A 71,443-nucleotide genomic window follows, 5' to 3' on the forward strand; every position below is an offset into this window, starting at 1 on the left:
TTGTTCGCCCTTTGTCAGAAAGATTTATGGTATGTGTTCCTTGATGATGTGGTTGACGATCACTGTGGGGCTGTCGTACGGAATTGAAGCTTGTTCCTAGAAGAATGCAGAAGCATTGGCATGATGCACGTAACAAAGTGGATGACTTATATGCGTCAGATTTTTTTGGTTGATCGAGTTTAACATACACCTTTCAAAGAACATCCATATTGCAGTTGAATACCGTGATGTTGTTGAACAATGCTAGCTATGTGTGCTTATTTGAGCAGGTTGATCAGTACTTTTGCTTAGTTCACATTTAGGCCCATTTATGTATTCTATTTATGATGTGATAGAGTAATAGGACAAGCACCCGACCTGGGCCACCAACAAGCACCTAACTCGAAACTACCTAGAAGTCCAACGGGCAGAATCATTTACTAGGGGTCATTTACTACTACTTATTTAAGACAGGGTTTAAGAGAAATAAAGTGTTCGGAATCTCATTATGATATAACCATTACTTATCGTTAGCAGGGTTGTATAAGTAGGGGATTCTTTGTTAAGCAGGGGACACATTCCGATTCTTGTACTAAAACACTTAGCAATACAATTTTTTACATATCAATTATATTCTCTGGTAACATATTTACCGTCATGATGTTTGGAATTTATTCATTGTTATGTGTTTTTTGTTTTTTGTTTTATTGGTTGACGCTTTGCTCTAATTTATTCCTCAAGTGTTATGTTGTTTTTTGGTTTTTTAATGAACATTTCTGTGTTTTGTTTATGATGTTTGAAATTTAAACACGTTGAGTGCAACAGTCTGTGCTTTATGTGCTATTGTATGGATTATTTTTGTGCGAACTCTATATGCACATAGTGAAATATAGTGTGGCACATCATAATCCCATGCTATTTTCTGTATCAGTTTTTTTTTAGCATCGTGGCACACACTCGTAAACCCAAGTACACACTCTAATCTAACACATCAACCAGGCTTTTGTGTATTCATATTATTAATATTACTGTACAATATGGCACACACAGTTCAACCCAAGTGCACACATATATACTTATTCTATGTCTTTTCATACACACACTCGTTTTTCACATTATGTCACTCACAATTTAACCCAAGTTCACACTGTAGTCTATAACATCAAAATGATTTTCGTGGATCCGTTCTGTCAGTACTATTACACATTACGACACATACAGTTCAGCCCAAGTGCACCCAACATCTTTTCCGTGAATTGATTTTGTCATGATTATTGAACATTTTGACACACTCAATTCAACCCAAGTGCACACTGGCCAGGTTTATGTGCACACCCTTCTTATCGCAAGGGCACACCGTTAAAAATAAATGTGCACATGCGTACGAACAAGTCCTTACGCTAGGCCCACACATGCACACTCTGCAATGCATACATGCAAAAACTGACAGTGTTATGCTTTTTTTAGTATCAAATCCACGTTGTGCATGCAATTCTTATTTTAAGTGCAAACACTTAACAACTAATAGGCACACGTTTATTCTCGTATTGATGTAAAGTCCAAATCTGAATTGTTTTTTTTTCTCCTTTCTCCCCCTTCTTTATTCATTTTATTTATTTTATTTCATTACTATACATATTTATATACAGATTATTTGTGCACATTATGGCACATACAGTTTAATCGAAATGCACACCGCAGTCTATCACATCATATTGTTTTACATGTTGTCATATATTGAGTAACATTGCACATTATGGCACACACAGCATAACCCAAGTGCACATCGTAGTCTGCTAAATCAATTTGTTTCACGTTTATTCATTCACAAACATATTAATTGAGAATGAGCTAAATATATGTATGTATGTATGTATGTATTGAATTTGAGAAGCGCTGCCCAACCAAAGACTTCATTGACTGTTCACACTCTGAAGTCTAGTACCTCGTTGGTCCCGGTGAAATATTCATCAAACACCCGCATGAACTCCCTAATGAGCCGACATGACCTGTGAATCATTGAATTCATTATTTACTCAGTATATGGTTAAGCAATGTGGCACAAACATCCGGACCAAGGTGCGCGCGCTCAGGGTTTTGTGGTTAGTGTGGCACATTCATTAGCCTGTAAGTGCATACACGAAAATCATGACTTCAGAGAATGGGATGTATGCATGTACACATGGTTCCTATGGCCTGTGTGGCACATTCATTACCCCGTATGTGCCTACATTATAGCCTAAATGCACGCCCCAACCTATCACAGGGGTATACGTGCGTACACATTCGTATACGTGCACATGCACACATCCCACTCTCTGTGCACTTACCTTAAGCCGTAGGTGCACACAAACCTGGTGGATATGACAGACAGGGGTGTATAACAAGACGGAAAATATTTGAATGTGCACTTAGATTGTGTTGTTTGTGCCGTACTGTCCACCAAATATACTGATCCAATGAATTCACGTAAACTAGATTGTTACAAGACAATGTTGTGCACTTGCGTGATTTGGTGTGTGCCATAACGTACATGACAATTAGCAAAAATGACAGAATCATAACATGATGGCAACCAAATGTACAGACCACCCTTGTTGAGCATTCCCTACCAAGAGTGTCAACACAACACATGGATGGATGTATTCAAATAAATTGTAGGCGCTTCCATACAGCAACACGAATGGATGTATTCAAATAAATTCCAATTATACGTACGCACAGTTATATAGGGACAAATATTAATGTTACCTGGGTTTTCGCCACTTGCCATTGTTCTGCAGCAGTCGGTGATGACCGGTGGGCTGCGTTTCTCTCCTAAATCCGACGATGCGCACGTCTGGCAGAGATTCACAAGCGTTGGTCGGAGAGGTCCCTGTCGCAGCGGTGTCGTTTGCGGAATAGCAGAAAGAATAGAGTCCTGAATCATCTACTTTTCCTATATTCTTGGGATAATTTCAAATACAATATTAATTATTAATTGTTGGGTGCTGAAAATTACCCTAGTATCCCTTGAAATTACTTATACTAATGGTCTCCTTATTAATGATTAATTAATATAAACCATTGATGGGATGTGATTCAAAGGCTTAGATTAGTTCTTATGTTCCTACCTAAACATCAATTCTCACTTGAAGCCCTCCCTCTATATATATATATATATATATATATATATATATATATATATATAATATGTATTAAAGTTATCTACAATTATGTAAATACTTAAGGTATTTCTAATATAATTTTATACTAACTTTTGATTGTTATATTTTGATATAACAATATAATATAGTCAAATAAATTACACATTTATAGGTAGGACACCGTAGTTCATTTATTTTATATAATGAGTTTTATAAAGTTTGTTGTACTTATTACTAATAAATAATACTATATTAAGTTGATATATACACACATATATATAAGTTTTAATATGAAATTATAATAAAAATCTCATTGGTTATAACTAATAGATAATACTATATTTAATAATAGTGTAACATATATTTTTACAATATATCTCATGTGCATCGCACGGGGTAAATACTAGTTTTAATAAAATAGAAAGAATAAGTAGAAAAAGAATGAGAGTCCACGGATAAGTAGAAAGAATGAGACGGCGCGCCAATGTTGGTTTTAGGACTTTTGAGAGCCCACGGAAGTCCAACACAACCAAAAGATAGATGGATTCACCGGAAAATAAAATAGAAAGAATAAGTAGAAAAAGAATTGACACAAGAATTTTTACGTGGAAACCAAAAGGTAAAAATCACGGGCCTTTTTAGACGGGGTCAAACCTAAATTTACTATTTTGTTGTGTGATTGCTTGTACATGTTTGCATTGTGTGGGAATAAGGTATATTTGTACATAGAAAGAGAACCTTCTTGTTGAGAGAATGGAAGAGTGAAGATGAAGCTTCCTTGCGTGAGGAAGAATGATGGAGCCTTCGTGAGAGAATGGAGTCCCCCCTTCTGGTCTTGTGGAGAATGAATCATTTGCCTTCATAAGAGGAAGAGTGAATGTGAAGACGAGTCCTCTTAGTGTCAAAAAGGAAGAATAATTTGTGCCCCCCTCTTTCTTGCCTCCTTCCTGGTTTTATAGCATCAACATGGAGATTATAGTCGTTGGGTAATTAATGGGGGATTTATGGATGATAATGGGTGGTTTAATAGGGTAGTAAAATAGGAGGTTAGGATAATGTAAATAAATAGGTTTTAATAGGCTAACTAATGGAGTATTTATTTCGAGGGTTATGCAGGGGTTTAGCTTGGCCGGGTTTAGGTGGTTCAATCGGGTTTAGGTGATCTAATCGGGTTTTCATACTCGGTATCCAACAACAACAACAACAATAATAATAATAATATTATCACTAGTAAATTATCCATGTGATGCACGGATAAATTTTTTAATTATATATTTAGTTAATAAATTAAAATTAAAAATAAAATTATAAACAATTCTAATATTTGAAAGTGTACATTTATTTTATTATAAGATTACTATAAAGTATCATCAATTAATTGAAAAAATATATGACTCGGTTGTCTGCAATTATCTTTAAAAAATTGATATTATAATATGATTTAGTCAATTATATTATTACTAAAATAAATATGAAAAAATAGAAAATAATTTAAAAACACATTAAGCTGTAAGAAAAAATTAGAATTAAATCACATGATTTAGAACTGTTTTGTCCCCATATATGATTTAGGTAATTTTTTATTGTAAAATAAATATGTTTCAAAAGGAGAAAAAAAAATTAGGCAATAGTCTAGAATTAAAAATACTTGGAATCAAAACATGAGAAATTTTTCAATGACCTTGTGATCTAGTGGCATGAAGTGACTCTCCCAAATAGGAGGTCATGGTTCGAGCCGTAGTGAGGGCGTTATTGACTCTTTGTGCTTCAATAGATTGAGAGAGTAGATATGAACAGTTGTACTAAAAAAAATTTTTAAAAAAAAGATAATAAATTTAATAACAATTATAATATTAAAATATGATATAATAATAATAATAATAATAATAATGATAATAATAATAATAATAATAATAATAATAATAATAATAATAATTTTTACAAATTTTGAAAATGTTTGCTGTTGAAATTGTTTTTGAAAATAAAGAAACTAATTCATTAATCATAGGCTAAAACATTTAAAATAAAGATCGATGGAATGGTCAAACATTCTTTACAGTCAGATATAGAAAAAAAACTTTCATGCTATGTATAGAGTTATAAATTTGTTTGATCTTTCAAAAGAAAAATGTAAGTAAGACAATTATTATAATAATATTGGCCAGTTATTACATAGAATTAATTTCATAATTATAATAATATTATACCTTAGTTAATATATATATATATATATATATATATATATATATATATATACACACACACACACACACACACACACACCCACACAAGGGATCATGTACGAAAGCTCTCCCAGGTGAAACATGTAGATTAATCATAACCATTGATCTTGTCAAAATTAACAGCCTAGAATGAAGATAAATTAAAAAAAAATGCGGTGGTATTATGGTAATATGAACAAGCTAAGGGATCAGGTGCGGAAGCTCACACGGGTGAAATATGCGGATTAATCATAACCATTGATCAATCAACAACCCATAATGAAGATAATTTTTTAAAAAAAAAAAAAAAACGTGATGACATTATGGTAATTTTGTGCAATGTTGAAAGCTTAAGGTGCGTAATTGTAAAGCTTAAAGTGCGTATTTTCAAAGTTTAAGGTGCGTCGTTTTAACACTTAAGGTGCGTCATTTTAACACTTAAGGTGCGTCAGTTCTACACTTAAGGTGCATAAGTTCTACACTTAAGGTGCGCCATTATATTTTAACACTTAAGGTGCTTAGGTGCATCATTTTAACACTTAAGGTGCGTCATTTTAACACTTAAGATGCACCATTTTAACATCTGAAACATCAATATCAATTACTATATAAATTTTCAACAAATCAGATTTGAAAATTAAATAAATATATACCATGTGTATGTGTCTTGTGTTGTGATTTTTTGTATTTTATGTTATGAAATTTTGTATCTACTAACAAGTATGAATTTTGTACCTTGTCGTTTTGATTCATGGTGCATAATACTATGTGGAGTTGTGGACCTGGTCCATGATATAAATTGCTTATGAGAGCCTACATGTTTACATGCAATGATACTCTCTCTTAGATTAAACAATTGCACGTCCAAAATGTTATTATGGAGACTAATTGCCTGGTTATAGAATACGCCTTCTACTACTTATTTATACGGAGTATTATATAACCCTTTGTTGTTAAATATTGTATTTTATTGATGCAAGAAATAAGCAATATTAGCCCTTTCCACCACATTAGACAATCAACAAACTGCATAGCTCATTTGATAGCTAAAGTTGTTGGGTTTTCAGCGTCATGAGATGTGACTTGTGAGAGTATTTTTTCACCTTTTCATTTGTGATAAGTTGTTTTTTATGATTAATGAACTATTGGTTTTTTTTTTTTTTAAATGATTATATATACACACACATACCCACACAAGGGATTATGTGTGAAAGCTCTCTCAAGTGAAACATGTAGATTAATCATAGCCATTGATCTTGTCAAAATTAACAGGCTAGAATGAAGATAAATTTAAAAAAAATGCGGTGGTATTATGGTAATATAAACAAGGGATCAAGTGCGAAAGCTCTCCCAGGTGAAACATGCGGATTAATCATAACCATTGATGAATCAACAACCCATAATGAAGATAATTTTTAAAAAAAAAAAAATAACGCGATGACATTATGTTAATTTTGTGTATTGTTGAAAGCTTAAGGTGCGTAATTGTAAAGCTTAAGTCTTAAGGTGCGTATTTTCAAAACTTAAGGTGCATCATTTTAACACTGGTGCGTCAGTTCTACACTTAAGGTGCATAATTTTCTACACTTAAGGTGCGTCATTTTAATACTTAAGGTGCGTCATTTTAATACTTAAAGTGCGTCATGCGCCATTTTAACACTTAGGTGCGTCATTTTAATACTTAAGGTGCGCCATGCGCCATTTTAACACTTAAGGTGCGCCATGCGCCATTTTAACACTTAAAGTGCGCAATTTTAACACTTTAGGTGTGTCAGTTCTACACTTAAGGTGCATAAGTTCTACACTTAAGGTGCTTAGGTGCGTCATTTTAACACTTAAGGTGTGTCATTTTAACACTTAAGATGCACCATTTTAACATCTGAAACATCAATATCCATTACTATATAAATTTTCAACAAATCAGATTTGAAAATTAAGTAAATATATAACATGTGTATGTGTTTTGTGTTGTGATTTTTTGTATCCTGTGTTATGAAATTTTGTATATTACGAGTATGAATTTTGTACATTGTCCTTTTGATTCATAGTACATAATACTATGTGGAGTTGTGGACCCTAGTCCATGATATAAATTGCTTATAAGAGCCTACATGTTTACATGCAATGATACTCTCTCTTAGATTAAACAATTGCACGTCCAAAATGTTATTATGGAGACTAATTGCCTGGTTATAGAATACGCCTTCTGCAACATTATCAGTTTAACTCTGGTGCTGTTCTTAAGGGATTTTTGTAAGAGTGATTAGGAAAGAGAATATGGGAGGGAGGATAAAAAAAAAAAAAAAAATTGACAAAAAAAAAATAAATAAATAAAAAAAAAAACAAACAAACAAAGTTTTTTTAAAAAAAAAAAACAAAAGGTGGTATTAAAGTCAGAGTGGCCGCCACACGCCCAATGTGGGCGCGATCCTTTTTTTTTTTCCCTGCCATTCACCCAATCTTTGCAGGAGTATTATTTTCACCCAAATATGTGCCTCCCATCAGTTGTTATGCATATTACTGTTCTAATAATTGGGTATTCACCTCTGATGGTGATGCTCTTAGTTATACGGAGTATTATATAACTCTTTGTTGTTAAATATTGTATTTTATTGATGCAAGAAATAAGCAATATTAGGGGTCGTTTACTAACTTGGAAAAATGGAGAATTTTCCAGAAAAATAGAGAAATTGAGAAGTGGAAAAATGAAAATTTGAGAGGTTGTTTACTAAATTTCTTCCTCCAAATGCTTATTCCTTCTCCATTTCTCCACTTCATGTATAATTTTGGAGAATAAAAATTGGGATATCTCCAAATGCAGAGATGGAGAGAAACACGGGTGAACAGTGCTCTTTGGCTATGAGGTCGCTGGTTCGATTCCTGCTGCGTGCCTTTCCGTTGCTTTTGTTTTAGTTTTAGTTTGCGCTTCAGCGCCTTTGCCATTATTAGTATTGTCTTTTTATTATTATTATTATTATTATTATTATTATTATTATTAGTTTTGTCTTTGCCTTTCCTTCAGTTGCGCCTTTGCCATCATCATCATCATCATCATCATTATTATTATTATTATTATTATTATTATTATTATTATTATTATCTTTTTATTTTTATTATTATTATTATTATTATTATTATTATTATTATTATTATTATTATTATTATTATTATTATCTTTTTTTTATTATTATTATTATTATTATTATTATCATCATCATCATCATCATCATCATCATCATCATCATCATCATCATCATCATCATCATCATCATCATCATCATCATCATCATCATCATCATCATCATCATCATCATCATCATCATCATCATCATCATCATCATCATCATCATAATATTATTATTATTATTATTATTATTATTATTATTATTATTATTATTGTTATTGTTATTATTATTATTATTATTATTATTATCATCATCTTTATTATTATTATTATCTTTTTTCCATTTTCCATTTTCCTCATCCTTATGCACACATTATTATTATTATTATTATTATTATTATTATTATTATTATTATTATTACCTTTATTATTTTTATTATTATTATTATTATTACCTTTATTTTTATTATTATTATTATTATTATTATTATTATTATTATTATTATATTTGTTGTATAAATGTAAAAATGCTATATGAGGTGGTTGTATTTAATAAAATCAAAAAATTAGAGAAATGAAGAACTAGAGGAATGTGGAATGAAAATTAGAAAATTGGAGAAATGGAAAACTGGAAGAATGGAGAAGGAAAACTGGAGAAATGGAGAAATGGAAAAACAGAAAAACGAAGTAAACGAACCCTTAGCCTTTTCCCAATCAACAAACTGCATAGCTCATTTGATAGCTAAAGTTATTGGGTTTTCAGCGTCATGAGATATGACTTGTGGGAGTCTATTTTTTCATTTGTGATAAGTTGTTTTTGATGATTAATGAACTATTGGTTTTTTAAAAAATGATTATTAAAAAATGAAAATTGTGGATCAATAACAAAAGAAAATATATTAAAGACTCATTGTGAAACTAAATTAGAATTATTTTTCAAAATTTTTTTAAACCAACATACACCAAAACAAATGCATTAATTCATAAAGTCACGAACAAAATTAGGGGATCACCTTCTCAAAAATAAAGATTAACTCGAGAAACAACTGTTTTAGTAAGAGCGTGGCACAAGTTGGTTCATTGACCGACTAATGAAAACAACACGACATAACCCTAACGAGTTCATTATAAAGCAACAATCGCTAACTTCTTACCTAACGTAAGATAAAACAGGCCACCTATATATCTGATAAGTCATAAACAAGATTTAAAAACTCAATACAAATATTCACTAACAACTTGTCCTTCAAATTAATATCTAATGCATCTTACATATATTTTTACCCATACCTTTTCTTTATTTAAAAAAAAAAAAACACGTTTTTAATATCATAATTAATATAACAAAAATATTTCATTTTTTATTATTATTAATCAAAATTTTTAAAAATATTATATGTTTAAATAAATTAAAAGGCAAATTTACAGTTATAAACTTTGAAATAAGAATCAAATAGGTCAAAACTACAATTCTAACAATAAATTAATCTGTGATTTAAAAAAAAAAAAACAATAAATTATTCCGTGAATTCAATTCCATTTTGCAAGGTAGACACAGATACAAAATACACAATTTACATATTAAATGTTCAGAATTTAAATTGTGCACACTTAGTATGTAAATTGTGCACATTTTATGGAAGTGTGAACTGGGAGTATATTATTGAGTGATTACAGAAGCAATAAATAGAGTGTAATCCCACAGAAGAAGGAACTTACACAAACAAACCCAATAGACTAGGTAACAGACTCTAACCAACCCATACTAAGTCTTAGTCCCAACACGCCCCCGCAAGATGGGAGCACCATCGGTGAGACCAATCTTGGACCTGAAAACAGTGAACAAATGCCGGCCAAGCGGCTTAGTCAAAAGATCAGCCACTTGTTCTGATGACCGTACATAACGAACTCGAAGCAAGCCAGACACAACCTGCTCACGGACAAAAAAATAATCAAGCGCCAAGTGCTTCATCCGAGAGTGGAAGACGGGATTCTTGCAGACATAAGACGCACTCATATTATCAGTAACCAAAACCGGGGAAGTACGCAACCGCACCCCAAGTTCATGAAGCAGATTCCGAATCCACATAACTTCAGCAGCGGAATTAGCGAGAGCACGGAATTCAGCCTCCGTGGAAGATCGAGACACGCAGCGTTGTTTCGCAGACCTCCAGGACACAACATTCGGCCCGAAATAAATGACATAGGCCGTGGTTGACCGTCCCCCATCTCGAGTGTCTCCCCAATCCGAGTCCGAGTAGGCCGTAAGAGACAAAGATTGACCCCTGCGAAAATGTAAGCCAAGATATAGGGTCCCCTTCAAGTAACGAAGTACACGCTTCACAGACTGCCATTGGAGTTCAGTAGGTGCCGCCATAAACTGCGCCAAGCGGTTCACAGCAAATGAGATTTCCGGTCGCGTGATAGCCAGGTACTGTAACCGACCAATCGCCTGCCGATAAATGGTCGCATCAAACGCAGGAGAGGTGACAGCATGTAAGTCAACAGATGTATTCATGGGCGTCGCTACCTCTTTCGCCCCCGACATACCAAACTGGTCCAGAGTATCAACCACATACTGAGACTGTGATAGAAACAAACCATCAGCAGTTGGAACAACCTCAACACCTAAAAAGTGATGAAGCGGCCCCAACTCTTTAAGCGAGAATCGATGCGCCAGACGACGCACAAACGCATCGACAAACCCATCATTATTCCCTGTCAGAATTATATCGTCTACGTAAACTAGAAAATACACAATTACATCCCGAGAACAGTAAACAAACAAAGACGAATCAGCTACAGATTTTTTGAAACCACAAGCCACAAGAAATTTTGATAACTCCAAATACCAAGCCCGCGGGGCTTGCTTCAGACCATAAATTGCCTTTCGCAATTTGCAGACATAACCTGGGAGCTGTTGATCAACAAAGCCAGCCGGCTGTTCCATATACACCTCTTCAAACAAAGTGCCATTTAAGAAGGCGTTGTTTATATCCAACTGCCGTAGCGGCCACCCCTGTGACAACGAAATTGTGAGAATAACCCAGATAGTTACCGGTTTTACAACCGGGCTAAAAGTCTCGAAATAATCACGGCCGGCTTCCTGCAAAAAACCTTTTGCCACCAGTCGGGCCTTGAACCGATCTACCGAGCCATCAGCTTTACGTTTCACCCGAAAAACCCATTTGCAACCAACCACCGCATGATCAGGCCGTGGTACCAAATCCCAGGTGTTATTTCTTACCAACGCATCAAACTCAGCGGTCATGGCAGCCACCCACTCACCATCCTTCATAGCTTGTGCTACTGTACGGGGTTCAACTGACAAGGCAACAGGATGAACACTAGCTGTATTCACCATCTTGTCGTTGAAGTATCTGGGATTCGGTCGGCGGTGACGTTGCGACCGACGCTGTTGGGGCGCCTGGGAGTCCACCGCTTGTGTCTCGGAGACTGCCGACACTGACCCCAAGGCTTGAGAACTGCTCACACCCGGTATGGAAGTTGCCGGCTGTGATTCCGAACCTGAAGCAAACGGTACCGCCTCCGAACCCTCAAGCATCGCCTCCGAATCCTCAGGCACTGACTCCAAAACCGCAGGCACCGAGTGTGACGCAGTAGACCCCGACTGTGACGGTGCTACGGTGGGCAGTGCTGACGCCACAGAGTCTACAACCGGTTGACATGCAAGCTGCCCGGAGTCGATTGACCTGGATGAAGACAGATTTTGACCTGCATTGGAATATGACACAACAGGCAATGGTCCTGAGACAGGCACTATTTGTGGAGGGGAACTTAGTTGAACATTTTCGGAAGTAGTGTGTGACACATTTAGTAGTCTATGAAATGGGAACTCGTCGGTTATAAATGAGACATGGCGGGAGAAGTATACCCGGCCATTAGACGGGTCCAGACACTTGTATGCTGACTGACTAAGTGAATACCCCAAAAAGACACACGCCCGAGACTTTGGGTTCAACTTACCGGGAAAGTAAGGCTTTAACCAGGGAAAACAAAGACACCCAAAAGGCTGGATTTTATCATAGTTGGGTTTCTTATTGAATAATTTTTCAAACGGTGAGGAGTGTTGAAGTATAGGGGTAGGCATGCGGTTGATTAAGTAGACAGCTGATTGAAATGCGTACGACCAATACGAGGGCGGCATGGATGCAAAGTGTAGCAAAGCCATGCCACTCTCTACAATGTGTCTGTGACGCCTCTCGACAGAACCATTATGTTCCGGGGTGTGAGGAGGGGAAGTGAAATGTGAGATGCCAAGCTTATTGAAGATTGGGATCAATTTTGTATATTCCCCCCCATTATCTGAAAAAATAGATACTATTCTATGCCTAAAATAGTTCTCGACCATGCCCTTAAACTGAAGAAAAACTCTATAGACATCCGATTTTAGAGTTAACGGGAATAACCAAATATATTTCGTATAGTGATCTACGAAACTAACATAGTACTTAAAGTTATCTACTGAGACAGTTGACGAACACCACACGTCTGTGTAAATGAGCTCTAAAGGCTTAGTACTTGTCATGGTATTAAATGAAAAAGGCAGTTTATGACTCTTATTTATACTGCATGAAGTACAAGAAAATGACTCAAGTGCCAAACGATTAAAAGGAACATTATTACTGCGCAAGATATAGGATAGAGTTTTGTGATTTGGATGGCCATATTGATGGTGCCACCTGGCAATGGAAGACTTGACACCGACATTGACTTGACTGACACGAGCGGGAATGGTATAAACGTCATTCACGACCGGACCGCGCACCAGAGTTGTTCCCGACGATCGATCCTTAACAAGAAAATGAGTGTCAAAAAATTCAACTGAAACTGAGTTAGATTTACATAACTTGGAAACAGAAATTAAATTTTTCTGCAGATTTGGAACGCACAACACTTCAGTTAGGGAAAGGGAGCGACTATTAAATGGAAGTGAAACAGACCCTGTGTGTGAAATGCGTAGACTCTTACCATCACCCAGAACAATCTCATCCGGACCTGCGTAGTCTGAAAACGACTGTAGGGACTGAGGGTCAGAGACAGTATGATGTGACGCACCCGAATCTATTAGCCACGATTTGGACTGCGCTAGACTAGTAGCCATGGAGTTCACCGTAGGGGATTGCTGGCCTTGGCTATGGGGTTCAATAACTGCAACATTGTTCTCCTTCAGGAATTTGGCAAGTTTGCGACAGTACCTTGCATCATGCCCGGGGTAATCACAAAAGTTGCAATGCCGAGCTGACCTGTTACCAAAGGACCTCCCTAGGCCATGCCTTCCATTCATACCGCCTCGGCCACGACGATTGTTGGACTGAAAGGTAGAGTCACCTGTATTGTTCGACCGCCGGTGTGTGACGTTAGCCGTAGGTACATGCACCTATGAAGCGGCATCATTGTCATGCAGCAGCCGCTCGTAATCTGTGAGAACGTCTTGTAGTTCCCCAAACGAGATGCTACCTGTTCGCACACGAAGAGCTGCCACGATGGGGTTATACTCATCACCGAGCTGAGTGAAAACGTGCACCACCAGGTCCTCCTCGTGAACTGGGCTTTGTGCAAGCGCTAAGTCATCCGCAATTGTCCTCATTTCACGCATGTAAGCTTCAACTGACCGGTTTCCTTTGGGGTTCTTCGCGAGTTTTGCTTTCAACGAGACAATGCGGCTGCGGGATGAGGCTGCGCAGGTCGTGGATAGCCGAGTCCATGCATCAAACGCCGATGAAGCCGATGAGATGATAGGCTGTAGAACATCGGTCAAACTGCCTAGAAGAGCACTCAGGATAATTTGATCCTGGCGATACCACGCCATGTAGGCCGGGTTAGACACTGTTTGCGCCGCGTCCGTGTACTTTGCCGGAGCTGGCTTTGTACCATGAACGAAGCCTACAAGGTTTAAACCAGTGAGTGTAGACTCCACCTGCTTTTTCCAAATGGGGAAATTGGATGTGGTAAGTTTAATTGGAAGATGAGAAGGGGCATAGATTTGAATGACAGTAGCTTGAGGTGTGGCAGCCATGTCTGGGAAAAAAAACAAGGAAAGGAGAGGAAAAAAAAAAAAAAAAATCTCGTTAGAGTTAAGGCTCTAATACCATATGGAAGTGTGAACTGGGAGTATATTATTGAGTGATTACAGAAGCAATAAATAGAGTGTAATCCCACAGAAGAAGGAACTTACACAAACAAACCCAATAGACTAGGTAACAGACTCTAACCAACCCATACTAAGTCTTAGTCCCAACACATTTAATATGTAAATTATGAACATTTAATAATGTTGTGGAGGGGAATCGAAACTGAAATTTTTTTTTTTAAATGGTACGCGCGTTTTTAGTCAAAACTACATTTGTTTTGCATGGTGCACACGTGCACACGGCATAACTATTGTGCCTGGTGGGTTGATTTTGAAATTTCCAAATCGGATCCTTGATGAAAATTTTGGCTTCAAAGCTCAAACACTACTCATAAGCCATTAATTTCTTCAACCTTCAAATCTTCAATCATCCCCACTGGGTTATTCATCACATACTGAAGGTGGAGTGTCTTTCTTCCCCAGTTCATCTCTACGTATTTTGCTTTTTATTATTTTTTTATTCTTTCAGTTCTCTTCTCCATTTTACTTAACTATTTGTATATTTATTTATTGTTTATGGGTTTGATTAAGATCAATTTTGCTCATACTACTTGAAATTTACTGGACTGGACGGGTTTAGCGTATGTACTGGTTGATTAATGGTGGAGTTAGGGACGGTACGCACTTTGTTGTTGTTGTTGTTGTTGTTGTTGTTGTTGTTGTTGTTGATCGTTATGTGTTCGATAAAATGTTAGAAAGAGTTTTAGAATTGTAGGCTAGTAGCTGTCATTTTATAGGTAAGAAATTGTATTTACTGGCTAAAGCCCATTAGTGACCCGGTCTTTTCTCTTTCTATGACAGTCTTTGCAATTGGGAAGGAAGACGATCAATGGAGAAGAGGGACAGCTCGAAAATGAATATCGCGATTATCCACCCTGATCTTGGAATAGGTAATTATTTATGTTTGTAGAAATCCTTAATTTTACTGAGTTCCTTGATTTGTTTTTTAGTGCCTTTATTCGTGATCAATTTGTTAACTCTCTCTGTACTAATTTAAGATCAAATTATGGTTTACATTGCAAAGATACAGTGTTATCTGATAATTCTTCAACATCAGACCGAAAGCCCACTAGCTATTAGTTAGGTTTATATTAATCTGTATTTAGTATTTAGTACACAGATCTTAACAGCTGTTTGTGTTATTATGTTTCTTCTTAATATCATTCCATGTTGCAAGTTGGATAAAATGCATTATGATTTGTTATATGAGAAAAACTTGAAGGGAATTCTATGTTATTTAATGATGAATCTTGGCCACATGCTGTTTTGAAAATTTGAGGTGTCCAGATAAAAAAGTTAGGATCTTGGTTGATACAGAGTAGATTGGTTAAGTGGCATCATGCATTGATTATCTTATTGCTTGTTTAGATGCGAAATGAAATGACCTTCTAAATGAGTTCAATTGATATGCAAAAAGTGCACTTTTTTTATCACTTAGTTGGTAGAGTTATTCGGTCCTTCATTTTCCCTTATGAAAGGGTATGGCTGTTATTATTATGATATTTGGTGATTTATTCTTTTACTTGTTTCTTATTTGCTGCAATATGTAGGTGGAGCTGAAAGGCTAATTGTTGATGCTGCTGTTGAACTTGCATCCTATGGACATAATGTTCATGTTTTTACAGCGCACCATGACAAAAATCGCTGTTTTGAGGAGACTCTTTCTGGTTGGTTTCTTACCTCTTTTAATATGTTCTACATAGACTTTTCTCTGTTCTTTTCTGGACTAGCTTTTTGTTTCTCATCTTAATCTAATTGATTTTAATTACACAGGTACATTTTCTGTAAATGTATATGGATCGTTCCTACCCCGGCATATATTTTATAGACTCCATGCAGTATTTGCATATTTGCGATGCATTTTTGTTGCTCTCTCTGTGCTGTTTCTGTGGCCGTCATTTGACATTATACTGGCTGATCAAGTTTCTGTTGTCATTCCACTTGTGAAGCTAAAAAAGTCAATGAAGGTACTGGGTTTCAAAATTGAATTGCATTCTGAGTTATAACCATAGTAATTTAGTATCTTACACCTTACGCAGGTTGTTTTCTACTGCCATTTTCCAGATCTCTTACTGGCTCAGCATACAACCATTCTTAGGAGAATGTATCGGAAGCCTATAGATTTTATAGAAGAAATGACGACAGGTCTTTTCTAGTTGCCATAATTGTAGCTCTTAATGTTTATTCTTTCCTCACTCCCATTTCTTATCTACATTCTAGTTTATTTCTTCTTCTTCTGATTTATTATTCTCCTTCTTCAACTGGCATCTATTTCTAATTGTGTGATGAAATGTAGGTATTGCTGATTTGATCCTAGTTAATAGCAAGTTTACTGCATCCACATTTGCAAAGACATTTAAGCATCTAAATGCACGTGGAGTTAGACCGGCCGTGTGATACGATCACGAGATATACTTCGCGTTACGGGCCTATGGAATACTGAAGAGGAGGAATAGGAAGACTTAGCTCTACCTATGGTGGCAGTAGAGAAGTCTGAGATTAAGGACAGAGAGTTGGAAGAAGAGAAACCTTCTTGAGAGATCTTTATTCAAATTCCAACTTGTCCTTCAATTACATACTCTTGTCATATTTAAGGACTACCAACATACTTAACTAAGGAAGGAAAGATAATTACCAACTATAAAGAGATTCTGAATAATATTGAAAAAGGAAAGAGAATAAATAAGATTGCTTAAATCAAGGGCATGGCTGATCTGTGAGATTTGAGCCTTTTGCGGTAGTACTGTTGTCCCACGAATGCATCATCACCCCCGTCCTGGAGATCAAGCTTGTCCTCAAGCTTGAAGGATGGAAAACGTTGGCAAAAATCATCTAAACTTTCCCAAGTGGCATCTTCTTCCTGCAAGCCTTCCCATTGCACTAATAGATCTGTATTCCCTCTGTTCATACGAGTGGCAAGAATGTTGGCAGGACGCAGTTCAAAACGCCCATTCACAGCGGGAGGCAACAACGGTGTAGTAACCGGTGGAGGCCCATTATACTGCTTTAGGAGTGAAACATGGAAAACATTGTGCACTCTGCAATCACTTGGCAATTCTAATTGATAGGCAACTGACCCAATTCGTTTCTGCACCTGAAATGGCCCAAAATACCGATGTGAAAGTTTGTGAGTGCGCCGCATGGTCAAGGAGTTTTGGCGGTACGGCTGAAGACGAACCCACACCCACGCCCCAGGCTCATAGGATATATCCCGGTGTTTTTGGTTGTAGGTTTGCTCCATACGAGATTGTGCCGTTTTCAAGTGATGTCGAGCATCATGAAGTATTTCATCCCTTGACTTCAAAGCCTCGTCGACTGCAGCTAGCTTTGAGAGGCCCGGCTCATATGAGAGGAGGCGAGGAGGATCCCTACCATAAACCAGCTTAAAGGGGGTGGTCCGTAAAGCCGAATGGAAAGAGGTATTATAGCAATATTCTGCCCACGCAAGTGCCTCCACCCATTTACGTGGATGGTCCCCAACAAAGCATCTTAAATAGAGCTCAATGGTGCGGTTGACAACTTCTGTCTGCCCATCAGTTTGAGGGTGGTAGGCTGACGAACGAGCCAATTTAGAGCCGCTAAGTTTAAATAATTCATTCCAGAAACCAGAAGTAAAGATTGGATCCCGATCACTCACAATAGACTCCGGCAATCCGTGAAGCTTGAATATCTGAGAAAAGAATGCTTGTGCGACTGAAGAAGCAGTGTATGGGTGTTGAAGGGCAAGGAAGTGAGCATACTTGGATAACCGATCGACGACCACCAGGATAACCGATTTCCCATATACATTCGGTAGGCCTTCAATAAAATCCATGGATATGTCTGCCCAAATCTGTTCCGGAATGGAGAGGGGTTGGAGAACACCGGCAGGGTGAAGGTTCTCCCATTTGTGACGTTGGCAAACTGTGCACTGGCTGATGAAATCTCGAACATCTGAAACCATTTTTGGCCAATAAAATTCACGCCGTAGGCGGTGGACTGTTTTCTGAACTCCCTCGTGTGTTGCATTATGGGTGGCAGCCACTATGCATGAAGTGAGAGCAGTATCTGGAGGGATGAATATTTTTCCCTTGTAAAAGAAAAGCCCATTCTGGAAGTTCCAGCCAAGAGATGAATCAGCAATCTTTTGTTCGAACTCCGCTAACCTTGGAAAAAGGCGTGTATGGGTCCTGATGTCGTCCAACAAGTCTGAATGATGAATAGAGAGGGCCAAGCAGCTACTACTTTCTAGCTGGTTCTGTCGTGACAGAGCATCAGCCACCGTGTTAAATTTTCCAGGCTTGTATTGAACCTCAAAATCAAATCCTAGCAGCTTGCTCATCCAATGTTGTTGCGGGGATGTCGTCAACCGCTGTTGAAGGAGATATTTCAAGCTGTAATGATCTGTTCGGATGACAAAGTTCCTGCCCCAGAGATAATGCCGCCAATTCCGTACAGCTTGCGACAACCCAATCAATTCCCTTTCATAGGCTGGAAGCTTCAAGTGTCTGTCTGCTAGCTTCCGGCTGTAAAAAGCTATTGGATGATCATTTTGGTGAATCACTGCACCAATGCCACTACCTGAAGCGTCACATTCAACCACAAATTGAGTGGAAAAATCTGGAAGTTGGAGGACAGGCGCTGAACACAAAGCCCGTTTGAGAGAAATAAAAGCAGCCTCGGCCTCGGAGGACCACTTAAAGTTTTGATTTCGTAAGAGATTTGTAAGTGGTCCTGCAATGATACCATAATTCTTGATGAACCGGCGGTAAAAACCAGCAAGGCCCAAGAAGCTTCTAAGAGCTGTGGTAGACCCTGGCGTAGGCCAATCGGAGACGGCTTGCACTTTCGTTTCGTCTACTGCCACACCTTGGCTAGATATCACATGACCCAAGTAGCTTACATGATCTACTCCAAATGTGCATTTACTCTTCTTTAAAAAGAGTGTGTGTTGGCGCAGCAAGAGGAAAACCAGACGCATGTGTTGGAGATGCTCCACCCAAGAAGCACTGTATATTAAAATGTCGTCAAAGAATACCAATACAAACTTCCGCAGGTAGGGACCGAAGACCTCATTCATCAAAGATTGAAATGTGGATGGTGCGTTAGAAAGGCCGAAGGGCATCACCAAAAATTCGAAGTGGCCATGATGAGTCCGGAAAGCCGTCTTTTCAACATCTTCGGGGTGCATTCTAACTTGGTGATAACCGGATCGCAAATCCAACTTTGTGAAAAATTTGGAGCCATGTAGTTCATCAAGCAATTCATCAATGATAGGTATAGGGAACTTATCTTTAACTGTTCGGGCATTTAGTTCCCTATAGTCAACGCAAAACCGCCACGACAAATCATGTTTTCGGACTAACAAACATGGTGATGAGAATGGAGACTTGCTAGGTCGAATGATGCCGTGATGAAGCATATCCGCACACTGTTTTTCTATCTCATCTTTGAGGAGCTGTGGGTAACGGTATGGTCTTACAACCACAGGGTCTGGTCCGGATTGCAAAATTATGCGATGATCGCACTCCCGTGCTGGTGGCAGCGCCGTAACTTCAGAAAAAATGTCACCAAAGAGGGCAAGCAATCCCTCTAAGACGTCTGCATTTGAACTTGGCGGTGGAATAGCATGCAGAGCAGGGAAAAGGCATCCTTCTTCTGCTGTCCAGGTTACTGCAGTGTTGCAGTGGTAGAAAGTCATCTGCAATGAGTTGAAATCCCAGGTTATAGGGCCCAATTCTCTCAGCCATTTCACCCCTAAAACCATCTGAAACCCAGCCAAAGGAAGCACAAATAATGTTGCTGAAAAACTGTCGTGTCCCTTGGTGAAAGTGACTGCCTCACATACACCTAAAGCAGACAAACAATCCCCATTTGCCACTCGCACGCGGAGGTCCTTAAGCGGTGTCATTCGGAGTCCCAAATCACGCGCTGTCTCAGCGTTGATGAAGTTGTCTGAACTGCCCGAGTCCAAGAGTGCGACGATAACAGTGGCTGCGATTTTGACCCTTACTTTCATCATATTCCCCTTTGTCACCCCGGAGATTGCGTTCAAGCTGAATGCCGGGGAGTCCTCCGTGTAATCCTCCAAAGCAGGTGGTTCTTCACCCTCCTCTAATGTCCATAGCATAAAGAGGTGTCGGCATTTATGACCTGGAAAATATTTTTCATCACAATTGTAGCATAAGTTTTTGGCTACGCGTTCGGCCTTTTGTTCGGGTGTGAGGAATTTAAATTTGGGCTTTTGTCGGTTGGGTGATGGACGTATGGGTAATGGAACACGGGCGGATGACGGGGCAATTTGTGTACTGGTGTGCAGAGGTTTAGGTTTGGAGGACAAAAGGCCCAACAGGTGGCATTTGCGAGAAAGATCCCTGGCTGTGTTGATAGCTTCATTCAGAGTCGTTGGTTTGGTGCGCTCCACATCTATACGGATTATTTCATCCAATCCACCGGTAAACAAATCTACTCGCTGGTTGGGTTGTACTGTGCCTGCCCGTACCAACAGTGTTCGAAAGTCTTTGACATACTCATCGATATGCCGGCCTGCTTGAAACAATTGTTTAAGATCACCTAATGCATTAATGCTGCGTGGTGGCCCGAAGCTGAGACAACACTCTTTTTTGAAGGCAGCCCATGAGGAGAACTGCATTAACTCCGTTTCAGAATGGTACCATAATTGGGCTTCCCCAATCATATGGTGTGAGGCAAAAGTTATGCGATCTGAATCCTGAATATTGGCATTTCGGAAATAGGATTCGCAACGTAGCAGCCATACAAGAGGATCTTCATCTCCAGAAAACAATGGAAAGTCCATCTTAGCATATCGAATGAGGGAGTGATTATCATCCGGTGTTTCTTGGATAGCCGAATCCCCTTCCAGTTGGTGCACTGTTTCTGATTCAACTTCGGAGACTGGTGTTTTGCCCTGAGCAATCAGAAGTTGTTTCACCATTTGTTCTAGATTAACAAGGGAAGCTGCTTGTTGGTGTTGTGTTGCAGAGAGGGAAGACACAGTGGCCGAGAGGTTCTCAATTTTGTCAGCATAAGCTTCATGGGAGCGAACAGATTTCTGCAGTGCCTTGAAAGCAGGATCTTCAGTGATGTTACTGCCCATAACGCCGGCAACGGGAACCAAGTTGATACGATCACGAGATATACTTCGCGTTACGGGCCTATGGAATACTGAAGAGGAGGAATAGGAAGACTTAGCTCTACCTATGGTGGCAGTAGAGAAGTCTGAGATTAAGGACAGAGAGTTGGAAGAAGAGAAACCTTCTTGAGAGATCTTTATTCAAATTCCAACTTGTCCTTCAATTACATACTCTTGTCATATTTAAGGACTACCAACATACTTAACTAAGGAAGGAAAGATAATTACCAACTATAAAGAGATTCTGAATAATATTGAAAAAGGAAAGAGAATAAATAAGATTGCTTAAATCAAGGGCATGGCTGATCTGTGAGATTTGAGCCTTTTGCGGTAGTACTGTTGTCCCACGAATGCATCACCGTGCTATACCCAACAGTAAATGTTGATCAGTTCAGCAAACCTAATGCTACTACTAAGTAAGAGGCTTTTCCATTTCTTTGGAACTTCTAGTTGTAGGTTTGATTTCAACACATAAATTGAAATGCATGTTGTTTCCTTTTTTTTTTTTTTTCCTTCCAATTTCACAATTTTAAATGAGGTGCTCTCCCTCCCTACACACCACCACTGCACCACCAAAAAGGAAAAAAGGAATTTTTTTTTTTTTAAATAGATCCAAATTAATATTAGTAGAACTGTCTTAGAGATTTAGTATAACTTTGTTTATCCACTATATTTAGGTTAAATTTTCTATCCATCAACCGCTTCGAAAGGAAAAAGAATATAGAATTGGCAATCTCTGCATTTGCCAGGCTCCATAATCATGAATTGAACAATTATCAACATGCTAACATGGGTGATGCTTCATTGACTATTGCAGGTATGGGTTTTGTTCATTCCTGTGTAAAGTTCTTCAGTTAAATAACTAATCATACATTTGCGTTTTCTGTAGCTTTGTTTCTGCAAATGAATTGTTGGTTTTCAAATTTCACTTTTTACTACTAGATAAGTCATATTATAGGAGAGTTTAGGGCATTAGGGCAACCTCTGATCTTTATTTCCATGCATATGGCAAGTACAAACAATTTCGAAGTTTGAGCTTCGAACTTCAGAATAGGTGTGTACAATCTCAAGTGACTTAAAAGATTTTCAATTTCTTCAGCCAATATTGTCAAATTTGTATTTTGGGATGCGGGGTACGGCAGAATTTATAGCTGCTTTTGTGTTTAGGTTTTACAAGTACATCTCTAGATGTCTGACTTTCTGCATAGTAGATCTTTACAGTTATATAACAAATGGAAAGATATGTTAAAGAAATCATTTGAAGTAAATTTCTGGTAATTGCGTCATTCTATTCTACCCTATGACAGTGCAGTTCTTTGGTGGGTACGTGTGTGGCAAATTATTGTGTGGACCATAACAAAAAGTACATTTTTAATATACTAGATGTACATTATTTGTGTACTGAATGTACATTATACAATATAATGTACACTCAGTACACAAATAATGTACATCCCCTGAATACAATGTACATTTTTAATATACTTAAAGTACATTATTTTTGTACTGAATGTACATTATTTTACAGTATGCAAAATATGGTCCACACAATAATGATTGTACTTGTGTGCTGTTTATTTGAAGCATGCTACTCTAGAGTTGTATATTTGCATATGAAAGTATGAATTTATTACAGAATGACCTCATTCTATTTTCATGAAGCTTTTTGTATTTTGTTTCAGGTGGCTTTGATAAACGCCTCAGAGAGAATGTTGAATACCTGGAAGAGTTGAAACGCTTGGCTGAAAGAGAAGGTGTTTCTGACCGGGTTAGGTTCATTACATCTTGCTCTACTGCTGAAAGAAATGTGCTTCTCGCTGAATGCCTGTGCGTTCTTTATACACCTAAGGTGTGGCCAAATGCAATGATCTCTTCAATCCGACTGGTTTTACACAACCTTTCCTTCGATCACTAATCTATATATCTCTGTAGGATGAGCATTTCGGGATTGTCCCTTTGGAAGCAATGGCAGCATATAAACCCGTAATAGCATGCAACAGCGGGGGTCCAGTAGAGACAGTAAAGAACGGTAAGACAGGCTTCCTCTGTGATCCTAGCCCGGAAGAGTTCTGTTCAGCCATGGCTAATTTCATCCGAGATCCTAATCTGGCAGAGACGATGGGCCAGAATGCTCGTCAGCATGTCACCGAGTCATTCTCAACCAAAATATTCGGCCACCATCTGAACACCTATCTCATCGATGTTGCACGAGGGAAGGAGGACTGATCTATCAAACTTCTTGTGGCCTTCAGATTGCGCGAAATACAGGAGTATGGATGTAATTGGGATTCTGAGATAAATCACACTTTTATAGTTAAGTGAGCTTACTAAAAACCAAGAATGAATTAGATTCTGAATTGCAAGATTTGCAACTGTGTTTCAAGTTTTGTCTTACATAGCCGATAGAGCTTTAGTTTAGTATATTGAAATTGTGTTTCAGCTAGCCTCTTAACCACTCTAAACGCTCTGATGCATATTCACTGAGGTAATATCTCATTTCCAGCTTTTTTTCCGTGAATTAAACGGCCTGTTATTTTTTTTTAATTATTATTATTATTATTATTATTATTATTATTATTATTATTATTATTATTATTATTATCGGTGATGTTTCATTAATATTTTATATTTTTATTTTTATTAAATTTTAGTGCTTCACTATGTCATTGTATGTGTGTGATTTGGTTAAAAATAATATTGCACTAACACTAAATTAAATATTGCAAAACAGAGTTTGAATCTCGCCGAAAAAAAAAATTGTTTTTCAAATTTATATTTGAGTATTATCACTTTATTTACCTAATAATTTTTATTAGGCAATTAATAGCAAATAAGAATTCTCTTAAAATAATATTACTTTAGTATTACAAAACTATAAATAATCAGTTATTTACTCATTTTTGCTCTCTTTTGCCACCGAAAATAGAAAACCAAAAAAAGTGAAACAAGATTCCAACAATATACCATTTTCCATGGAATGGAACCCCTTCATTCATCGTATCAGAAACAATCTTAATTGTCAATGGAGTTCCTGCATTTCATTCTCTATGAAGAACGTTTGATGGGTTGAAGATACCATTTTTTAGGTGCATTTACCCCACATATCTCATCCCTTTTTTTTTCCTTTTTTTTTTTTTTTTTTTTTTTTTTTCTTTTTTTTTCTTTTTTTTTTTGGTTCTTAACAGAGTTTTCTGGGATTTCCTTGGAGGGAAACAAAGAATTTTGCATGAAAAGTATACACACACAAAACTTGTATCTGTAAAATTCTGTGTATTTTCCCTCTGTTTTTCTTGGAATTCTTCGAGCTGGATTGAAGGCAAAGGTGGAAAGGCTCTGTGGGTGTTCCTTGAAACTGGGTTTGGTGCTTTTTTGTTCTAGAATTTATCTCCCTATAATTATAGGTTTGTTGTGTGTATCTAATGAAATGAAAAGGATAATAGGATGGGATTGGAAAGGTAAATTAGAGATCAATGGGCGAGGTAATGGTCCGTTCTCTCATCAATTTTGTTGCCATTGTTTGTGTTCTGGTAGTCATTGATTCAGATATGAAGCTTTTAGGGATTGGGGGATTTTGTAATGCTCAAGAGATGGATCTCAATGGGGTATGAATATTTTGCTTTTTCCTTTCTCTTTTGCCATTTTTTTTTTATTCAGTAAGCATATGTAATGAGTTGATTATTGGATGGTTTTTGTGATACAGATAGAGAAGATGTGGATTGGGTATTTGGAAGAATTAGAGGAGATTTCAGATGATTATCAAATTGTTTCTGGTTGGTCTAGTTTTCCCAGAAAATCCTTGAGAGATAAAAAGTTATGGCACAAAGTTTTACCTAGCTCTGCTTCTTCATCTCCAAGGGCTGAAGCAATGCTGCCCATTTTCACTCCACCATCCACTCCTTCTGCTTCTGCTAGCTCACCATTGTTGAGTTTTGAATCTTCTTCGCTGTCTCCAAACGAAAAGCGTGTCTTGAAGTCTGTTTTGCCTTTACCTACTGGTCACCCGCCTCCGATAAGACCACATTTCATTCCTCAAATGCCAAGAAGTCATCATCCTCCAATGCCAAAAAGCCCTCCTCAAATGCCAAAACTCCATCCTCCAATGGCTAGAACTCATCCTTCATTTCCAAGAAGTAATAGAATTCATCATCCTCCTCCAATGCCAAAAAGTCATCATCTTCCAATGCCGAGAAGTCCTCCTTCATTTCCAAGAAGTAATAGAATTCGTCCTCCAATGCCAAAAAGTCGGCATCCTCCCATACCGAGAAGTCATCCTCCTCCAATGCCAAGGAGTCCTCTAAGGCCAAGAAGTCCTCTAAGGCCAAAAAGTCATCATCCTCCAATGCCAAAAAGTCATCATCCTCCAATGCCGAGAAGCCATCCTCCTCCAATGCCAAGAAATCCTCTAAGGCCAAGAAGTCCTCTAAGGCCAAGAAGTCATCCGCTAAGGCCAAGAAGTCCTCTAAGGCCAAGAAGTCATCCGCTAAGGCCAAGAAGTCATCCTCCTCCAATGCCAAGAAGTCCTCTAAGGCCAAGAAGCCATCCTCCTCAAATGCCAAGAAGTCATCCTCCTCCAATGCCAAGAAGTCCTCTAAGGCCAAGAAGTCATCCTTCTCAAATGCCAAGAAGTCCTCCTCTAAGGCCAAGAAGTCATCCTCCTCAAATGCTAAGAAGTCCTCCTCTAAGGCCAAGAAGTCATCTTCCAAGGCCAAGAAGTCCTCCTTCTCTAAGGCCAAGAAGTCCTCCTCCTCCAAGGCCAAGAAGTCATCATCCTCCAATGCCAAGAAGTCATCATTCTCCAATGCCAAGAAGTCCTCCTCCAGTGCCAAGAAGTTATCATCCTCCAATGCCAAAAATCCCTCTTCAAGTGCCAAAACTTCCTCCTCCTCCTCCAATGCCAAAAAGTCATCCTCCTAGTGCTCCTGCTAGCTCACCCTTGTTGAGTCTTGAATCTCCTTCACTGTCTCCCAATGAAAATCCTCTCTTTAAATCTGCTTTGCCTTTACCCGTTGTTCACCCGCCTCCAATAAGACCACCAATCATTCCTCCCATGCCAAATAGCCCTCATGAAATGCCAAAATTTCCTCTTCCTAAACCACAAGATTATGATCATGTTCCTTCCAAGGATGACCATAAGAATAAAAAGATTATAGTTCCTGCTGTTGCTGGTGGGACTGTGGGAGGGATTACCCTTGTAGCTCTCATATTGGTATGTTTCGTCAAAAAAAGAAACAAAGAAGAGGAAGAACTTGAGCAAACAGATGGCACAGATGGCACAATTGGCACAAATGGCACAGATGGCACAATTGGCACAAATGACACAGATGGCACAAATGGCACAGATGGCACAAATGGCACAAATGGCACAATTGGCACAAATGGCACAATTGGCATAGACAAACATGTTAACTTAAGTTCAACTGATCACATTTCTGCAGGTACTTGATTACAATGATTGAGTTTATGTTGTTGCAGACATGATTTTATTGACAACATCGGTATAATTTGCTCAGGAGCTAAACAGATGCCTCAGAGCAACGAAAATCCTCCGGGGGATGTGAAGGAATTGAAGACTTCATCCACTCTTGACAGTCCCTTGGTGACACCTGATATGATTGATAGCCATACTTCTACTTCTTCTGCAACTGAAACTAAAACTCCAGAATTAGCTGCAGCAAAATGTGCACCTCCACTTCCTCCGCCTCCGTCCAGACGTTCTGCTCAGGGACCTCCTCCACCGCCAAAAGGTGGTCCGCCTCCAGCGCCACCAAAAGGCGGTAAGGCTCCAGTTCCACCAAAGCCTCAGGCACAAAAAATTAAAGGACTTCCTTCCGGGACAGAAAGTGAATCAGGCGAGTCTGGTAAAGCTAAACTGAAGCCATTTTTCTGGGACAAGGTTAATGCCACTCCTAATCCGACGATGGTTTGGCATGAGCTCAAGTGTGGCTCGTTCGAGTAAGGCTTCAGTGTTGGAGAGATTTGATTTTGATTGTCTGTGTTGGCAATGGAAGTGTCTGAATTTACACTGCAATTCAATGCAGGGTTAATGAGGAAAAGATGGAATCACTGTTTGGGTATAAGACAGTAGATAAAAAACAAAATGAGTGCAAGAAGAAAGATGTAACTCCATTTGATTCAACCCCACATTTTGTTCAGATTATTGACGCTAGGAAGGCACAGAACTTGGCAATTCTTCTTAAAGCCTTGAATTTGACCACAGAAGAAGTGTGTGATGCTCTCAAAGAGGGTAACTTCTTGTTTACCTTTCTGTTGTGTTCTCTCTGTGCGTGTGAAATTAACTCGACTTTCTTGTTTGTGTTACCCAGGCAATGAGTTGCCATCGGAATTCGTTCAGACTCTTTTGAAAATGGCACCAACAGAAGAGGAAGAGCTCAAGCTTCGGCTCTTCACCGGAGACATTTCTGAGCTTGCTCCAGCTGATCGCTTCTTGAAAGTTTTGGTCGGCATCCCCTTTGCCTTCAAAAGGATGGAATCACTGCTGTTCATGACTGTTTTCCAGGAAGAAATTTCTTCCGTTAAACAGTCCTTTGCAACCTTAGAGGTGAGAGCTGTTCATGATTCTCCACTTTATGTTTTTGAGATAATAAACAAGTAAACATGACAAGATTTACGTTTGGTCAAGACATACACAAGAATTGTTGAGCATATAACCATTAATGTGCAATCCAACTATAAGCTTAGGCTTTTAGTTGAGATGGAGCACATGCTTCAATTTGGTATCAGAGCCAGACCAAAGGTCACGGGTTTGAGCTTTTAGTTGAGATGGAGCACATGTTTCAATTAGAATAATTAATAATGTTCCTTAAACGGTACTAGAATTTTGGTTGCAGGTGGCAAGTAAGGAGCTGAGCAACAGCAGACTCTTCCTTAAACTCTTGGAAGCAGTTCTGAAGACTGGGAACCGAATGAATGTTGGCACCTACCGGGGTGGAGCCCAGGCATTCAAATTGGATACACTCTTGAAACTATCAGATGTTAAAGGAACCGATGGCAAGACCACACTTCTGCACTTTGTTGTTCAAGAAATCAGTCGTTCCGAAGGCCTAAAATCTGCCCGGAGATTGAAGGAGAATCTGAGTGTGTGCAGTGTGAGAACCGAAGACTGTGTAGAGGAGAGCAGCCGAAAGGGATCTGCAGAGTACTATCAAAGCCTCGGTTTACAGGTACTTTCCAGGCTGAGCGACGAGCTTGAAAACGTGAAGAAGGCAGCCATAATTGACCACGATAACCTCACACAATCCGTTGCCAAACTCAAGCACTCACTCTCAAAAGCCCGGGATTTTCTAGACGCTGATATGAATAATGTAGAGGGAGAAACGGCGTTCAAGGAAACGCTCGAGAACTTCTTGAAGCACTCGGGGGAGGAGATCACAAGGCAGGTAGAAGAAGAGAAACGGATAATGGAACTGGTGAAGAACACCGGAGATTACTTCCATGGGAAGACAGCAAAGGACGAAGGCACTCGCCTCTTTGTCATTGTTCGCGATTTCTTGCTAACACTGGACAAGGTCTGCAAAGAAGTGGGAGAGTTGATAAAACGAGCAAACGCTACTTCTGGGAAGGGTGAACCCCAAAGTGCACGATTGCCTAATATTCCCCTGCAACTATTCCCCGCCTTCAAGCCACAACAGGCAGGCGATGGTTTCAGTTCAGACGACGAGGATTCATCCCCATAAAGCCGCCTCACTTCAGGTACAATAAAACTATCAATAGAAAAACATATCTTCTTCGTTACCCCCTCTCAGAGCTAGCAATGAAGAATGTATATAATAGAATAGCGAGTGGTGGTCACGAGCCACCCCGAGTAGAGTTAAGACTTAAGAGGGTACATGATTAGTCATTTGTATGTATTATAGTTCAAACCTAAGCATAGTACAACCTTGTAGTACTACAAAAACCAGTCATTTCAAAGAAAGTAGGAACTTCAGTTTAAGGTTCTATTCACTTGTTAGTGTAGATTGTTGAGTTGTTGTCCCCTTTACATGTATTTTCATTGGTTCTATTCACTTGTTAATGTAGCTTGTTGAGTTGTCCCCTTTACATTTATTTCATTGCTTCTATTCACTTGTTAATGTAGCTTGTTGAGTTGTTGTCCCCTTTACATATATTTCATTGGCATGGCATTGTTATATTGTGAATCATGGTCTACCATGCTCATAGTGAATCAGTCCGAATTATGTACCTGCCGTTAATAAATTATTATGCAAATGCAGTTAATTATTATGTTTCTTCAATTTATTTACAAATACATAATCAGTTAATCAGGGGTACATAATATATTAACTGCAGTTACAGAATATTGTTTTGAACCAGGGTTCATAATGCAATGTGGACCTTTGGACCCTGGTCCGTGGTATAATTTACGCGATACGACTTCTCCTTCCTTCCTTGGATTTAGTCAAGTCATCGAGTTTGAACAACTCATCAATGTAGTTTTGAGGAAAAATAATCAAACTTTAAGCAACAACATAATCACTTTTACCAATAAAATAGTAAATGAGACAAGGAAAGTGGGACGACAGAACCGTTAAACAGAAGAGGTTAAAAACATTAGCCTAGGACTAACTTAACATTAGATGGATTTAAGGAACAAAAGGTAGATTATGATGCATTATATATGAATTAAGGATTAGGTAGCCATGGTTGCAGTGACATAGTATCCAAGTGCAAAGGCCCCATGAACAAAGGAAGCAATTCCTCCAATCGACAGAAAGTTGTGGTGAGACATCCCACACGATGCTCGAGACTTTCTGTTTGCCATTGTCCCAATCACAAGTGTCCCCAATCCCACTGCAAATATGATCCTGCCCACACATACACATACATAATATTTATTCATGGCGTTAGGTTATTTATCTATGTTACTCTTTATTTTGGTTTTTAACCTATGATGTTATAGAATTTTGGGAACCATATATCAAAATGTAATTAAACCTTCGAACTAAACAAACATGTGGTAAAACAAGTTAAAATTATGCAATTAACATATTTAACAAGTTATCAAATAACCGATTAATTTTGTGTTGTCAAAAAAAAATATGTTTGTATGGTATCTGACGTGTCATCTCATTCAAAAAATAAAAACTAACAGGGCGTTTGGTTGGAGGGATTTTAAATTCCCTTCCCACTTAATTCCCACCTAATTCCAAAGGCCATTAAATTCCATAGTTTGGTTGGAGGGAATTGCAATTCCCCCATTTTCATGGAATTAAAATCCCATGTCCCCCCCCCACCCCCCCCCCCCCCGGTATTTTAATTCCTGGGAAAAAAAGATAGTGATGAGTCAAAATTACCCATTCCTTTTTTAACCTAAAATTAATGTCTAACAACAATAATGGACATTTTTGACTTTATACTACTTATTCCCTTTCAATTCCCATGTATACCAAACATTGGAATTGAAATTCCCAGTAATTTTATTCCTGTCAACCAAACACTGGAATTTAAACTCCCACTTTATTCCCAGTAATTCAACTCCCATAGAATTACAATTCCTTTCCCACATAATTCCCCCCCTCCAACCAAACGCCCTGTAAAAAAAAATTAGAGTTAATTCCACTTTTGGACCTAGATAGATTTATAGGTGATAGTAGTCCTTTTTTATTATAACATCTTTATTTGGTCTTAGTATTATTTTGGCATGACCATTTTTAGTCCTTCATCAACAAAATCGTTGAAATGTCGTTAAATATAAATACATTTCAATATATTTTTATACAAAGAAGCTAGGTTGAACCATTATATTTTTTTATGTTTTTTTTTTTGAAAAAAAAAATTCATAATTGAAGACCGAAATGCCCTTGTATTTAATGATATTTAAATTATTTTGTTGATAAAGGACAAAAAATGGTCATGTCACAATAACACTAGGACAAAAAGTGAATGTTCCAATAAAAAAGAACTAAAAGTGGACTATCACCTATAAATCTAAGACAAAAAAATAGAATTAGCTCAAAAAGTACTCCTCTGTTCCATTTTATCTGTCATACTTACTATTCATTAGTCAAGCCAACCATTTCTTCTTTGTTTAATTTTTCTTTATTATTTTTTTACTTATTTTTAAATTTAATTTTTTGTGTTTAATAGTATTTTGTGTAATTTCTAAATATATAAATTTTGTATATTAATACTAAACTTAATATTATGAAAAATTGAATTAAAAATAACTTTAGTCAAACCTTGTTAACCGAACCAAACACATAAAATGGGACAAAGGAATTAAGTGTATATATATATATATATATATATATATATCCAGAACTGAGGAGCTGGCTTCTTCGTCCGATCTAGACAAAGAAATTGGCGGCTTCTCCATCAGATGCTCGCAAAGATTCTTCATCCATGTCGATCTAGACGGGAAAGATGTCTTCTCTGTCCAGATTGACATTGACGAAGTAGCCACTTCGGAGGTTGTTGTTATTTTTTTAAAATATAATTATTTTAATTTGTATTTTTAAAATAATTTTAAAAAATATTAATCTACATGGAATCTTTGTCTGGCAGGTAACTTGGGGTATCATGCTATTATAGGTTGGATTAATTATACAATTTTGACAAGTTTAATTAAACATACAATTAGAATTTAAAAAAAAAAAATTGATAATCTAATTGTATTTTGGTATACGCGTCTATTTAAGGCTTAGCTTATCCCTATAATAGAGCCAGTAACTTTCAAAAAAAAAAAAAAAAAAAAAAGGCTTAGCTTATCCCTATAATTTCTTAATTAAGAATATATGGATGAAGTAATGATGATAGTAAGGGCAAAAATACATACCAAGTGAAGGCAAGAAATGCAATAGCGATTTGCTTGCGAGTGGAGGCATTCTTAATTTCATCCGTGGCGCAAACACTGCAGCCTCCAAGAAGGTTGGCAACCAAATGAGCTATCACCAGTATCCCAATTGCCGCTGCACCGAGCATAAATGCTTCGTGGCTCGGCTCTTTACACTCAAACAACCATAACCTTAAATGCTTCTCCTGTTCAAACCAAGAAAGTAAACAGTTATCATTTTTCATGACATTTTACGTACACAAATCTAAACTCCAAACCTAATGGTCTCTTAACACCCTGCCTAGGTTGGATGAGAGGATTCAAATTGCTAGATGTGTCTCAGTGAGACAGGGTTTGAGTGCATGTTTTTGTCCCGAGACTGAGATCCTCTCATTGAGGATTCGAATCTGGGTATTTACTGAGTCACTACACTCACACTCAACCTTTCAACCACTGAGCTATGACATATTTTATGTATGTACATGAAAGTGAAATGAGTGTAGGGGTACCTTATCTTGTTCTGCTTCTGCCTTAATCCCAAGAATTCCCGCTACAATATCCAGTGCCAAAATGAGAGCACAGACAAGAAGGCCTAATGCTTTAGAAGCCATTTTAGCATGAGGTTAGTTTGATAATATTTCAAGCAGAAAAGGAATTGAAAATGGGGGTATTGAGACTGCTTTTTCTTTGCTTTGGTCAAGCCAAGTGAGAAGGAGAAGGGAAAGAAAGAAGATGATATATAAGTAGAATAGCTTTCAAATTAACCATATATAAATATACATTTAAATAAATATTAGATTTTGTGCAGTGCTATACTTTAAATACAATATGTAAAGGAGAAATCAGAAATGTTTGGATGATTCTAAAGAAAACTAAAGCCTCTCTTGCTTCAATGCAATTCTAGCTTTCTTCCCTTCTTTTATTCTATTTTATTTGTCTTTCATTTTTAATTTCCTGGCATTTGGTATTCCCACTACTGTAAAACTAATTCAGATTTCATCGGACATACATATATAAAGTTTGACTCTTTTGGGATAAAGTCTAACTCAAAACTCTTTAACAGGTCTGATTTTCATTTCAATATTTATGTCGAAATTTTTTACATTATTGCACAATATGATCCTAAATTTAAAAAAAAAAAAAATAGTAATAATACACAAAATATTGATTTAACATCAAGTAAAGAATCAATACTCTTATTTGATGCTCGACATTATTTGTTTATATTTTTTTACAAAACATCAATTTTATCATAGTTAAGATCTAATATATTGTAATTTTTTTTACATGATTCACATTTAATTAACGTATAAATACTTTAAATTTTAACTTTTGACAGATTTATTATATACAATGATGCAAACTAATTAAATTTTAATAACGAACATTAACTTTATATATAAAGTATGGCATCACATAGAATAAGAATGACTTGTAAAAGTAATAATTGTTGCATTTTCAATTCTTTGGATACCTTTTCTAATGGGGGTGGCAATGGAGCATGAAAAGGTAGAGTGCAGACCAGCTAAGAAATATAGTATATATGTTTGGGTATCTAGCAAAGACAAAGCTGAATTCGGCGATTGCCCAGATCCCAACCAGCTCTTTTTGACCTTTTTGGTAAAGATAGGTGAATGATTTTGCTTCTTCCCAGGTCTACATATTTATTACTTATTTACTAGTACTATCATTTAACTATTAAAAAAACAAAATCACAACTCAATCAAACTCATCGTATAGAATTTTTCTAGTGCGATTCACTTCTATTATGTAATTTATATGTTATTACACGTAATCAGGATTTATTCAATGCACAATCTTAGTAATGTGTGCAAATCAATTTCCTTCGTCACTCAAAAAATTTCTCGATGCATATAAGGTGTTACATATATATTTTATACGTACTTGCATAAAAATGATCTTTCTCTTCACAAGAACTTCTACAATGATTATCAGTATTGGTCCAACAACACAAATGTTGTGGGTTGTATTATGTATTATTGACGCCAGCGCTGATATATAGTACTCAGTTCAATTCAATTCATTACACTTGTATGTTTATACCAGGTGTAACATGACACCAATGCTGATTGACACCTCAAAATTTTTCTTCACTTTATATTATCAAAATAATACATAACATAGTTATATATATCAATATCTCCACTAGATTTTGAACATGTGACCTCCCATTTAAAAAGGTCACATAAGTGCTATTAAATTATTCGCTCCGGGAGACACGGGAGCCGGTTCAAAGAAAATCGTCATTTGTGAGAATTAAATCTGGATTATTCCAAAATTTTTCTGTATAAAAAGAACTCATTTATCACTTGAGCTACCTATAATGAGAAGCACATGAAATTGACACTACTAGTGTGAAAGTATTGTTTAAGATGTTGACTATGCCCACGACAATATTGACAAGATTTCAAACTATATTTCAACATTTTAATTTGACCTTCAACGCATGTCTGATCTATAGGCTCTACATTTCACATAATAGGTTGGAGACTAGGCATTATTATTCCCCAAAAAAGATTTTTTTTTTTTTTATTTTTTTAGCCTCAAATGTAATTGGATGATACATGTGAATAAAAATTATCATTTAAAATTTACTTTCAGTTGAAATGAAAGTTTAATTTCTATCACAAATATTAGAAATTTATATTTGTATTGAGTTTTTTGTGCACAGAAGTGTAGCGTTTAGTATTAAGTTTCAGAGCTAAATTGATTCGATTTATCTCTTCATAAATTTAGGAGGTTTATTACGAGGTCTAGAATATAGTTCGGTAATAGTTTATTTGAACCCCTAGATGGAAAATACTATTATTAACAAAAAAAAAAAAAATTATTGATATTCAAACTTTTTAGAAAATATTAATTTACACAGTTAAAGTTTTGATTTAAAAGTTTTTGGAAAAGAAATTTCAGATTTAATTCTTATTACCGTCAATTATACACCTGTGCATGGGCATAAATCTTTTTTAAAAAATTGCATAGTATTGTGCAAATTACTTTGTGAACCTGGAATGTAAATTATAGTTTAAAATGATGTTATTTTGTTTAAATTAGCATGGTATTTTTTTTTTCTTTTCCTTTCATTTAGTTTAACACTCACATTTGCAGTAGGTACATAATTTGTTAGACGTAGATACATAAACTTAAATCCATAAGTATATAATCTATTATCTATAAATGTATCATTTCAAGTAATTCTAATCCAACCTGTTATAAATGCATAATATGTGAATTGTAGTTTGTAGGTAAATAAACTTAAAGCTATGTGTTCATAAAATATTGAGTATGTCAATACCTTATGAAGTTAATGTATTGAGCTTATGAACTTATACTAATGCGTTTACCTAGCTTTTAAAAGAAAGATGAAGCATGCAACCTATTCTTAGTTTCTTACTTTTGAACACTTCTAGGATCTATCCATGATCTAGTGGCAAAAACAAAAATTAACCACTACATTGTACTATATAATATTCCCTTTCAAAAATCTCTTAACCGTAAATAAAATCATCTCACATTAAATCTATAATAATTTTTAATAATACTATTTTTTTTGAATTTACAAAAAAATATTATTACGTTTTCAATAAAAAGTATTTTATATCTTACATGAAACGGCCGGTTGCACACAAGATAAGATCAACTAACCAATCCTTATACATGGATCGGGGTTCATGATATGATATTAAATGTGTTCTTAATAATTTTTTTTAACGTTTTTATATTAAAAAAAAAAAAAAAATTAACGTCAAACAAGATTTTATCATTTAGAAGGAAAATTATTATTTTTTAAAATGTGAAATCAAAGAGAATATTTTGGTTTATATCTAAGGTGAGATATTCATTCCTTAGGAAGGAAGTAAGAATCTACAAAACTTCATTTGCAATTCTTTAAAACTCAGAAAATAAAATAAGAAGCAAAAAAGAAGATTGAACTAAGCAGTACAAAAAGCCACTTTTTGTTCTTTAAACAAAGTAATTAATTATATTATTTATGAAAAATAATTTATTTTTTTAAAAAAAGTTTGCATGCATAATAAATAGAAAATTAAATGCCATTTCAATATCTTTATTATTTACAGTTAAAAAGTAAAAATAAAAAATTGCCACCCTATAATTGATTGAATTGGGCCGAAAATGCTTAACCCATTTCCAGTCTAAACAGGCGACCCGAATTTTAAATTTCCAATTCGGGTCCTCTTTAAGCCCAGATAACAGATTCAACTTCAATTCTTCAAACACTTCTCGTCCAGTCTTCCGCCATTAATTCCGGCAATCCTCTCTTCACCGGATTATTCAGAAGTTACTGAAGGTGAAGTATCTTTCTTCCCCAGTTCGTGTTTTGATTTTTACTATTTTTTTCTCCATTTTCAATCCATTTTAATTGTTTATTTATTTATTTATTGTTTATGGGTTGATTAAGATCAATGTTTCTCATACTACTTGAAGCTTACGCCACGAGTTTGGAGTATATAGTGATTGGTTACTGGTGTTGTTGTGGGTGTTATGGCCTTTGTTTTTCTTTGGTCGCTATGTGTTCGATGAAATGCTTGAAAGAGTTTTAGAATGTGGTGTAGTAGTTGTTATACTTCATTATCATAAATTATGATCATATGCTTTGTGGAATGGGCTCATAACTGGAACTCTTTGTTTAGTATTATTTGTTTTTCCTGTTTTGGTTGTGTTTCATAGAATTTAAATCATTAAATTATGTTACAGAGTAGAGTTTTATGATGGGCACAGAAGAGCCAAAAGATCCACTGAAAGATATTGAGTGGAAAAGTATGGCTGAGCCTTCACATAGCGAGTCCGGTGTTGGACCGACAGTGAAGAAGAGACTCCCGAAGAAAATTAGGCAAATCCCGGAATGTTATTTTCTTCCTCGATCGTCCTTACCATCAGCTATAGCTTTTTACGGGTCCTGTATTGCTGCTGGGATTGGGGCTGGGATGCTGCTAGAAGTGTGGATAAACAAGAAGATCAAAGGTATAATACCCATCTTTGCTCTGAATTCTTGAAGTAGAACTGAGCTTGCGATCTTTTCTTTCACTAGGTGAAGGATTTAAGAGCATCTTTATTAGGTGGAATCTTGGTATGCTAAACTTGACGTTCTTTCGTTCATAGTTCATTTCTTAGATTGTTGAACTAGATAGGGCGAACTGCATTCCATGAAACTTCCCTGGATAAACAAATGTCCATTATATTATTTGTTACCCCTGTTAGTGAATAGGGCTTAAAGTTCTGAACTCTAGTTTATCATCATACGCAGCTAGTCTTAACTCTTACCATCTGTAATGGAGGATGGTTCCTTAGTTTTAGGGTTCAATCATTTTTTTTGGGGTGTAACTCAGGGTTTCCACCATTGGATACCGTGACTAATCCCCTTGTTGAATTGTAAGCGCCTCTAAGAATGGGATAGCTGGCCTGGAGATTTAAGGCTGTTTTGTACCCAAACCCAAGGATCAATCCCTTGACGTTTTAGGGTTCAATATGATCAAATGCAAAACAAGTGTTTTCTTGTGCATCTGATCATTTGTTTTTATGGGGGTATTGGGGTGGGCGGACACTATGATTTGTATGTTTCTATACACGGCTTTGATCTAATGATTGTTTAAATGTTGCAGAGGATGGTGGAGTGATCTGGGAGTTTGACAAATGAATTTATTCATGTCTCTGCATTCATCTCCAATAAGTTGCTGTTCTTTTGCTACCCATATTTTATCATTGTATTTTTTGGCAAGCTCGTCGACAATTTATAGTTTATTATGGAATAGCTTTCATGTTTGTATTGACACAAGTGCATAAATGGATCAATATTATCTCTAGTATTAGTCAGGTCACCCCCTTGTTCCCTGTCTAAGAATGTATGGACAAGTTTCAAACAGAATTGTATTGTGATCTCCTAATCAAACCATATTATCTTGCCCAAACAACATTATGATTTTCTTTTATGGGGGACAAAGATTTTTACTTTAATTGAAATATAGCAGGTGTATCACTTTTTTGTTCAGTCTTTGTTTTTTTTTTTTGGATAGCTCGAGTTTCTTAATTTCATCAAACTGTACACTACGTTCAAAAAGCTTAATCCAAATCGAAAGTCAGATAACATTATGAATTCTGATCCAAAATAACATTTAGATTATGTGTTTGAAGTTAACATATTAATATATTATGTATCTATAAAAATAAATATAAATTCGAGCCATATCTGCAAGCTCACAAGGTCTACAATGCAAAGATAACAATTGAAATTGAAACCCATTTGCATATACCATAAAAGGAAAGAAGTGCATTTGCACATCAGATCATGTTCCTACAATGATTCTGTAATAAGTAATATAACAATATAATAATTATAAGTGCCCCTAAATAATAGTAATAAGATAATGAGGGGAGAAATTAGTAATTTGAGCACCTTAATTAGGATTTAGGAGCGTAACATGGATGCAGAGGCGATGAGCATCTGCTCAAACAGAGCTTTTCTGTCGACTACTTTTCCGAGCAGAGCCAACTGTTCGACGGAGTATACGCAACAGCCTCTGGAGTAAAGGAACGTCTGAGCCGCCGGCGAGTTCACCAGAGCCTCCAGCAGCTGTTGCCGGGAGAGCTTCGCGAGTGTGCCGTGCAGGGCGGGGGTAGTGTTTGGAGAGGGGAGAGCGCCTCGAACCGGCATGGTCTGGAGGACTCTAACCTGCGCCTGGAGGAATTTGACGTACTTGTGCGCCTCCTCCAGCATCTTCGTCGTGTCCATCTTCGTCTCCCACGGCATTAGCTTCTGTAAATACCGAATCTTCTCGCACTGCTTCTGTCGCCTCTCTCGGGCTAGTTTGCAGGATCTACTCTCCGTCTTCGCCGCCGCCTTCCGTGGTTCTCTGTGCGGATGACGACGAGTAGCTGGAGGCTGGTAGTTTCCGGTCGCTTTGTCGAGAATGTAGCCGCCGATGTTGCGTGGAGGTCGGAAACCGAACTCCTCGGTATTCAAAGGAAGCGGTTGTTGTTTTTCTAGCGAGCGGAGATCCGGCAAGTGACGGAAGCCGTAGTCGCAGGAGACGCCGTCGTCAGCGAAGCAGTTAGACGGCTCCGTGGAAACCGCAGCGCTGTTGTTATATCCATAGCCGCCATAGCCATAGGATCCGAAGTGATGAGTACTGAAATCCTGCCTCGGCATTTTCGAAAACTTGAGCTCCAAATCTCCGCATTGGAGACTCCGAATCAAAGTCGGAGGAAAAGCAGAAAAGGATCCGAATGCCACATTCTCCGGCATCGGAGGATAAACATCATACGGCAAGGAGTTGAAGTTGGAAGTAGCAGCAGTACTGATGAGCTGAGGAGGCAGTAAATGTGATAGACCGGTCTGTTCGTCGTGGTTGAGGCACAAGCTTAGCAAAGCTCGGAAGCTCAGCTTATCGTGCATTCCGTTGATGATATACGCTTCGTCGTCCACCGGGAAAGCCTGTTCATCGCCGTAGAACAACAACGACGACGACATCTCAAATTCTCTCTTCATATTACCTCACCACGATACAATGCACAGAGATAAATGCTATTTGGGAATCTGCAAAGTTGTATATATGTATGTATGTATAGTATCCAGGGTGCAGGGAATGTTAAGGGGGACACGCGGCGGTTAGGGATAAGACAGGAGAGATGAACGAATTTTGGCGGCTTGGAGTCCGGGTGGATGACAGGTGGCGGTGGCGATTGGGAGTTGCAGATTCGAGGGGGCCTGTGACAGGTGGCGGTGCTGATTCAGATTTCAGGGGACTGTTGGTTTTGTCTGTACTGGGGATGAGAGAGACGTATATTTTGGAATCTTTTGAAATTTTGAGCGGGGTGTTCTCAGCCCAGCCGTTAGATGAAAGTTGGGGGTTTTATATCCAACGGATAGTGCGATTCGCTCGTGGCTCGGCTCTGGCGTAATTTCGGACAAGAATTAATTTCACTTATGTTCCCAAGACTTTTGAGGCTTATCACTTGTAGTGCACAATTTTAAAATTTTTTAATTTTTGTACCTAATTTTGTTATTTTTATCAGTTATGATCTTTTCGGTCAAACTTGATAGTGAAATATTGCCGGATTTTATATTTTAGGAACAAAATCATCATCCCAAGCCCAAGGAAAGATCTTCGATATTTAAACAAAAGAAAAATCATATTAAGAGAAAAAGGAGGGTTTGCCAGTCGTTAACGCTATTGTTCATCTTCCTCATTATTCTCATTGATCAAAAATCTATAGATATGATTTTACAATGATTTTGTTTAAATATTGAAGATATTTCCCTGCAATTTTACTCATAAAAATAAAAAATCTGACAACATTTTACCGTTAGTTTGGTCAAAAGACCAAAACTAATAAAAATAGCAAAGTTACACACCAAAATTGAAAATTTTTTAAAATTATGCACCAAAGTGATAGAACATCAAAAGTCATGAGACCAAAAGTGAAATTAATTCTTTTGGACAAGGACAAGGTTGAGGTACAAATGGAGGGTATAATTGGTATTTAGTTGGAGATGCAAGTTGCAGAGATCAGCAAAAAGGAATGATGAAGCTGGCAACCGTACTGTTGATTAGCCATATTTGGCAACTAAAGGGAGTACAGGCTCGTTTGGCAGTGTAGAACTTTATTTAAGGACAAAAAAAAAAAAAGGAATAACAGCAAACAGAAGGGAGAAAAATGTTGCTTTGTTATCTTTTTTGGTCGTGATATTTTCATTGAATTAGAATTTAGAAAGAAATTAAAACAGAATTACCCCTAACTGATGAAGAATTACATATTATAAAACTGTGAAAAAAGAATGAAAAATAGAGAAATAAAACTGTACACAAGAATAGACAATGGAAGCAGCACAAGGCCGGGAATAACCCACACCCTGACTAAAGGGGACCTTTCTCTGACTAGTAGTGCCTACCCTATCAAACAATGAGGAAGCAAAAACAAACCCTAATCAATCAAACACCTTAACAACAAGCCTCATGCTGCCTCTCCCCAATGCCTGCCTGCCTGCAAAATTTCATCGATCCCATGTGGCCTGGAAAATGGCGGGTCGGTTCTTTAACCAGTTCACTAGATCCCTATCTATGGAGGTCTTGTGCAAAATCGCATCTAGCATAGGACTGCCAACAATTTTTGGGTTACTCTTGAATGACCATATCTGATCCTTCGGCCATGCTCTCTGTGGCTGCTTCTCCTGCAAAATTGTTACCAGAATTGACTCCAAGTTAAACCATGCAACAATTATTATGTTGAGTGGAAGAGAACAAGTTCAAGAATGAATACTACTGCTTACCATCCTCGATAGCATAAACTTGACTGTCCTGGGGCCATAAACACGCTGCCGTGAAGGCTTCTGGGCTTTTGCATAGAAAGAGTCAACTTCGGGTAATGACAAGCAACCCCTGCTTGCCCTAGCTAGGCTATTATCCGGCTCGGCATTTGCTTGATTATGCCAATAAATTAATTGCCCCAAACAATAATTCTCACCATATGTCTTACAATATTCGTGCACACCGGGTCCTAGCTTATCAGCATACTTGGGTCCAAGGTCAAGAGGACTGATGTGAACAGGAGGAGAGGTTACAGTCTTGTATTCCTGTAGTAACAGACAAGATACAATAACACAAGTTGGTAATTCTCCTCGAGGGAAAATGTTTGTTAGAATTTCATGTAAACAACAAAAGGAATAAAAAACAAGAACTCACTTTTATTCTAAAAAAGCACTTTGTGTGAGCATATATATGAATCAAGTCAGCAGCAGCATCATTCCTACATTTGTATGTACATGGTAGATTCCGGACCTCATCCCTCAACCTGAGGAAAAAGAGTGAGCATCATCTATCAGCTCAAAGTTCAAAAATCTTCACCCAACTAAGTTTGTCAAAGAACTACTTACCATAGTAAAGATTTCCTAAGCTCCCTGATAATGTCACCTGACCGAGATGGATCCCGAGCACGAATCTTGGCCTTGAGGTCATACAACAGCCCACTTTCTTCCAAATGAGGGGACAAGCATTGAAGAAGCTCCTCTACAAGTGATCCCTCTCCTCTCCAGATGAAAGAGACTACTGCCTCAGGACTAAGCCTCTCTAATGGAGGAGGGGCTTCTTTTGGATCATCAAAGACACATCTCATTACATACCTCACCTGCAAACAATCCATAATGTCAAATAACTAAACCTCATAGTTCCCTTTTTACTCTATAAAAAGCATGCAGCTTCAGAAGCTTAAGAAGTTCTTGGCAAATATAGATGACCATAAAAAGGTTTCAACTGGGAAGGAGTATGCTAGCTACCTTATCAAGAGTAAGAGCGAGGTTCTGAAGCCTCTGATTGTAAACACCCTCGGCCTGTAGCATCAATAAACAAAACTCATAAATGTCTAAACAGATGCAGAAATTGGGGCTGGGACAAGAAGATGTGAACAAATGGCAGAAATATTCACCTGAATTTCAGCATCATTCTTCTCCACTTCCATGCAAATCTCAGAGAAGTACTTCTTCTTCTCTTCCAAATTATGCCTAAGAATCTCATCAGGAAGTTTCGTCCTCTCAAGATTGATGAATCTCACCTTTAACCAAAATCAATAACTTAGAAAGAACTCCAATCTGATTCCACTAGTAAGATTTGGACAGACTAGATACATACCACACGAGCTGAATATGCAATCAACCAATCTGGCAACCCCGCAAGTAAACAACTTCCAAGCCCAGCTTTGCCCAGGTCAATATAGTCCTCTTCAGAAACTGAATTCAGTTCACATGCCTCCAACAACAGCCCATGTCTATCAAGTATTCCATGATACTGCTCTATAACCTGCACAGAAGATCACCTGATGACAACAGCTAACGAGACACTATGCAAATAAAGTAAACAATGCCCTAAACAAACAAAAACTTAAACCAAAACCAAAAAAAAAAAAAAAAAAAAAAAAAAAACACACACACACTCTCTCTCTCTCTCTCTCTCTCTCTCTCTCTGAAAAATAAATTGTTTACTACTCGAATCAATTAAAGCATGAGGTGAAAGGACCATAAACAGCCACATTATGGAATTAGAGTAGTAAAATATTTACCTTTTGGTAGGCCCCTTCACCTGTAAGGTTCAGGTAACTCCCACGGCAGACCTGGCTACCGCACAAACATACAGAAGCTTCATACTCTTCTTTACTCTGGATTTATCATGAGAAACCACCATAAGACACTTGATCAAATACAAATAATTGATTTTGTTTCAAATGAAGTTAAGCATCACGTGTATTAAGAACACACCTCTGTGACAGAATTGTAATCGAAGGTGATCTCTTCACCAAATGCTATTGGGCGCACAGTGTAAATTCCAATTTGGTACTGACCATCAACAGCAGTTACTCTGCTCATTTTAAAAGTAAAATTGAAGGCATTAATTGGTCAATTTCCCAACTTAACACACGCAATAAAATATTATCGCCAGGAAAAGTAAATAAAAGAAGGCCTCCCTTTCCTTGTCAATTAATATAAACAAGAGGAATGCAAGAGCTCACATAACACCTCTCTCTAGCCAAAGATTATATCATACAAGTTTTAAGTTACAATGTTGAATGCACCACATAGCCACAACTTTTCTTTATCATAAGCAAGATAGTCCAACTCCTACTAACAATAAGATGGATATGATGCATGTATATCCACTTACTTTGCTTCGCAGTTAGGTCTACATGAATGACAAATTCGGCTTGCATAGTTTGCCTTGTGCATTGCATCGACAACAACTAGATCATACCCATCAGCATCACCCTATAAAGCAAAAAATGATAATACCTTGAAGCCATTCCACAATAGCAAAACAAAGCACAAATAAGAGAGAGAGAGAGAGAGAGAGAGAGAGAGAAAAGACAAATATAAGTAATTCCCAATCACAGGATTTCATATCTAGAAGTACCTTTGGCCTTTCGAGATATATGTTGTAAAATTCTGGGGCAGGATCTTTGTTATTCTTCTGCAATGATCGGATGCCATCTTGCTTCTCAAACCACTTCCATGCAGGATAAACCTATAATGGTTGGGACAATAAAAAGTTAAGAAACAGAGCATAAAATCACAGAACCACCATATATCATCCAGCATGGAGCAAAACAAGAGAAAAGATAAAAATGATAGCAAAATAAAAATTTGGAGGTATACATAATTTTACAAAATTGAAGCTCTAGTGATATTGGTTGATTTCTATGCACAAAAATATATAGGAGAATATCAGAAAATTCTGAAAATAACAATCATTGAGCAAAATATGCCACCCCCAAGATAGAAAAGGTTATAGAACCTAGAGGCAGGGGGCATCTAATACATTTTTCACTGTATTCCACCAATCCATTGAGAGAATAAGGGAGAAGATGCATGTAGGTTAGAAATGTTCCTAAAGCAAACCAGTGTCTCTTTCCCTTGTCCTAGAAATCACAAGTTCTATTTAATGTTTTGAGAAGGTCCCAAAAACATTAACCCAGAAATAAAGGGCTAATGATTTCTAGTGAGCATATACAACAGCATGATAGGTCAAATTGAAATAACAAAGTTGAAACTAATTACAGGATGGATAGATTTCCTGGAAAATAATTTGTTATGAACTGCCAGCATAAAAAATTAAGTATCATAACAAGTCACATTATGAGAGAAGATGAGTTCACATATCTTTTATTCTTTTTTCATATACATTTTCTCTAAGTAGCAAGCATTATTTTATAGGGGAAAGAACCAACATGGAAGGCTGACGTTTGCATAGTAAATGACAAAACATTGAATAAGGACATTAATCATACTAAGAAAGAAAATTCCATCGAAATCAAGTTCATGCATCATTACCTCTCCAAGGAACTCAACAACAAAATCCTCCTGGCTAAAGCCACCTTCTTTGTTGCAAACCACTCCAAGTCCCTGCTTAACACATCTCAGTAAGTTCTTTAAAGATTTTAATATTGTCAAGAATGACGTAGCAAACCCACTCACTATAATTTAAGCATCTCACCTTTCTGTAAGCAACATAATTGTCCTGGGGACGATTATCAATTGCCTTCAAGATGACCTGGCATAGTATTGCAGTTCTCTTGTCCTGATTTCCCTCGGCTTCTTCAAGGATCACTTCAAAGACAGGTTTCAGAGGATAAATCATAGGAGTGTTGCCACTACCTGTGAAGTCCCTAACTTTCCTGTTCAGAGTTCGTAGAAGCACATCTTCTATAAATATATGTTTATCAAGGAGAGGCCAATCAGATTCCTCTGGCATGGAATCAAGCAGAAGATTGTGAGTGTAGGGATCAATCCCATATACTTCCTGCTCTATCACCTCATCCCCAAGACACTTTCGAGGTTTATAATCCTTGACTTCAGGAATTTCCATATCAGACTCCTCTATGCCGTTCCGTTGGGCATTAAGCTTCTCGTCATAATCCTCTGGTAGGGAAACAAGCATCTTTCTTTTTACTTCTTTTTCATCAGCTACAACAACATAATGATCAATGACCTCGTACTTCCTAGTAACCGGAGGAACAAGGCTTGCCTTAGTCATTCGAGCACCCCATTCACGATCATCAACGAAGGAATCAAAGCCATCATCTAAAGTAAAATATGTGTCTCCTCTAGATTCCAAAGTCCCACCTTCTGATCGTAGTTCCAAATCACTTTCTGTTTCTGAAGCAGAACTCTCACTATCAGTCATGCTTTCATCAGAAGATTGGTCGAAACCATCAGATGTTTCACTCCCTGAGCGTAATGATTTTACATTCAGCTTAGATAAGCGCCTTTTTATTTCTCGATCAGAAGCATATTCACCATAGTCAGATACACCATTAACGAAGTTAGGTCCATTACTACCGTTACTGTACTTCTTTTCACTGGCTTTATTGAGAATCTTTCTATACTTCGAAGTAGTGGATGAGAACCCTGGAGGTGAGCCATCCTTTGATGTTCTTGGTGACTCGTGTCTATAAAATGATATTGGACCTTCTTCCAACCTCGTAGCAAGACATATAAATGACTCAATAATGCGATTCATTCCTTTGGAATCACCCCGATTTTTCACTCTGAACCAACAGAATAAAAGGTGAGGAGAGGTCTAGAATTCTTGAATTTGAAGAGCATTAAATAAATAGAGTAATACATGAATTCCAAGTACACCAATCAAAAAGAAAGAATTTAACACATCAAAAAAAATGCAATAAATGAGCTCACTTGTCAAAAGTGACCACTTCCTCACTTAAGCAATCAAAGGCTTATTGTCTCAATTCAACAAAGTGCAGCAATATATGAAAGTGGACCAAAGTGACCACTTCAGTCCAAAGCTAGTGATGTGCAAAGCACACTTTTATACATTGTGTGATTTCAACACAAATTTTGAGGAATTTGGGGTTAAAACTTAAAATTACTTCACCTAAGGTCACCCACACCTTAGGAAGAAACCTATAGGCTCCAATTTAAGTTTCCAATGGCCAACAACATTCAAAGTTCACAAATCAGGTATTCTTTGTTGGTTGCACATGACTCCATTATTCTCTGTTGTTCATCGCTGTGCTTTTCTTTCTCTCTTTCTTCATTGTTTGCTTCTGTTCACTCTTCGTCTCTCCTGCCCACTCACAAAGAGTGGGCAGTGGGGCTTTCCACACTCCAGACAATGTTTTTTTTTTTAAATAAATTAAAACTTAATTAATTAATGCATTCAATATGTTTTGTTTAGAGAATGTACTAACTATGATGCTTCATTAATATGTATTCAAAATGACACTTGTGTTTGGAAAAATATTAATGACTGATGAATAATGAAATATTATGATAATATGATTATTTTTTTATTAGTTAATTGTAGAATTTTGTACACTTGTCAAAAGCAATCATTAAGTTGCTTAATGGAGATATAAATAGACGATTAAGGATGGAATATGCATGGATTGTAATAAAATGATGTCACCTGTAGCATGTCTTAAATTTTGCATTATAAACCATTTATATATCATTCTAGATTATAAAATTTAATTTTGCCATTTTGTGTCCCGCTTTGAGCTTTAAAGAAAGGCAGAACCATATCACTCTTGCTTAGCTAGTTAGCTGCACTTTTTGCATTAAAAAACTTTGAATATGAGCAACTTACTTTAGTGCATCATGGCACATCCGACTAATATCTTCTTTGACAGATCTCAGCCCATGGATGCCATAGTATCCACTCTTAATTCTCTCTTCAATTTTTGCAACCTGGAGGGACCAAAAGGAAGGGTAAGAATAGCATTATAATGCAAGTTTCAACTTGCAGAAAAACAGATTGAGAATTACCTTTGGAACAAAAAAGTCAAAGGCATTTTCTTTCATTATCTCCTTCAGGCTTGAAGCAAGAAATTCCCTCATTTTCTTGTAACCATTTTCAGACTTCTTCATTGCCAGGCGCCTCAAATGGGCATCTCGGGACATGATGGAAGAGGACTTTCTTGCATCAAAAACTTTTGAACGTTTATACAAGCTTCGACGGAATAACTGATTGGCCGAGTCTCTCTTTTCTGAACTTTCCAAATAGTCTCTAAGCCCACTTGACTCATCTATGCGAGATGATGTCTCAGCCAAATTCTTGAGGGATTTTAATTTCAAACTTTGACCCTGGCTTCTGATCCATTTAATATTTGGAAATTTAAGACACAAATCTTCAAACTGATAGCAACCTCTAATATCTATAGTCAATAATGAGGAGAATGACTGAAGAATATCCTCAAGCATACTAGAGGTAATAGCGGTGCAGCCACGTAGAACCAAGGAATTAATCTTCTGTTCATTATAACCATTCTGAAAACAAGAAAAGTAGATTAGTCTCAAATGAAACAAAGAACCTGAACAAGCAATCAAAACCCTCCAAGTTCATCTGTCACTAGCAGCCCATTTGGTTCATGGAATGAAAGCAGAACGGATGGTAATAGGACTCCAAAAAGAATCAGATAGAGAAGGAATGGAGTTTGAATGCTATTCCATTCTTTAGTTTTGTTTAAGGATACATAAGGAATAATATTCCATATTTTGTTGAATTAAGAAACAGAAAAGGAATATTAGTGATACAACCAAAGTCCCCATTAAACTAACATATATACATACAGAAACACACACAGATTAATATAAATAATGAAGGGTTCAAAAAAAAAAAAAAAAAAAAAAAAGAAGCAGATATACTATACTCCCTCAGTCCCATTTTATGTGTCCGGTTCAGTTAATGAATCTTGAATCAAGTTATCTTACAATTAGCTAATAAAATTTATATATTTAGAAACCACAAAAAGTTATACCAATCACAAAAGGCCAAGTTTAAAAATTATAAGATACTATTTAAAAGAATAAGCAAAAAAGTAATTACTGAAACTTAATTCCTTGTCTATGCTGCGAATCAGACATAAGGGGATTAAAAAAATGTATAGATATGTGTGAGCATGTGTCATGAAAGAAGAAATTACCATTACGCTGCTGATCATGGAATCTGAGCAGTGGGGAGAAACAGAAGACAAGTCAACCTGCTTTGAGATGTCCTTGTAGAACTTTACAACAGATCTCCAGTGTTTACAAGCAGAAGCAGCATAAACAAGAGATCTTATATCAGCTTTAAGGAAATGAAACACCCTAGCAAGTACATGACCATCAAGCAACCCCCAGCTCTGCCTTTCAAGTTGGGACTCAGTACTTGTATCTTTGTTGAATGTTGCATTGCCACATAAATCCTCAAATGGGCATTCATCCCCTTTAATGGTTAATATATCATCATCCAATTCATACTCGTCTTCACTTCCATCAATCCTGGCTCTTTTGTTAGCACGAAATTGATCTGGGATAATGGCAAAAATAAATAAATAAATAAATAAATAACATGCCCCCAACACAAGGGAAAGAAGGTTATTCAGTAACCAATAGTCACAGTGGATCAGAACAGGAACTAAAATTAAAGAAATTGTTCCTTTTCAAGCTATTTATGAGGTATGGTAAAGATGAAAAGAGCTGCAATAATGTCCACAAAAAATAACTTCATAGAATGAAGAAAAGGCCATAAAGAGACAGAGTGCATACCTGATTTCTGAAAGATTTCCAACTCTTTCTTTGGTTGCCTAGCACTGATCCAGGGATCTAAGACCTCATTAATAGCAGCAACCAACTCTCTGCTCTTGTAAGTCTTCATTACCAACTCGTGGAGTTTACCTTGAGTGAACCCAATGAACTGGGGATGCAGAGCATGAAATGTACTCAAAACACCACTGCTTCCACCTACCATATCATTCAACTTTGAAAGGGTGGCTCCAGAAATGTCCTTTGACTTTGCATGATTCTTTTGGCGAACCTTCAACTGATCATGAGTCTCAACACAAAAACTAACTGGAACCCAAATCTTATCTACTTTTCTATAGACACTGCTATGTTTCTTAATGACACCTTGATCAACCAATACCTGCAACTCCGAAAATGAAAAAGGCCCTTTTTCATGCCCAGCACCATCAAGGTAGTACCAATCACCAATTGACAAATGCAACTCATCAGCTGTGCAAATGTGATCTTTTGGTATACTCAAGGGCAAGATACTCTTGTGGGTACCATGTGAATCTGTTTCTTGCATGTTCTTGCAAGAAAAACCTTCTTCAGATAACCCCTTTGAATCACGACTCACCGAATATGGCCGGGCAGACCTGGGAGGAAATCTTTCCTTTGCTCTAACCTTTGTGCGGCTCTCAGACACAAATGGGCCATGGTCCTTAACCACACATGCATTTATCCTGATTACAGGAAGGACCATTCCCCTCACACCCCTAAGACTGGCAGGCTTAATTTGAGCAGATCTGGTTGCAGGGTTACAATCATTCCACTCATCTGGAGAGGTAAAAGCCCAGGAAAGTAGATCAAGCCTCCGGCTCTGTGAAGGATAATACAATTCATCCTTTTCGTGCCATCTTGGATCTTCATTCCCAGATTTGGGCATCTGGCAAAGAGGATACCCATCATTTAGAACAAGTTTCTTTTTCCATGATTTGTCTTGAGAAGCTTCATCATTCCTCTTCCAATCGCCACCCTTGCATGACCAGTGTCCAGAAAACCACTCATCAATGTCAGTGTAGGAAAATACATTATCTACATCAGATAATGCTGCCAAAGAGGGCCTCAATTCTGCGGGTTCTTTTGGCAAAGACTCAGACACACCCTCACCACTTCTATCATCAGAGTAGTCGCCTATATGAGATTGGTGCCAAGTGAAACCTGTGCATGTTTCAAATAAGTCAATTATAATGAACTGAAAACTGGTAATCCAAAAAGATGTATAAAACCAAGATAACCAGAAAATGAAGTACCTTCAATACCACTCCATCTCTCCCATTCTCCATGCTCAAAACTCAATTTCAGCATTTCTGTGTGACAACAGGAGAACAAGGAGAAGAAATTAAGAAGAAGAATGAAGATGGAAAGTCTAAGAACAGATGTCACAGAATAAAGATGATATATGCAGAATAATACCAAAAGAAAAAAAAAAAATTACTCACCTCCAACAGCCTCAAGTTCCCTTCCAGGGATAACAGTAATACCCTTTAGTAATGCATCAACCCTTTCATCAATATGAAGATCTTCAAAAGAATGAGATGCAGTGAGACTGTCTACAGAGCACAATGCTGGCACTGAAACTTTATCAATCGTGTATTCACTAGGCTGGAAGCCAGTTTGTGATAATTCACCATTATCTGCCAAGATATTACCAGGAGCCTCAGGAGGACTGGCCAATTGGGTCACAGTTTCTGAAACAATTGAGGGAAAATTAGCACTCACTATTGGGGAAACTGCATTTTCAACAGTTACCCACCTCTCACTATCTATGTGCTTGATGAAGTGATCAGATACAAGAAAGCCCTCTTCCACAAGTGTTTTCAGGTTACATAAATTCGAAGGTCCTTGCTCCACACCAAATTGATCTAGGTAGTACCACTTTCCCAACACTGCATCTGCAGCCACAGGGGCATGTGGTGGTGTATTGCATATGTCCATGTCTTCTTCCATGGAACCAACCTCCTCCACAACTCCATTTTCCATCAGAGAGTCCACGGTACCCACTACAGGACATTGAGGTGATTCTTCCCCTTGGATCAGTTGCACAGTAGATTTGTCAGTTGAGCCAATATTGTTGTCTGGATAGCTTCTATCTTCAGAATCTTTCACAGAAACATTTTCATCTCTTCCACTGGGATCCTTAGGGCTAGGCTTCTCCTCTTGCTGTTTACCTTCAACATGACTCTCTCGCTTCTCGCTTGCCCCACTTTTCCAACATGTTTCCCTATAACTACTGGACCTACCGTGATCACGTGGGGACCTTTCCAGGAAATTAGGATTCCTGTCCTTACGATCATTATATCGAGCTTGATCTTGTGGGGACCACTCCGAATAACTGGGGCTCCTCCTTTGATCAAAATGACGACTGCGGTCATATGGAGATCTGCTGTTATCATCATGATGACCCCGATGGTATGGAGACCTATCACGGCGAGCAGGGCTCCGATCCCGGTAATCAAGGTGGCGGGTCCGGCTGTGTGGGGACCTCTCAGAATGATGTGGACTCTCATTATTCTTATCACGGGCTACTCTAGATGAATCATAATTTCTGGAGGAATGCCTCTCAGAGGCAGAGCCTCGACCAGAAGAAGCATTTCTGTATGATCTCTCCACAGAGCGGCGTGAATAGTGCTCTGTTGAGTATGTAGAACGAGTGCCATCATCAGAAAGTTTGCGGCATTTAGAACTTGAGTAGTCATCATACTCACCCCTGTATTTTCTGTCACTGCTGTCTGAATCAGTTCCATGACGCTTTAGACGATTGCCAGATGAGTATTCTCTTGCATGCGTTTTGCCATTGCTGAGCTCATTCTTGAAGGAAGCTTCCTCGTTCACAATTTTAGAGCTGATCCGTGGATTCCTCTCTTGGATGCAGTTAGATTCATATCTGGAAGACCTCTTCCCATGCTGAACCCCGCCACTTTTATTGAATTCTTTCTCACCAGAATACTTATCAGAAGGTGGCGTCCACTCACAATCATTTCTCAATCCCTTGTCCTTGGTAGTAGGAGGTGGTGTCCATTCAAGCTCCCCCTTCCAACCCTTGTCCTTCAAGGTATCATACCTGCGTGGCCTTGGATAGCTGTAATCATCCTTTGCAAGGACTTCGCTTTTTCGCCACCTATCATCAGGTACAAACTCACCTTTCTCCAATTCATAGCCACGGTCATTCTTATCTACCTCGCTCCTTCTAGACATTCCCTTCCGCCATTTCCCATTGGCAAACTCACTCTTCTGAGCCTCCCCTCCTCTTCTCCACTTGTCAACCACAACATCTCCCTTCTCAATTTCACTCCTTATTTCATATTTACGCTGAACTGGGTTCTCAGAAACCAGGACCTCATGCTCAACAGGCAAGGTACCAAGTTCACCCTCCTCAATTTCATCACTCACAGCATCACCATTACTCTCAACTTCTTTACTTTCACTTTTCCCACTCAATTCCCCACCTCCTTTTTCTTTATGTGGCTTCATTTTCGCATTAGCCTTCACGAGCTTTGAAGGCGTAGTAGATGAAGTGAATTTTTTGTTGTTGTTGTTGGTGCCATTGCTTTTGCTTCTACAAGTCGAAAAACGGTCCATGATATGCTGCGAAGGCACACATGCAACTCCGCCATTGCCCATGGAGAGGTCAGAGTTATCCCTCCCCCGAAACCCGGCAAAACCAAACCCTACGAATTGTCTCCTCCTTCGCCAGGGCTGAAGATGCTCATACTTCCACGCGAGAATTCCAGTTCACCAATCCCAACTCTCCTCCGCTAGAAAACCCTAGAAATCCATCGTAAACAAAGCACATCAAAATCCAAATCCGGTCCCCAATAATGTAGGGTTTAAACATGAAAAAATCCAATTCAATTGCTAAACTACGCACACGAAAATAAACGCAATTGGGAAACTAGGGTTTTGAATCTGGAGATGAAGGCTTACAAGTGAAATTGGCGAAGCTCCCGGCGAGTCGAGAGATTGACGACCGAGTCAAGTCCGAGTCCGAGCTGAGTCCAAGTCGAATCGCACAGTTCGAAGAGATAGAGAGAGAGAGAGAGAGAAGAGAAAGAAAAAACGCAGAGAGAAGACGCGCGCTGGATCGAAAGATTGTTTCTTGATTCAGAGAGAGAGAGAGAGAGAGAGAGAGAAAGAGAAAGAAGAATAGCTGATGACGAATCTCCCTTTCCCTGTAAATATAATTTTCTTCCTTTTTTTTTTTTTATTTTAATTCCCGTTTTCTCGTTTTATAGGTCTGTAAAGGTTATTTTGGGATTTAAGATAAAAACCTGTGAATTTACGTTAGTTACCCTTGTCCGTTGCTACTTCTTCCCCAGAAACTGATGCATGCCAATATGGTTCAATTTACCAAATTAATAAGATTAATTAGTAAAAATTAAATTTCTGGATAATAAAAAAAACATAACAAAACAAAAATCGCCGTCTATAAATATGTATAACGCATTATTATTATTATCATCATAAAATAATAATAATAATAATAATAATCAAATTATAAATTAAAAAATTACCCTTCTCATCCCTAAATTATTAAAAAATTATATTTTTCTCCTCTCAATTATACCTTAGCAATTTTTCACTATGAAGTTATTTTTTTCATCCACTAATTTTCTATTAAGTGGCTTTTTTAACATAACTTAACAAATTGTAGGGGAAAATTTACTTTACATACAATTATGAAACAAAACAAAAAAAAAAAATTGCAGCAGGTATAATTGAATGACAACAACATATTAATTCTCTTTATATAAATGGATATAATGTAGGGACAAAATTTGTTAATTCCCTATAATTCAAATGCAGGTATAATTGGCTTTCAAAAAAATACAGGTATAATTGAGGGATAAAAATTGTTAATTCTCTATAATCAACAAAACGGGTATAATTCAGGACATAAAAGTTAATTCTCTTTAATTTAGAAATAAGTATAATTGAGAAACAAAAAAAAAAACATTTGTTAGCTATGATTCATAAACATGTATAATTGTGGACAAAAAATATTAGTCCTATATAATTCATAAATGGGTATAATTAAAAGACAAAAAATATTAATTCCCTATAATTCATAAACGAGTATAATTGATTGATAAAAATATTACGGAGTATTTACTTATAATTTAATACCAAAAAATGTAATTCTCATATAACTTAACTAATTAAGTCATGCAAAATAAATGTGTTATTCACCTTTGTTGTCTCATTACTTTCACTTTTACTTTCAATAAGACATCGAAAGCAAAGTTTTTATTTATTGAAAATAAAATTTTTGTCATCTTTTTTTTTTCTTATTGCACTAATATCCACACCACATTCATATAACTAATTAACGAACTCTATATTCCATCCATCAAAGATAGCTTTGAAAGGTGTTTTTACGAGTTAAAACTTTATAAAAATGAAATTTTAAAATGATTATTATTTAACAAAAATGTCTGTATTTTTACAAAAGAGTTAATACCATCTAAGGTCATTCGAATATAGTGATTTTGCCACGTTTAGTTCTAAACTTTTAAATTGACTCCTCGTGGTCATTCGACTTTCAAATTGTTACAATCCGTGGTCCAAATTAATCACCCATGGTCCTTCAACTATTAAATTTTAACCAGACATGATCCTTCTAGGAGGACCACAACTGGTTAAATTTTAAAAGTTGAAGGATCATGGGTGATTAGCTTGGACCACAGATAACAATTTGAAAGTCGAAAGATCAGGCGTGGTCAATCTGAAATTTTATTACTAAACGTGACAAAATCACTATATTCGAATGACCCTTATGACATTAACTCATTTACAAAATATTTATAATCATTCATTCATATATATATATATATATATATATATATATATATATATATATCAAGAATAATTTATTGCCACTACTCGAGAATACATACAAGATAAACTACATTCATGTGTAATAGCGCATAAATTAGATAAGATAAATAAACCACACTGCAAATACCTTATTCAACGAGCTTGATCGAAATGATATAAAATTGTAAGTATGTACGAGTTATTGAGGAGGATTAATACTAATTTTTGGCTTGTATAAACATCTCAACTAATTACAGATGTAAAATTTATTATAAAATATCAAGAATCGAATCTTATCAGCGACACTGTGAGAGCGCCCTCTTTATGTGGATTAAGAGGAGAGCACATGGGTGCCTAGGAGGGGTTAAAAGTTGTGGGGTATTGGGGAGATTTTGGTAAAATCGTGCTGGTTTGGCGCTCAACATGGAGGCGAAATATTGTTTGGAGGGAATACCAATTTTGTGGAGATGTGTAATCAAGATTTTTGCGTGAGATTAGGGATAAAATTGTCATTTAAAATAAGTTGTTAGCTGCCCCCATTTTCTGGGATAGCTTTCAGATCCATACATTCATACCATTTTGTATTCAATTCAATAAAACTCTATATTGTCAATTGAGCCGTATTACATAAGAGTTTTACACTACAGTTGATATATATAGTCCATAACTAATCATCATGCTTGAAAAATTGCTAGGCGTTCAGGGGTGCCTAGCGCCTAAGCGGTGATTAATTGACCCCTAAGTGTCTATGTATTTTTTATTTTTTAAAATTTTGTTTAAAATTTTTAAAAATCAATAATTATAAATTATTTGTTTTCAAAAAGATAATTATAAATTATTTAATACTTTAATAGTTAATACTAAAATATTAAATATTATCCTAAAAAATATATAGAGTTTGAACAATTTAAGATTATTTCGCTCAAAATAATGTCGTTTTGAGTGAATAACACATTTAAAAAAAAAAAAAAAGAAATGAACAATAGCTAATCGGCTGGTTAGGTGACCTAGTCAGTGCCTAGGAAACCTAGACGGCTAAGTCGGCCGCCTAAATCACCGATTATGGTAATACGGTAGACGACTAGCCAGTGCCTACTAATAATGTGGGATAGTACTAATTTGTTCAGTGTACTCTGCGTATATAAAATGTGAATGAGAAATGTAAAGAGAATATCAAGGCCATTATTAAGCTTAAAGAAGCTTTTTTATTGAATACTCTAGAGATAATTGAGAGTAATTGTCTAAGTGTTCTCTAGAGAGAGAAGATCAAAGGGCCTCGCTTGGCTTGTGAGTGGAGGGCCTTAATATAGGCTCAAATGTTGACTAATTGACTTTGACCCGAACACTTGTCTCTGATCCGACTATCGAACAGGGGCATGGAGCGTATAAGGAGGTCAAACTCGGGAAATATTCACTATCAATGTGTTATGACTTAATAGCTTAATTTCGTCCGAATATAATGATTTGATGTCATTTGCGCATTTAATTTTAGTATTTATTATTTATAAAAAAATAAATTTTTTCCTACTAAAATAGTAAAATCACTATCAAATGTTCACATATGACATAACCATTAAATACAATATATATATATATATATATATATATATATATATATATATATATATCAAATATATATTGTGAATATTATAGTGATAGATTCTCATTTGTGCATATTTTTCTCTAATTTTTATATTAACTTTTGGGCTCAAGAGCATTAAATTACCATCTTCAATGCTTATTTCTTTCTTTATTATCTAAACTAGTTATTATACGCGCTTTGCGCGATTAGACCAATGCCCAATGTGTATTTATAAATTAGTGTTTCTTAATTGGTTAAAGTATTCATATAATAAGAGAGAAAAATGTGAAATTAATAAAGGATAAAGAAATAGTCTTGGTGCGTATATTTTAATAAAAAGATAATGAAATTCGAAATAGCTAAATTATAACTAAAGTAAGTAAAAACAAATAAACCACTAACTAAAGCTGACTATCTATCATGAAAAGAGTAATTTGAGCAAAGTAAATTAATTTTTCTTAGTGCGAGTTTGTTGAGACTCGGAATTGTCTTCATCTTCTTCATCTTTAGTGAAGTTGAGTTTCCTTTTTGCTGGTTGTGTCTTTATTGCATCTTGTTTACTGGTGGTAGTGAATGAGAATGATTCGTGCAATTATGTTATGGTATATGATACCATGTTTTTGCCTTGTGTGTATAGGATTGAGACCTCAATTGTATTATATATTCTTGATCTTGTAAGCGGTTATTGATATACGTAGTTAGTCATAGGTTAATTTACTGTAAAACATGAGTGGTTGTGGTTGGAAGAGGAGCAGTACATGTTGTTCTAATTGTATAACTTGTTTGCTAGTTAAGAGTAATAGTTGTTCAGCACATTTACCAAACACGGATGCTACAAGGCATCCAGTTCCATCAGTAAGTTAAAGTTCGAATTATAAGTTAAAGTTCTATAAAGATTTGTATTATATTTTAAAAAAAAAAACTATTAAGACTTAAATATTTTATAATGTAAATATAATTATTTATAACCTTTTACTCAATTAGAGTGATGGTATGATTGATTGCCGTTTTTTATTATGAATATTATTGCAGTATATCTAAACCTCTTGATATAGTAAGAGCTAAAATCTAGGTTGGTCCCAAGGAAAGAAATAATTTCAATTCAAAACCTTTGCATTACTTAGAGAAAAACTTTTTTGTTTCTCGTCTTCGTGTGAAATATGTTTAAAATCAAAATTTCTTGGAGGTTACATTCACAAAGGTAAAGAGTCAGATTGGATTGAGATAGGCAGGGGAAACAAACCCTGACTTGGAAATGGTATCAATTATAACAGCTGTAGCAGCACTTTAGTTGGGTTGGTGTCTTGACTACTTCTTACCGCTCCTCTTAGTTGAATTTGTTCTAAATTTTCTATAAAAAATCAAGAATAAAATTAGAAGGCATATAATTAGGGAGCTTTTTGTCAACAGAACATAGTATCATGCAATGTGGTGCAGCAAACTGAAGACTCGGATATCTAAACACACCTTTACAGGAAGCAAGCACAAAGAATCATAGACTTATATGCCTAATTCATTAATAAAAAATTGGAATCGAATGGAAAAACAATTTCCAACATTGTGAAAGATGTCAGTTACATAAGGATTTAAAGATAAAAATCAGTTACATGAGAAAAAAATAAAAGGGAATTTACTCAACCGCACTTCCATACAAAAGCTAGTTCTAAAAATAACAACTATGATTATTGAAAACCATTTCCTCATGTAACCCTTCCAGCGCCATACAGGAACAAGTCCTGGAGCCAAAGGAGCACAGGAAATCAGGAATGCAGGATATAATCCAGTATTTCCATATCTGTTCAGAGATGCATGATGAGGACGTATTTCACACATCCATCAAATATCAAATTACAGTATAGAGTTTAGATATCGTTCCACTGGAGATAGCTCTTGTAATGTTAGGAATTGATGCAAAGCGGAGTTAAGCACAAGCTAAAACTATCCTTATAGAAGCTAGACATATCCTTAATGAGTTGGTTTGATATGATTAGGCTAATAAAAAATAGGACAAGTAAAACAAAAGACCGGGACTTGGTTGATTTAAGCTAAGATGCCAAATATTATACTAAAGATTAGGGAATTAAATCAAGGCATAGGGTAAGTGAGATGCACAAAAGTGTCCAAATACCACTCTCGTAGCTATTTGGACTTGCAACCTCACATTGAACTCCACTCTCATGACAATTCAACCCAAGGATGCCCAAACAAGAACACAAGACAAAGATTTCCCTTAACACCCAAAATACTCTCATATTGGGTATTAAGTGTGTGAATGTGTGGCTAGTGTACAAGCTCTACTATCATAACAACAAACACACTCCAAATCAAGCATATAATTGGGATCCAACAATCATACACAAATTTCTCAACAAACCCATTTCACACAACAACCCTAGATCACCCAAATTAATCTCCTTTATGCAATACATCTCAAATAGGCATCAATAGCAAGAAATCAAACCAAATCCTAGTCCCAAAACACTTAGCTACTCATAATATAACAATAGATACACAATATTAAAAGGGAAATTGAAAGCATAGACGAAAAGTAAAGAGAAGAAATGAATAAGAAAACTTTTCTGTTGAAGCCTTGAAATCCAAGATTTGCAATGTTCTTGAGCTTGGAAATGGAAAGGAAACACAAATCTACACTAATCTAAGCTATTCTAAAATAACCCTAACTAGAGAAATGAAAGATAAGTTTTGGGGTGGAAAAATCCCATTTAAAAGGACAAAAACGCACTGAAAAAAGTTGCAGAGGACTGGCCACGGGTGTGGCCACGGACGTGGCTTCACCTGTGGCCAGAAAGGCCGTGTGTACTGCCCAGTGGCCACGGGTGTGGCCACGGTCGTAGCCATACCCGTGGGCACCAGGCAGTGATTTTTCTGTGCACTGCGATTGTCTTCTAGGTACTTTTTCACCCTCTAAACGTTTGAATTAGCCGTTGGTGCTTGAATCAAAGTTGTATCCCTTCAAGTTATCTTTCCAATGATATAAAATTTACTTGGTTTGGACATTCCTACGCAGAGATATGATCAAAAAACCGAACAGTGGACGATTTGTGCAGGAATTTCAACTTCTTGCTCTTTTGCTCCACTTTTGCCTTTGTTTGTCCAAATGACCAAGACCAATAAACACACCATAATTTGGCTCTCTAAAAGGTATTTCTCCATCTTCATAGCTTCTTATTGACTCCCATTGGCTCTACAAGCATCCAAAATGCTCCAAAAATCATTCAATTCATCTAAATCATCAAGAATTACTCATAAACACACAAATGAATCAAATGAGGATACTTTGGGCAAAATTATAACAAATAACAAGGAAAATAAGCTTAAATGCAAGGTGAAATTATAAACTTTTAGACTCTTATCAACTCCTCCACACTTAAACCTTTGCTTGTCCTCAAGCAAAAACAAGGAGTAAACCACCAATATAGCAGCGAAGTTGATCAAGCTCCCACTTTGTACAACTTAACAAACCACAATCCAACTCGACACAACACAACTTGTTTCAAGAATCATCTTAGCTTTCCACATAAGTTCCATTCTCAAGCCAATAACCAAGCACCAAAATTATTATAAAACGTGAGGATCAATGGTGCACAAATACTAAGTTGAGATTATGCAAAACTTGGCTTTGAATGAGATTCCATAGGCTTGCCCTTCATACTCCCACTAGTTCAACTCTAAGATTGCATGCTAAGATCAAGTAGGACTTTTATTATGCTTGTAATGGGGCTAAGGGTGAATGGTTGACAAAGAAAGGGTAAGGAAATCAAACAAAAGAGAGAATTTCACACTTATTCACAATTGAGATTGGAAGAGATATGACATCAAAGAACTAAGGAGCAACTAACAACTAAACACAAAGCATCACTCTTAAGTAGTGGAGATTGAGAACAAATTTCAAAGCAAAGTATCCAACTTTTATTGAACTTATTCTTTTTCATTTCTTCATATCTTTTCAACATTTTCATTACTTTTTTTTTTCAATTTTCTCATCATTTTTTTTATCTTTTTTTTTTTTTCAAAACAACAAACAAACTTTTTCAAAGCATCAAGACCCTCACACTTGGATAACATTATAGAGAGCGTTGCTAACAAAACAAGCTCCAAAAAGAAAAAGAACCACTTCCAAGAAAAAGAACAAGTGCATTATTCTCTCAAGGGTAGAAGGAAACATTTTGACTAAGGTTTAAGGGTTAAATGACAAGGGTTAACACAAGAAGAACAAACACAAACGGGATTAAGTGCTTAACAGTTATTGAACAAACACAAAAGGCTCAACGGGGAGAACTAGGGGTAAACATATGTGTACAAGGGTAGGCTTAAAGGCTTGAGCTAAACAAAAATGGCCTAAATTATTTCAAAACATGCAAATCTTAGATTTCACTTTGAGAGTAATGAAGCAAGTTCTAACAAAACAACCATTACCGGAATCTCACATAAGCCTTCACTAGCAATGCACAACACACAAGATCAATAATTTATTCAATTATTAGGTGGTTAACAAGGTCATTGGCAAGGGAATAGATCAATCATAGGTTACCCCTTGACTCATCAATCACAAGTTGCATTGTAACAAGTTCCACCAAGCAAACCACAAACCAACAAAGGGTAGTAATCACAAATTCAAGTATATAAAGGCAATTTATTCAACACAAAGCACAATGAGTCATCCAAGCAAGGTTTCAAAAATTTCATTTTTTTTTATAGAAAATACCCAAATTACCCCCCCCCCCCCCAACACTTAAAGGCTACATCGTCCTCGATGTGAAAGAAAATAAAGCACGAGGGGAGGAAAGGGTGGCACAAGGAGCACAATATCTACTATCTACATTAAGTAAAGCACTAAATACATTTAAAGAAAGTAGAGAAGGTAGATGAGACTCTCCTAATGAATCTTCTTGTACCAAAGAATCATCATGAAGCCTTCTTGAAATTGAGCATACTCCTTAGTGTCACTCCTAGAGTCAAGGGAATATACACATGAAAGTACAAGTGAAAGCATAATAAATCAAAATTCAAAATATAAAGAAAAAAAATAAGATAAAATGCAATAAAGTGAAAGATAACATGGGGTGCCTCCCATGAAGCGCTAAGTTTAACGTCGCTAGCTCGACTCAGCCTCTCAAGTGTTCAACCATCAATGGATTGGAGGAGAAAAATTCCCATCTTTCTATCAACCTTTTCTTCTAGGTATTTCTTCAAGTGGTGGCCATCAATAAATTCTCTTAAGCTCATTTTCACTACTTGAAAGTTTAAGACACTAAGCTCATCCAAATCAAACTCCAAGAATATCCCTTCCTCAAATCCATTTTTGATCCATAAATCAAATGAGGTCTTCTTCTTAAAGATTGGGTCTTGATAATACTCAAGAGCTTGATCATTTCCTTTGTCTCCACTTCTTTTCTCTTCTTGACTTTTCTTTTCATTTGCAAATCAGGAGAGTCTTGGATCTTTCTCATGCACCAATAAGAAGTGGGAATCCTTTGATTCAAATATATGCCAATGCGGGCCTCCACTTTCAAGAACATCAACTCCTCCCGGTTCCCACACTCTTCTAAAGTCTTCACTAATGAGAGTATCATTCATTGGAGAGCATTCATCAAATTCACCGTGCATGTTATCAACTTCACTCTCATTAACTTCCTCTTCACATTGGGTGCTTTGCAAAAATTCCTTGCCACCATCATCTTGAACCTCAATTTGAGTCTCAATATTGTCTTCTTTCGGATTCAAATGGTTGGATTCAAGACACTCCTCACGCATTTCATTTTCAAGATTTTCCCTTACATTCTCATCTCCATCAATCTCATGCCCTTCATTAGATAAGAGAAACTCTTGTTGAACCTCTTCATTGGACAATGAATCTTGAATCTGCTCTTGAGTTGCCCAACTTTGTACTTGAGTCATCACGTTTTCCGATTGAGTTTGTAACTCATCCACTCGTGAAGACGTTTGCATTATCAAACTCATCAACTTAGACATCATATCGAGCTCTTGATCAAGGGATTGAAATCCTTGTTGAGGCTCTTGGTAAGAGGGCTCTTGAAATTGGCACAAATGTTGGTAGTTAGGAGCATATGTATAGCAATTTTCGGCATCATGTGCTCCTCCACAAATGGTGCACCATAAAGGTTGTGGCATAGTAAATGGTGGTGTGCCTCCATGAAAAGCTTCTTGACTCATGTAGGCAAGATTGAGATGTGGTTCTTGTTGTTCCATTCCTCCATATGTTTGGCTCATATTCCAATTCATTTCGTATCCATGAGGAGGAATTTGGAATGGTGGTAAGGATCCTTGATACTCATACCCATACATATTGAAAGTTCTTCTTTAGGTGGATAGAGTACCAACTACTCCTTGATCTAGAATAAAAGCACCAATCTATGTATCTTCATCCGGAAATTTCAAACAAGATTGAGCAATTAGCACTTGAGCACATAAAGCAAATAAAAACAAAGGAAAAAAAAATGGTCTAGTATCCTAGAATAGTCATTCACCAATGTTAACTACCACAAAACAATCAAAACCAAGACATCCCCGGCAACGACGCCAAATTTGATGAGGACGTTTTTCACACATCCATCAAGTATCAAATTACAGTATAGAGTTTAGATATCGTTCCACTGGAGATGGCTCTTGTAATGTTAGGAATTGATGCAAAGCGGAGTTAAGCACAAGCTAAAACTATCCTTATAGAAGCTAGACATATCCTTAATGAGTTGGTTTGATATGATTAGGCTAATAAAAAATAGGACAAGTAAAACAAAGGACCGGGACTTGGTTGATTTAAGCTAAGATGCCAAATATTATACTAAAGATTAGGGAATTAAATCAAGACATAGGGTAAGTGAAATGCACAAAAGTGTCCAAATACCACTCTCGTAGCTATTTGGACTTGCAACCTCACATTGAACTCCACTCTCATGACAATTCAACCCAAGGATGCCCAAACAAGAACACAAGGCAAAGATTTCCCTTAACACCCAAAATACTCTCGTATTGGGTATTAAGTGTGTGAATGTGTGGCTAGTGTACAAGCTCTACTCTCATAGCAACAAACACACTCCAAATCAAGCATATAATTGGGATCCAACAATCATACACAAATTTCTCAACAAACCCATTTCACACAATAACCCTAGATCACCCAAATTAATCTCCTTTATGCAATACATCTCAAATAGGCATCAATAGCAAGAAATCAAACCAAATCCTAGTCCCAAAATACTTAGCTACTCATAATATAACTATAGATACACAATATTAAAAGGGAAATTGAAAGCATAGATGAAAAGTAAAGAGAAGAAATGAATAAGAAAACTTCTCTATTGAAGTCTTGAAATCCAAGATTTGCAATGTTCTTGAGCTTGGAAATGGAAAGGAAACACAAATCTACACTAATCTAAGTTATTCTAAACTAACCCTAACTAGAGAAATGAAAGGGAAATGAAAGATAAAATGAAAGATAAGTTTTGGGGTGGAAAAATCCCATTTAAAAGGGCAAAAATGCACTGAAAAAAGTTGCATAGGGCTGGCCACGAGTGTGGCCACGGGCGTGGCTTCACCTGTGGCCAGAAAGTCCGTGTGTACTGCCCAGTGGCCATACCCGTGGCCATCAGGCAGTGATTTTTCTGTGCATTGCGACTGTCTTCTAGGTACGTTTCACCCTCTAAACGTTTGAATTAGCCTTTGGTGCTTGAACCAAAGTTGTAGCCCTTCAAGTTAGCTTTCCAATGATATAAAATTCACTTGGTTTGGACATTCCTACACAGAGATATGATCAAAAAACCGAGCAGTGGACGATTTGTGCGGGAATTTCAACTTCTTGCTATTTTGCTCCACTTTTGCCTTTGTTTGTCCAAATGACCAAGACCAATAAACACACCATAATTTGGCTCTCTAAAAGGTATTTCTCCATCTTCATAGCTTCTCATTGACTCCCATTGGCTCTACAAGCATCCAAAGTGCTCCAAAAATCATTCAATTCATCTAAATCATCAAGAATTACTCATAAGCACAGAAATGAATCAAATGAGGATACTTTGGGCAAATTATAACAAATAATAAGGAAAATAAGTTTAAATGCAAGACTCTTATCAATGCATCAAAGACAGGCAAAATCAGCAAGCTTTCTGCATACTCAATTGCAAGCATTCCAACCCCAAGCAAGTTTACAAGTCAAACATTTTCTCATTAGCCCTCTATTTCATTTTCCAAAATGTGAAGCAGACGATCTCAGATTCACATTGTAAGCTACTTGCTGTAAAATAATATAAAATGCAGTAGAAAGACTGAACAGTCATAAAATTGAGAAGCCGCATGAAGTTGGAATGATTTCTTGCTATAATAACTTGCGTTAGTTGCGACCAAGACTATGTGGTCTAATGGTACCCGGGTTTAGGGGTGTAAACGAGCCGAGCCAAGCCCGAGCCTGGGTAGGCTCATGCTCGTGCTCGTTAATGATAGCACTGCTTGAGCTCGTTCGAGCTTGTGAACTGATGCTCGAGCTCGAGCTCGGCAATTGTCGAGCTGCTCGAGCTCAGCTCGATTGTTCAAACTCGAGCTCGAATTCGAGCCATAACCTGAGCTCGAGTTCAGGCTCGAATTCGAGCTCGAGTTTAGGCTCGAATTTGAGCTCAATTTTGATCTCAAATTTGACCTGTTTGATTTAAAATTTAAACTACTTTGTTTTATTATTTTTATCCATACATAATTATTAAAGTATTTTAATTTCCCTCCCCTAATTATTATTTTTTATATACTAAATATAATATAATTATATTATATTTTATATACTATATAATATATTATAAGGCTCGCGAACGGCTCATCGAGCCGCGAGCCTACAATACCTAAGCTCGGCTCGTGCTCGTTTAATCCACGAGCTACTCGAGCTCGAGCCGAGCTCGATTTTGACCGAGTTCGAGCCGAGGGTTGACCGAGCCGCTCACGAGCGACTCGCGAGCAGCTTGGCTCATTTACACCCCTACCCGGGTTGGACTTCCATTTGGAAGGTTATGAGTTCAAGCCTCAGTAGAGGCGTTATTGGTTCTTTGTGTTTCAGTAGGTTGAGAAAGTATATGAACAGATACTACATTGTAATAGAGTCAGTAAGCATACCACTTTTCTCCTCTCCACACGACTGGATCCAGGGTTTACTCTTCTCCTCTCCACACGACGTAAGCATACCACTCTTCTTCTCCTCTCCACACGACTGGATCCAGGGTTTACTCTTCTCCTCTCCACACGACTGGATCCAGGGTTTACTCTTCTCCTCTCCACACGACTGGATCCAGGGTTTGCTCTTCTCCTCTCTCTCTTCTCCTCTCCACACGACTGGATCCAGGGTTCACTCTTCTCCTCTCCACACGACTGGATCCAGGGTTTACTCTTCTCCTCTCCACACGACTGGATCCAGGGTTTGCTCTTCTCCTCTCTCTTCTCCTCTCCACACGACTGGATCCAGGGTTTCAGAATGGCGAGACTCCATAAAAGAGCTATTTAAAAATAATAAATTCGGAGTATTAAATTATAGGTGAGGGTTTCAGAATGGAGAGACTCCATAAAAGAGCTATTTAAAAACAATAAATTCAAAAAAATGATTTATTAAATTATAGGTGTGAATAATACACACCAGCTTTCAGCTTCCCAATTTGCAATTTCGGAGCCCTTTTACACACATTGGAGAAAATCCTATCTATTGGAGGAGCCAAAAACAGAATATTATCAAGTGCAGAAGCATAGATTAGAGATATTTCAACAGGAGCATGTGAATTATTGTGAGTCAAGATAATTTTAGCAAATTTTTTTCTAACAAAATGGTTGTGCAGTACAAAGTGAAAGAAACAAAAGTTTAGCTCATGTTTCTTCAATATATTGATAGGTTACTGATCTTATACATAGTTAAACTCTTTAAAAATCCAATTGTGTAACTCACACCACCCCCTAAAAAAAAAGGAAAAATTCTCAAAGAGATATAATTCAATCTCTGCAGAGTAGATGCTACTTCTTCTTCACACCTTTACATTGTGTGTGCATTACATAATCTGAACCCATAACAATGATCATTCCAATGGACTTACAAAATAAATTTTGAAGTGTTACGATATATAAAAAAAAAATTAAAAAAAAAAATTCCTTCAGAATACAACTCCTTTTAATTTTTGTTATTGTAATTTCCTTCAGACTTCGTTTTCTTTTTTCAAATTTCATTTGCTTTCACATGTTTAATTTAATATTTTATCTTCTGAACTAAATATTTAGTGAACTGAATTCTTTCATTCAATCAACCTACTTTTGGAGTGGGTACAAGAGACTCAAGGATTACATGGTCGGATGGGTTACTAATCAGACAAAACACATCTTAATAGACACATCTTAATGATAGAAATTAGAAAACCATTTACTAACACTCAAACCCCTAGAAAATTCCATTCAAATGTTAAAATTTACAACAGAGAGGATAATTGTACATAATTGCATACCAGACGCAAAGAAAACAGCACAACTCATCCATCACTCCCACCTACTGCTTATGCCTGATTAAAAAACATCTGAATATGGAATTACTTGGTTCAGCTTGTCGTTCTCCTTTCCGTAGTCGGCAGAGACCAATTCGGCTTGTGCGGCGATGAACAGTGGCGGACGGCAAGCGGATTGACGACCTCCTTCCTCCTCCTAACTCCGGCGGCGGCAGACTGTTGGCGAAGCTCTTGGTCGGCGGCTGAAGCATCACAAAGCAACCCCCCGTATTTTCCCAATGAGAAGAGCATCTTGGCTGTAGTCCGAACGGATCCGACGACCTCTACCTCTCTTTGGAGTTTCGCTTTTCTGCCCTATTTTGTTTGAATAAGACCAACACTACATTGCCATCCACTTTCACTTAATCTACAAAATTGCCACCGCCATATGGAGTTGACAGAATCTATTAACTTTGGCAGTTTTAGTTTGGTAAAACTTAAAACAATAAGGCTAAATTAGGATTTTTATGTGACATTGTACAATTGGAAGTGCATAAAGTACAATATTTTATAGCGTACTGTTCTACCGATATTTTTTAGTTCCCGTTAGGGGTATAACATTATTCGCTCTTATTAAAATTGTAGATATAACCTAATGCATTATTTGAATTGTTTTTATTGTGTTTACTAGTGCATTGGAACCATTAGCAAGCATGTATAGAAGCAAAGGAATGATTGGAGGAACTCGGGGTTGAACGAGGGCAAAATTGTTATTTTCAAAAAGCTTGATGCATCAAACTTTGAGTTTAACGCTCTCAATGGTGTCAGTTTGTTCGTTGCTTAAGAAAGGGTGAGTTAGACATGTCGAACTCTTCACTCGATGCACTGAACTCGTGTCATAGTTGTCATTGAATTCCCATTAATAATTCAATGCGTTAGACTCCTTCTACGCTGCAACTTTCATACTTCATGATATTTATATTTTGACGCACATTTTTACCTTGCTATATATACCATCATTTCTCTTCAAATCCAAAAGTATGTGGATCCCTCATTTTTACATTTGAAAAGTAGAAAACCCAAAATTGGACTCTCATCAACAATAATACTAACATTTAACTTAAAAAAGAAAAAGTATAAAATAATATTTAACGTTATTTTAAAACAAAATTAAGTCACACCCTGCCATAAGGCAAGATGAGACTGAATTGTGTAAGAATTGTAAGGGCATCCTCAATAGTGTGAAGATTTTGAGGGGATTTTACAGGTGTGATTAGGAAATAGAAAATGGGAGAAAAGGGATAAAGAAAAAAGAAAAACAAAATTAAAAAAAAAAAAAAAAAAGTTTAACGCGCCCAGCGGGTGCGCTGTTTCTGTCCAACGCGAAAGAGATGCGCAAATAAGAAAGCAGATGGGACCCACATTACTGATAAAATCCCTATTTTATTGCAACAAACTCAGCCTTCTCTATCCTCTCTCCTCTCTCCTCCACCTTGCTAATTTTTTTTCTTAAATCTTGTGCACAACCCCCTTATTGGGGTTGCTCTAAGGGTTACAAAATTTTAAATTCTTGCAATAGCTAGTGTGTGTATATGGGCACAATGCCATGAGTTGTTCCTATAAGAAAGTTAAGAATTAATCACAGCTGTCTATTTGGAAAAATATTATAAATCTGAAATAATTTGAGAAAAAATATGATGACATTTTGTTTTTTTTTTTTTTTTAAAAAAAAAAAAATTGTAACACTATAAAGTGCATTTACAGATAATAACATCCTACGTTGCACAAAATATTAATCTTGATTTAATACCATATGAGGTTCTCCGAGTATAGTAATTTTGTCACATTTAGTCTTAAACTTTCAAATTGATTACTCGTGGTCCTTCGACTTTCAAATTGTTACCATTTGTGATCCAAGTTTAGTACTCATGATCCTTCAACTATCAAATTTAAACCACTTGTGATCCTCCCAAGAAGACCGTGGCTAGTTAAATATTGAAAGTTGAAGGACCATAGTGGTTAACTTAGACCACATATGGTAACAATTTGAAAGTAGAAGGACCACATGTGGTCAGTTTGAAAGTTTAAGACTAAACGTGGCAAAACCACTGTACTAGGAGGATCTCATATGACATTAACTCTAATAATCTAAGTTGCACTTGTTTAACAGACACCAAGACAACAAAAAACATCTATGGGTTGCACAAAATACCAACCTATTATGCAAATGGTTTAATAGGCACAAAACAACAAAATGATAACCTAAGTTACATGGTTTAACATGCAAAAAAAAAAAAAAAAGTTTTATCTAAATGCATTACACATGCTTTTAATTATTTTGATTCTTAAATTTAGAATGATGTTGCTGCTCTGATCTTTTTGTTAGTCTCCTTTAATTTTTTTAAGGTGGCTGATTAATAACAAATGTTAGAAGTTGGACTAAATCTTTCGAAGTGTATTGGTTACTAATTGGTGGAGGCTAGATAATTATATGTTTTTGTTTTTGTTTTTTTCATTATTTGCTTCATCTAATGACCAATAAAAATACTTATCTCACCCACTCAACTTCTACTAAATCTAAAACAATGTCATGATATGGTGAAAAAAATTGCATCTCCAACGAAATACAATAATACACAAAGTACTATTTAGATTAAAATACTAATCCGTTGCATTCACCTTTTGTATAAATCTTTACACACAATGATTAACATATTAAAATAACTAAATTGCATATATTGCTCATTAAGGTATGAACTCAATGAGATATCAAAAAGAGTAATTTACACTCAACAAAAAGAAAAATTGTAATAAACTAACGTATTAAACTTACAATCTGTTGTATCTTCAATCCTAAGTAATCTCTTGCTTGTCATTTTGCTTTTCATATTCCTCCCCAATCAAGACAAAAAAAAAATATTTATCAAGGGTTTTGCGGTAAAAGTAACGTATATATGAAGATTAATTGAGACAATTTTGAAAATTTTTACAAAATAACCAATAGGTCTTTAATAAATTGGAAATTCAAAATACATTGCTAATGTTAACAAAATTTATAAGTAATGGATTAAAAATGTACTTTCAACATCATTAAACGGGAAAATTTTCTATAGGGTAATAATTCATGGACTGAGTCTACAATTTATGTATAACCAATGAAAAAAATTGTCATTTTACCCTTTCTTTAATTTGAAACATATACATTGGAAAACAAAAAACAAACAAACAAACACAATTAGCTAGAGAAAGGAAATTGGAGAATTTAACTAAATGTAACCAATTTCTTCATAATTTACTTATTAATTTGTAAACTTCTGTGTATTTTGGTGTAAATTAAATCGGCTAAGTAATGGTATGGTATTCTCCATGTTGAGTTGTATATAAAATGCTTTCTTTTCCTATCAATTCAATCAAGTCTTTGTGTTCTGTTGACTATTATAGTTACTTCATTGAAAACATTTCACAGTTCTTCTAGCAAAAAGGAACATTGCCACCTACATAATTAATGTTACAATCTATACTGATAGATACGCCATATGTAGCTTTCTCATGTCAAACCATGCATTAACTTCTAATATACCTAATTTGGCCGGTGCCAATTCTCATCAGTGCTATTTATGAATACTTTTAGGGGGCGTTTGATTCACGTAATCTTAGATTACCCTGCAGAAAGGTAATCTGAGATATTGGGAATGTAAGATTAACTTATGTGTTTGGTTTGGATTGTGGAATAATATAACATTATTTTGTTTGGTTAAGGGTTATATTTTAGGTTATATGGATCAACTTACTATAATGTCCTCGATTATATATATATATATATATATATATATATATATATATATATATATATATATATATATATATATATGTGTGTGTGTGTGTGTGTGTGTGTGTGTGTGTGTGTGTGTGTGTGTGTGTGTTTATTTATTTATTTATATGTATG

The 71,443-nt window shown here is 36.7% G+C and overlaps 7 protein-coding genes across 9 annotated transcripts; 3 read left to right on the top strand and 4 right to left on the bottom strand.

The window, feature by feature from the left end:
- Positions 1–13,872: 13,872 nt before the first annotated feature.
- On the bottom strand, positions 13,873–14,511 carry LOC109163413. Its single transcript, XM_019312156.1, has one exon. It carries the CDS (start codon positions 14,509–14,511, stop codon positions 13,873–13,875), a length of 639 nt encoding a protein of 212 aa, XP_019167701.1.
- Positions 14,512–14,887: 376 nt separating this feature from the next.
- LOC109163384 (alpha-1,3/1,6-mannosyltransferase ALG2-like) lies at positions 14,888–24,280 on the top strand. Its single transcript, XM_019312127.1, has 11 exons — positions 14,888–15,026; positions 15,157–15,237; positions 15,427–15,515; positions 16,176–16,292; positions 16,399–16,592; positions 16,665–16,770; positions 16,922–17,014; positions 22,116–22,173; positions 22,435–22,574; positions 23,440–23,606; positions 23,690–24,280. Exons 2-11 carry the CDS (start codon positions 15,209–15,211, stop codon positions 23,981–23,983), a joined length of 1,287 nt encoding a protein of 428 aa, XP_019167672.1. The 5' UTR covers positions 14,888–15,026; positions 15,157–15,208; the 3' UTR covers positions 23,984–24,280.
- A 317-nt stretch (positions 24,281–24,597) lies between these two features.
- LOC109163394 (formin-like protein 3) lies at positions 24,598–29,719 on the top strand. Its single transcript, XM_019312135.1, has 8 exons — positions 24,598–24,843; positions 24,943–25,359; positions 25,458–25,841; positions 26,847–27,192; positions 27,268–27,709; positions 27,796–28,001; positions 28,081–28,316; positions 28,606–29,719. The coding sequence occupies exons 2-8, from the start codon at positions 25,228–25,230 to the stop codon at positions 29,449–29,451; spliced, it is 2,592 nt and encodes an 863-aa protein (XP_019167680.1). The 5' UTR covers positions 24,598–24,843; positions 24,943–25,227; the 3' UTR covers positions 29,452–29,719.
- A 505-nt stretch (positions 29,720–30,224) lies between these two features.
- LOC109163389 lies at positions 30,225–33,316 on the bottom strand. The gene is made up of 3 exons (XM_019312129.1): positions 33,056–33,316; positions 32,550–32,752; positions 30,225–30,579 (listed from the first exon to the last, which is right to left on the bottom strand). The coding sequence occupies exons 1-3, from the start codon at positions 33,155–33,157 to the stop codon at positions 30,405–30,407; spliced, it is 480 nt and encodes a 159-aa protein (XP_019167674.1). The 5' UTR covers positions 33,158–33,316; the 3' UTR covers positions 30,225–30,404.
- Positions 33,317–36,775: 3,459 nt separating this feature from the next.
- On the top strand, positions 36,776–38,491 carry LOC109163390. 3 transcript variants are annotated; one of them, XR_002051267.1, is made up of 3 exons: positions 36,776–36,873; positions 37,281–37,547; positions 38,186–38,487. XR_002051267.1 is itself a non-coding variant. In XM_019312130.1 (3 exons), the coding sequence occupies exons 2-3, from the start codon at positions 37,295–37,297 to the stop codon at positions 38,218–38,220; spliced, it is 288 nt and encodes a 95-aa protein (XP_019167675.1). In that variant the 5' UTR covers positions 36,806–36,873; the 3' UTR covers positions 38,221–38,487. The 3 variants fall into 3 exon arrangements, 2 of the variants coding, with proteins under 2 accessions (XP_019167675.1, XP_019167676.1); XM_019312130.1 differs by having other exon boundaries at positions 36,806–36,873; positions 37,295–37,547; XM_019312131.1 differs by lacking the exon at positions 36,776–36,873 and having other exon boundaries at positions 38,186–38,491.
- A 386-nt stretch (positions 38,492–38,877) lies between these two features.
- LOC109163414 lies at positions 38,878–40,050 on the bottom strand. The gene has a single exon (XM_019312157.1). It carries the CDS (start codon positions 40,048–40,050, stop codon positions 38,989–38,991), a length of 1,062 nt encoding a protein of 353 aa, XP_019167702.1. The 3' UTR covers positions 38,878–38,988.
- A 1,205-nt stretch (positions 40,051–41,255) lies between these two features.
- LOC109163430 (histone-lysine N-methyltransferase ATXR3) lies at positions 41,256–53,802 on the bottom strand. Its single transcript, XM_019312174.1, has 20 exons — positions 53,554–53,802; positions 51,069–53,394; positions 50,880–50,936; positions 49,612–50,787; positions 49,008–49,372; positions 47,851–48,351; positions 47,672–47,772; positions 45,557–46,610; positions 45,394–45,465; positions 44,477–44,587; positions 44,231–44,331; positions 43,828–43,927; positions 43,632–43,727; positions 43,205–43,372; positions 43,002–43,127; positions 42,853–42,906; positions 42,454–42,704; positions 42,263–42,371; positions 41,851–42,153; positions 41,256–41,751 (listed from the first exon to the last, which is right to left on the bottom strand). The coding sequence occupies exons 2-20, from the start codon at positions 53,248–53,250 to the stop codon at positions 41,575–41,577; spliced, it is 7,104 nt and encodes a 2,367-aa protein (XP_019167719.1). The 5' UTR covers positions 53,251–53,394; positions 53,554–53,802; the 3' UTR covers positions 41,256–41,574.
- Positions 53,803–71,443: the final 17,641 nt, after the last annotated feature.

Source organism: Ipomoea nil, unplaced genomic scaffold (assembly GCF_001879475.1).
Source record: "Ipomoea nil cultivar Tokyo-kokei standard unplaced genomic scaffold, Asagao_1.1 scaffold3025, whole genome shotgun sequence".
Taxonomy (NCBI): Eukaryota; Viridiplantae; Streptophyta; class Magnoliopsida; order Solanales; family Convolvulaceae; genus Ipomoea; species Ipomoea nil.

Bases quoted from the DNA above. Each gene is read 5' to 3' on its own strand.
- LOC109163430 (XM_019312174.1), bottom strand. From the start codon at position 53,250: ATGGGCAATGGCGGAGTTGCATGTGTGCCTTCGCAGCATATCATGGAC. The intron at 42,907-43,001 runs GTGAATATTTCT...TTGATGCTACAG, and splicing joins AGAATGATGCTGAAATTCAG to GCCGAGGGTGTTTACAATCA. The intron at 42,705-42,852 runs GTAGCTAGCATA...GATTGTTTGCAG, and splicing joins TCGCTCTTACTCTTGATAAG to GTGAGGTATGTAATGAGATG.
- LOC109163390 (XM_019312131.1), top strand. From the start codon at position 37,292: ATGATGGGCACAGAAGAGCCAAAAGATCCACTGAAAGATATTGAGTGG. The intron at 37,548-38,185 runs GTATAATACCCA...TAAATGTTGCAG, and splicing joins GATAAACAAGAAGATCAAAG to AGGATGGTGGAGTGATCTGG.
- LOC109163414 (XM_019312157.1), bottom strand. From the start codon at position 40,050: ATGTCGTCGTCGTTGTTGTTCTACGGCGATGAACAGGCTTTCCCGGTG.
- LOC109163384 (XM_019312127.1), top strand. From the start codon at position 15,209: ATGTACTGGTTGATTAATGGTGGAGTTAG. The intron at 15,516-16,175 runs GTAATTATTTAT...TGCAATATGTAG, and splicing joins CCACCCTGATCTTGGAATAG to GTGGAGCTGAAAGGCTAATT. The intron at 23,607-23,689 runs GTGTGGCCAAAT...ATATCTCTGTAG, and splicing joins GCGTTCTTTATACACCTAAG to GATGAGCATTTCGGGATTGT.
- LOC109163394 (XM_019312135.1), top strand. From the start codon at position 25,228: ATGGGCGAGGTAATGGTCCGTTCTCTCATCAATTTTGTTGCCATTGTT. The intron at 25,842-26,846 runs AAACTCCATCCT...TTTCCTCTTCCT, and splicing joins AAAGCCCTCCTCAAATGCCA to AAACCACAAGATTATGATCA. The intron at 27,710-27,795 runs GTAAGGCTTCAG...AATTCAATGCAG, and splicing joins CTCAAGTGTGGCTCGTTCGA to GGTTAATGAGGAAAAGATGG.
- LOC109163389 (XM_019312129.1), bottom strand. From the start codon at position 33,157: ATGGCTTCTAAAGCATTAGGCCTTCTTGTCTGTGCTCTCATTTTGGCA. The intron at 32,753-33,055 runs GTACCCCTACAC...TGGTTTGAACAG, and splicing joins CAGAAGCAGAACAAGATAAG to GAGAAGCATTTAAGGTTATG. The intron at 30,580-32,549 runs GTATGTATTTTT...ATGTGTGGGCAG, and splicing joins GCATTTCTTGCCTTCACTTG to GATCATATTTGCAGTGGGAT.
- LOC109163413 (XM_019312156.1), bottom strand. From the start codon at position 14,511: ATGGCTGCCACACCTCAAGCTACTGTCATTCAAATCTATGCCCCTTCT.